Below are 70,502 nucleotides of genomic sequence, written 5' to 3'. Positions count from 1 at the left end.
AAATCCCTCTCTTTGAGTCTCAGAGAAAGACACTACCTCCGAACCCTGCAGAACCCTGCAATATTTGGCACGATCAAGAGTAATTGGAACCAGTGCAGTGGTGCATCCCAGACAGGCACCAATTCAAGTCATGGCTGCACCACTTTCAATCCCACTGCCAAAGTGCTTGAGAAAGCAGGGGAAGATGGCCTGTATTCTTGGCCACTGCATCCATGTAGGAAATCTGGATAGAGTTCTAGGCTCTTGGCTACAGCCCGGCCAGCCCTAAGCACTGCAGCCACTTGGGGAGCAAACTAGCCGACTGAAGATCTCTCTTGCTCTATCTCTCACTTTCTGTCTGTAACTGTACCTTTCAACTACATAAATAAATATATTTTTTAAAGCCAGAACAAATTCTCTTGCATCCTGAGGACTTAAGCTGTTCTAATACTTAGTCCTGGGGCTCCTCAAGGAAGACAGTGGGATCCTGGCTTTGTCCTGCCCCCAGGAGCCATTGTGAGCACTGCTCTACTTTTGCCCTCCATAGACACCACAGTCCTCGAGCCGGCCCCAGCTGGATTATGGTGCTGGTGGAAAAGAGCTTGTGGGAAGCAGCTGATGACCGCAGAGAGCATCCAAATTACAAAGCGACCCCCAAGAACTAATGAAGTGAGGAGTAAAAAAGAAACAAACCATAAGCAAATGGCGTAGGATAAGCCTATTATAAAAACAATAACATGCACGTTTGTTCATAGGTGCTAAAAAAATATACTGCAAGAAATCTGCATCTTAAGGGACTTTTTCCCAAGCCCTAACATTTAGGAATGCAGTCTATTTTCATTTATTTTGTGTTTGGAACATGGGCCTATTATGTCTATCCACATTTTCTCTGATACCACTATCATAATGAGGAGAAAACTGCAGGGAAGTTTATCGGTGATCAGGACTGGTCTGTGAGATGGGAGGAAGCTGTTTCCAGGGCTGCTGAGTCCCACGAGGACAAACAGTCCTCCTCGCAGAGCCCTCGGGGGCTCACAGATGACTTGCCTGTAGCCTGTGGGGAGACAATCTTGGAAAAGTTAACAGTTCAAGTATCATCAAGCATTTGGCCATTCGACCATAGGCTTCTCAGACATGGACAAGCCTTGGGCCACATTGGAGGAGACTGTCCTTTGAAGCCACTTCCTGTTCCCCATTAATCACAGAGCCAGGCAGCCAAGCCTCTGAACATCTGTATCTTTCTAGAGGTCCAGGGGAAGCTAGGTACACAGTAAGGTTGGTAGCAAAGAGCAGAGACTTGGAGAAATTGACCTGAACACCCCCAGGGCATCCTGTGGAGGAAGCAAACAAGCCCCCAGCCCAGCCCCTGTCACCAGCTGGGTTTTGCCACTTTCAGGCAATTAACTGTCAACCTGGCCTTGTCTTCCTTGTATCACTCTATTGTCTCCACATAGCCAACCCTGAAGTTTCACAAACCACAGACTTATCAGAACAGGAAGTGGAAAAAATTAAAACTGTAAGCATAGCATCTCGGCTCAGTAAACAAAATAGAAGTAAAGTGTTTGCCTTTATTTTTTCACAAAATAAAAGTAGCCCAAAACATCCTTCACTCAAGTATACACTATACACCCGGTTTGTTACCTCTTTGTAAAGCCACCAGCTGTCCTGGCTAGAGAGGCCACCCTACTTCACAGGGACCACAAGCTAACAGACTGTATCTGAAACAGCCCGTTTCCTGAAGAGGTCACATTGTGAGACAGTGGCCGTGGGATGTCGATATGACGTTTATGACAGTTAAGTCTGCTGTGCTAGAAGTATAAAATGCCAGCTTTCAAGAGTTTGATATAAACACTTATAATTTTACATGAATGATATATGCTATATTATATTATGTGAGAGTGCTTTGGATCTATTGAATTAAATTTCTGTTATTCATTTCTCCTGTTCCTCTTTTGATTTGTGTTACTTTCCAGTAAAATTATTTGCATGTCTAGCATTCTAGTCCTATTGAACAGGGCTGGTCAAGGCATAAGATTCTCTTTCTGAGAATCGATCTTGTGTGTCTGTTCTGCAAGTGGCCACGTGGCACAATGGAAGCACTCGGGGAAGAGTGACGTACAGCAGGCGGCAGGGAAATGGTGCTGTCACCTAGCTCTCACTGAGTTATCATGTCTGTGACTTCATCCACGCTTTCCTTCCCATCCTCTTCTTCCCCATCCTTCCTCCACTTCCTCGTTCTTTCCTCATTTCTTCCTTTTGGCCAGATTGTCCTTGCCAAGGCGGTCTGCCATTGTTGAGCACCAGAGGGGTAATTCGCCTCTGTTGTGCTTCAGTCATCATTAGCATCTGATTTACTGGGAAAGCTTTACTCCAGGTAAAATCATTACCTGCCAGTGTGATGTGACTTGTAGAGACAAGCGTTGCCTGCCCAGAATACTTCTAGCATTCTTTAAGTAACGATGCTCTGGTTGTTCTTTACAAAATTGATCAGTCTCTTTGGTTAGGTCAGTCACGTATCCCATATTTTGGCTTCCCATTGGATTTTTTTGACAGTTCAACTCCCTGAAAACTTAAATCTCACCAGCAATAAAACACTATGCAATTGGAATTGAGACCAAGCCATTTTTTTCTAGGAATGTCCAAAGGAAACTCACCAAGTACTTCTGTTACTGAAACCTTGGCACTGCCTTTGACACTGTCCCTAAATGGTTCTAGATTCTTCCTTTGATCTGATGAGCTATCGAGCAGTTTTGAAACAACTTCCTTTTGCATCTAAGCTACCTAGACTAATTTTCTTTGTTCTTGTAATTCAAAGCCCTCCGTATTATCATCCTGATTTTGCAAAAAAAAAAAAAAATGCCATAAACAGTATCAGATAGGTTATTTTTTCATGGCTGAAAATGTTAGTACCAGCAATAATAGAATAAGTAGACAGATTGGTTGCATTGGTTTTGCCTTTGTAAAAAACTACAATCCAACTGGTTCTAAGCCAGCCCCACTGCCACCAGTGCCTTGCAGAGCCTGTCTGTACCGGGGCTCTGTGCCCTGGGAGATGGGGTCAGATGCACAGAATAGGCTCAACTTCCTCAAACTTTGGGAATACTAGAAAGTTTTAAAACACTACCACCACGAGTTATTCACACTCAAGCTGTCCCTTATGAAAGCCAGTTTTGATGTTGTGCCTGAAGCTACGCATCTCTGAATCATCTTTAAAGTACTGCTTAGATTTCATCCTCAAAGAGGCATCTATTTTCTTGTGACATGCATGAGTATATGCAACTTCCACTACGTTTGTCATGCAGCCGGAATAACAGTGGTTGTGCCTGAATTTCTCGGTGAATTTGAGACAATGAAGGGCTTTCTTTTCTCCAAAAGGGTTCCCAACTTCCCACTTACGTGAGTCTTTTAGGGGTTCTAATTGTCACCCATGATGAGCACATGCTAGCATTTTCTAGTGGGAAGAGGAGAGGAGACTTCACACAGCAGAATCTGTTTCACCATGGCTGTTGTTGAAGAGCAGAACACGTACAAACTAAGTTACCGAAAGCTTTGCCGTTTCCTTGTGCACTGCGCGCCTGCACAGCCTGTGTTTGCTACAGAGGCTGATGCCGACCACTGGGAAAGAGCTCAGGAGAAAATTGAACTCCTTTGTGATAAGTAACCAAAAGACTACAGTCATACTTGATTATACTAAATGTTTATTGATTATATGCCAAGTTTCAGGCACTGAAGTAGGGTGTTTTTTTGTTATTTCGTGTGTTTTACACAAGAATCTCTAAGCATTAGATGGCTGATCCCAGTTTTATAAATGAGAATACTAAAAACCCAAGTAATTAAGTAATCTGATGAGAGTTACCCAGCTAAGAAATAGCAAATTGAGGTTTCAAAGTCCAGTGATACTCAATTTCAAACCCTATTGTCATTGCTGTTTGCAAAAATTAATTTTAGCAAAAAAAAATAAACACTTGGTTTTTACCAGTCACAAGCTGCTTCTTTTAGCTAACCTTAAACAACATGAGAAACAAGAATGGCAAGCAAGTAGAGCCTTCCTCAAGGACGGATACACAAAACCAACACACCATGTCAGCTTCCCCTGCTTGACACTAACTTGCTGCTGCCAGCCATTGGCAGGAGATGTCAGATGTTAGGGAACCGTTGTCATCTGATTATGACCTATTGCCCCAGATCCTACTGCCTGAAGTTCCCAGATCCAAGGACAGAGTCCCCTTAGGCATCTAGTGACCAAGCTTTTCCTCCTCACAAGTACCATTTGAGCAGACTTCACCCCCAGGCTCAATCTAAGCCAACTCTGTAAGAACCTTCCTGGTTCTCCAGGTGCCTAGTAGCCTGCAACCCTGACTGCCTACTAGATCTGTCTCTATTTTTCATAAATATTTGAGCAACTACACCTGCTCGTCAGTGTGTAGCACTCCATCCTAGATACACCCCTTGTCATGGGAGCTGCCCTCAGGACTTTCAGGCAAGCACCTGAAATCATTTGCAAGACAACCTGTTATGTTTCCTGGAAATTTTCCAGTGGAGTCATGAATAAGAGCTCATCAGCCATAAGCCGGGCATTCCTGATCCCAGCTGGTATCACAGGATCTCTCCCTGTCGGCCTGTGGTACCGTATGCGAGATGACAGTTGCCATCCACCAAATTCACTCACAGTTTTAAAGGAAGTTTCTTGGTTCTGGTTCTTGGTTCTGAGATGGAAGGGGACGAAGGATGGGCTATTTTGCTCATATAGGCTGACAATTGTCCCTCTCTTATGTGCCAGCCAGGCTCTGAGTGAGGCCCAGCACATTATTTGTCTCATTTCACATCACAATGACCCTATAAAGTAGGCACCATTATCATCCACCTTTTGTAGATGAATAATCAGAAGCTCAGTTTAAAACAAAATTGCCAAGAGGAGTCAGAATTTGCGTCTGGGCATTCTAGCTTCAGAAAAGTCCTCTAAACCTTCACTAGATCACCTTTGGCCAACCGTGTTCCCTGCTAGCTTGATGCCACCTGCCTTGAACTGATTGGTCCAGGTAGGAAGCACCCATATAAAGAAGGGCAGTTTGCCCACAGCCTGGAAGCCTGCCTCAGATGGATCTGGACCAGTCTGCCTTTCACCCTAAGAAGTTTGCACAAAGACAATTTTTCAAGAAATCAATGGAACCCAGAGTTGGAAGTTAAGATTCTCAGTAATGGCTATGCCAGTAGATTAAGAGATGTGCAAATAAAGTTGGCTAGCAGAAATATGAGCACCTAGGGAAAGTGACTAAGTAAGGACGCGGCCCAACTCTGACAACAAGGTGCTATGGCTGGGTGGCTCTGCCAGAGAATTCTGTGCTTGGATTTCCATGTTCACGAGAAGCAGAGTGCTTTATTAGCCCCATCAATATCACTTTCTGTCATCTTCCAGAACTGTCAGTATGATGAGACTGAGTTACGTTACATGGCAGAAGGTACTTTGCAGACATAACTAAGCAACTGGTCTGTGGGCCTTAAGATTGCATGATCATTATCGAGTGTTCAGATGGAACGAGCATCATCACACACACCTGTAAAAGGACAGAAAAGGCCAGAGTCAGAGGGGGAGAGGGTCTGGATGCACCATCAGCTTGAAGATGGACAGAGCCACAGGGCAAACTGGAAGGGAAATGAATTCTGCCGATAACTGCTGAGCTTGCAAGAGAACGCTGAGCCCCAGATGAGAAGTCAGATAGCCCATAACATGAGTGTGAATGCCGGAGCAGAGAGCTCAGTTGAATCTATTAGACTTGTGAGAGAATGTTTTGTCATCTGCTAAGTTGTGGCTGCTTGTTGTACAGTAATAGTAAGTTAACACATTACTCCTTTATCCTAGGGTCCTTAGGGAATGGAACAGTGTACCATCTTCTACTTACCCATAGGTGGAAGGAGAAATAAAATACTTTGGCATCAGTCTTGCTGGAGTGACCAGCCAGACCTCTCCAGAATGAAGAGGAGAGTAGACATCAAAGTAGAAAATAGCTTATACCGATCTAAAGCAGAAGGGAAAATCTTAATGCTTCTTTAGTCATTGATATCATTGTTATCCTAGACCATAGTGATCCCTGGAGAAATCTTACATTGATAGATGTGTGATTGCTGTAGTCTAGATCAATGGTACAGGCTTATCTGAGGCTTTCTGTGATGGGAGTGTTAACATTTTCAAGACAGTGTTCAGCCCATTGGCTAACACATTGGTTAGGGTGCCTGTGTCTCACGACACAGTGACTAGGCTCAAGTCCCAGGTCTGCTCTCCAGTCCAGCTTTCTGCCCGTACACACCCTGTGAGGCAGCAGTGATGGCTCAGTGCTAGGCTTTCTGACCCCCAAGTGGGAGACCTGGATTGAGCCCCCAGCTCTCAGCTTCATCCTGGCCCAGGTGCAACCACTGGGGTCATTTGAGGAATGAGCCAATGGATGGCAACCCCCTTTCTCTTTTTGCCTGTGCCTCTCTTCTTGTCTCTGTGTGTGTGTGTGTGTGTCCATTTACCTCTCCACAAGAAGCATATCCAGCCCTAAGAATCCCCACTAGACCAGGTGACCCAGTTCTGCAGCTGTGCACGCTCTAGCCCGTCCATCCCAGGACTTCTTCTGATAAACAGTAGATCAGGTGAGATGTTTTTCAGCGGAAACTTGATGTGCTTCTTCAGTCTCAATGACTGACTTGGTGGGCTTGTGAAAGATTAGAATTCTGACACGTTGAGTTTTAAAACTGTAGTTGGCTTTTATTAGCAATTCATGAATTGATTAGCATCCCATCTATAATGAGAATTGAGCTCTGATGAGCATTGAACAGAGGGGTGCGTTTCACAGGCAGGAAAGACTGAAAGAAGTAGAAACAAAAGGGCAGAAAAAGCAAATAAGCCTCTTCATAGTGAGTTACAGTGTAGGGGACTTGCTTATCATAATTGGTATCACTGGCTTGGTTATTGTGAATTTTTTTTCCGTGGAAGATGTGTGCGTTTCTGCATTCAGGTTAGTGAGGCACCTGGCAGGGGTGACTCCATCCTGGTGCAGTCTGGTCCATTGAGGTCTACGGTAGACATTCTGCTCCAAACCAGAGCCTCCCGTGAACTTTATTTAGTAGAAGGAGGAGTCTAGAACTTGAGTTTTATAGGCATTTTCTTTTTCTTTTTAAAGATTTCTTTTGGGGGGGGAGTCAGATATACAGAGAAGAGGAGAGACCGAGAGGAAGATCTTCCATCTTCCCCAAGAGACCACAATGGGCAGAGCTGCACTGATCCCAAGCCAGGAGCCAGGAGCCAGGAGCCTCTTCTGGGTCTCCCATGTGGGTGCAGAGTCCCAGGGCTTTGGGCCGTTCTTGACTGCTTTCCCAGGCCACAAGCAGGGAGCTGGATGGGAAGCAGGGCTGCTGGGATTAGAACTGCCCCCATATGAGATGCTGAGTATGCAAGGTGAGAAGTTTAGCTGCTAGGCACCGCTCTGGGCCCCTTATAGGCATTTTCAAGGAAAGACCATAAGGCATAAGCAACACAGGGCTGAGCAGAGGATGTGGTCGGAAGGAACTGAAGGAATAGTGCGCTCGCAAAGGATAGCAAGCTTTTGAGGAGTCACTATGTCCAAACTCACTACTTGTCACAGTCTAGCATCTTTAATAAAATATCATTTCAGCTTTTTGTAAGCATCACTAAGTGAACTCACCACAAGATCAGCTGTGCAGATACCATAAACTAGCTTTATACAGCATGACTCCGGACTCCTAGAACTGTGATTAACAACATGAAATCAAGTGAAGCATACGAGAAATTGATGCAATGAGGAGACACCGTAAACCTGAGATTACAAGACCACTGCTGGCATAACGTACCATACCTTTCTTTTTTTTTTAAGATTTATTATTTTTATTGGAAAGGCGGATATATATAGAGGAGGAGAGACAGAGAGGAAGATCTTCCATCCGATGATTCACTCCCCAAGTGAGCGCAACGGCCGGTGCTGTGCCGGTCCGAAGCCAGGAACCTGGAATCTCCTCCAGGTCTCCCACAAGGGTGCAGGAACCCAAGGCTTTGGGCCGTCCTCGACTGCTTTCCCAGGCCACAAGCAGGGAGCTGGATGGGAAGTGGAGCTGCCGGGATTAGAACCGGCACCCATATGGGATCCCAGCGCATTCAGGGCGAGGCCTTTAGCCACTAGGCCAGCCGCTGGGCCCCATACCATACCTTTCTACAGTGGACTAACTTTTATAAGTCAAGGAGTATATTCTAATATAATGATTCTAAAAATATATAGTGAACACATAAACCAGCTGCATGGTTATTTTAAAGATTTGTGCATTCATTGAAAAGACCAAATGGCAGAGATGAAGGGAGAGACATGCAGAGAGAGCTCCCATCTGTACTCAGTCATTTAATACCAAGTATCACGTACCGTATATAATCATGTGTGTTATCCTTTTAGACAACTAGTGATGCAGTAGCCTTGTCTATGCCAGCATCTCTGTAAACACTTGGCTAGTGCACACACTGTGACTTTATAACAGTTACAGTGTTGCTAGGTAGGAGAAAATCTTTGGCTCCGCTACAATCTTATGGAACCACTGTCAGCTCAACGTTAACTGAGCCATTGTGTGGTGCATGGCTGTGTACTGTTAGAAGCTTCCCTTTGGCAATCAAAAGGCTCAATGCCTGGAGTACCCCTGAATCATCAGCTCCCCTGTCTTAATGAAGCTATGTGCAACTCACCATTTGAGTCTGTTCATTTTGATATCTGCCTTCTATGGTAGAAATATAGAGAAAGAAATGAAAACATTTTTAAAACATAGCTAACCAAGACATAAGAAAACTTAAAAAAAAAAAAACAGTATTCCTTTTATAAGTCTAGAGAGAGACAAAACTTTTGCCCACAATTTTTACAGTTGAGAGAGACAAAAGGATTCATTGTTCCTCTGGGATTTTCTGAAATCTGTTACCACTGCACAAAGTTCCTTCACATTTCCTTAAAAGGCTGACGTAGCAAGCCACAAAGTTCTTGGAATAACCAATCAGATGGGATCCTTTTGCTTAATCAGTGATATCAGTGACATAAGATAATCAATGACAATGAAATGGCACAAAACAGCATTTATGTAAATTCTGAGAAAAGTAGACAATCACTGAAAATCCAGTGCAAAGAAACAGAACCTCCGTTATTTGCCTCAGATCTGAACTCCTTGGCTCTTTCCAAAGCCTTCATCCTGTTCACAGTAAAAAGGTCTCGTGTCGTGTTAAAACAACAGATTGTTCCTTTGCACACTGGCAATTTCCGTTTTCTGTCCCCCAGAGCGTTTGCTTGTTCGCCCTCTTGGCAGCCTCCTCTCTACCTGTTTTATCAGCAACGCTCTCCCTTCGTCATTGAAGGATGCGAAGTATTCAAAGTCCTTGTTGGAATTTCTAAGCAACATTTGCCTCGCTCTAAATTTTTCTCTGTTTCGGTTAGTGGATCCCCCTGTTAGAATTCACATGTAACTAGTTGGTGATTCTGGATAGTAAACTCATCTTTCAAGGCTAGCTCCTTTACCAGCCTCTGCCCCTGACTCTGCAGCACCTGGAAGAACCAGTGAACTCACTAAGCGGGTAAGGGGTGTGTGTGTGTGTGTGTGTGTGTACGCACACAAAGGAACAAGCCCTTGGGCAGAATTCCATGGTGGCTGCTCCCAGTCCTGCTGTTCCTGGTTTCCCAATGTAGGACTGGTCATACTGGCCATTTTACTTTCTGTCTGCCTCCAGTATCATCCTTGTCTAAGGACAGACACAAATAGAGAAGCGGATTTCCAAGGCTCAGCTAACCTGGTTGCCCCCATGGAGCCCCTGAAATCCCTCCCTTCAGGTGGTCCAGGCTTCTACGAGGTCTCAGAGTGGAAGATGCCCTCTTCTAGCATTTTGTTGTATTAGGACTACCGTGTCTTGCCAACACTATTTTTTTTAATGTATTTTTTTTCTTGTTAATTCTTTTTTTTTTTTACTTTTTTTTATTATTTATTATTTTTAAGTCATTAATTACATTGTATTATGTGACACAGTTTCATAGGTACTTGGGTTCTCCCCACCCCTCCCCAAACCCTCCCACCATGGTGGATTCCTCCACCTTGTTGCATAACCACAGCTCAAGTTCAGTTGAGATTCCCCCATTGCAAGCGTATACCAAACATAGAGTCCAGCATCTTATTGTCCAGTCAAGTTCAACGGCTTCTTAGGTATACCCTTTCTGATCTGAAGACAGAGCCAACAGAGTATCATCCCAGTCAATTAAAAGCTCCAACATACCATCAGCAAAAATTTACATCATTATGGAATTAATTGACATAGTAATGAGTAACCAATATGTTTAAAGTAAATGTGAGTTCCTAGCCACCTTCTGTGACCACCTCACTTACATTTCAATTTTAGTTTATACACAACATATAACATTCATAACATAACATGTTATACATAACATCATATCATCTTAAATTAAGGCAAGCATGTGGTATTTAACCTTTTGGGATTGGTTCATTTCCCATATGATCTTTAGGGTTTCAGACATTGAGGGATTGTAACAATCTGCTGCTCTTCCAACATGGCTAGAGAGCCTCTAAGTTCATTTTACGTATATTTCTGCCACTATTAGTTTTACATAATTACTTACCAACCATTCCAACAGAGAGTAGAGCAGAAAGGGCAAAACATTGGATACCTCCTGCTCTTAGTCTGCCATCTACAACATGGCTGCAGACAGAAAGAGAAGGAAATTTGCAAGAAATATATGTGTTGTGTAGCCTGAAGAGAACTAGGGAAAGGAACAAAATGGAAAGATTTGGAGCAGTGAGTGGAACAACCTTCCGTGATCTTCATGCTCGGCGTTCTCTGCTCTTGAACCTCTTAAAGGGCAGCAGTGGAGAGACCTTTCCGTAAAGAGAAATAGGTCCTGAGGCGGCAAAATCCATAGCCCGGCTATATCCAGGATACTTTTCTCCATTTGTTGGAATGTTGTAGATCTAATCACATTGAAAACTTGCCCTGTTTCTAAAAGAAGCACTGTTCGCCACTCTGAAATATCAAGCGCCGAGCATCCGCTATCCTATAGTTAGATGTGCCATTTAAAACCAGCCAACGGAAAATCCAGCAGGCGCATGAATCCAGCCGCAATTATTTCTCAGCTATCTTCTCAGGAAGATGGCCTATCTAATGGCCGCTGACAAAAAAGGAGAGGTATGGAAGCTCTGAGGGTCTGTGGAAACACAAAACAAGTGTCCTGGAGAGCAGGGGTCAGCAAAGGATGGCACTTGTCCTACCCTCTGTTCTGAGGCAAGGTAACCATTTGCAGCCAGGCCTGGCCCTCTGGCTGCTGTCTGTGTGCCCCTGGGGAGCTATTTAACCTCTCTATGATCAGTTCTATCAGTTACAAAAATTGGCACCATTATGTTTGTCTGTATCATCATTGACTGTAAGGACTGAAGAAGGCAATGCATGGGCTGTAGTTTGACAGTATCTTTCGGTTTGAAAAGGGTCTTGATTGGAAGCACGAAATGAGAACTTGGATGAGAGCTCCGTCAAACATCTCAGTTTCGCTTTAAAACAAACATACTGACAAACACACTCAGCACACACCCAGAGGGTTTGCAGAAACTGGCAGATGGTGAGATAGGGGATTTTTAATCTTCCGAGACTCAGAGGAAGGGAGTTGTTCCAGTCTCAACACGGGACTCTGCAGAAAATGAAGGTGGTGCCACCTGGCACTGCATGGCAGGGCACGCCTTCTGTGTGAGAGTGGGTGTGCCCCACCGGGAAGACCAGTGCAGCCACGAAGTCGGGAAGGTACTCTTCCTTTGTATTTTGGGATCATTGTCGCTTTACCTCTTGTATTTAAATGTGTGCCCTGGAAGTGGTGTCTGCTCAGGGTCTGAGTCAGGGAATTCATGGTAACCATGGGTATTTATGAGCTCCAGCCAGAACATCCCACCTGCTCAGTAGACGACTCTTGCCCCGTGGGACACTGCCATGACCTTGCCTGCCACAAAGCAACCAGAGCCCATCACTCTGTCTTCCTTCCTTCCTGCTGGTGGGACACGTTGTCTGTCCTGTTCTTCAAGCCGGTGTCCTGTGTGAGCAGCCACCGAAGGCTAAGGCCCTTCGGTCCTCCCGGATACACCCATCTTTGATATCCACTCCGCTGCTGCTGCGATATAAAATCCCAGCATGCTACAGCCCCTCGGGCTCTGAGAGGCTTGGCCGGGAGTGAGCTTGGGATGCTGACGGGACGGTAGGAAAGGTGTGGACTCATCTCTGTAACTCTAGGGTCTAACCCTGCTTGCCGGGTCTCTGTGCCTCTTTTCGTTCAGCTGTAAGTTTCTGTCAGTTCCAAGGCAACTGACCAAGTGCTCAGGTTACTCCCCCTTCACACTTGGGCAGTCACGCAGGAGACAAACGCCAACAAGGTGTGGGGTCCAACCCTGTAGGATGCTCTCCGGCTGTTTTCACCCGAGGCTTGCTCTACTTCCTCACTTACAGAAACACAGACTGCTAGCGCCCCCTGCAGCACGGAATCCTTAGTACCAGGCTGGACTGGGTGAGCCTGATTGGCATTTATATGCACATCTAACAAGGGGCTGACTCTCCATCACCCCTAAAAAAAAAACGTAATAAAGTAACTGAAGTTCTCACAGCTGAGAAGCTGCAGATAATGTTCATTAAAACAACAAAAGCAGTTTATGTTGTCAAAGAATTCTGTGACACCTGGAAAGTCGGCATTCCTATAATCGAGGGCAATAAATAAACGGAGCAGAAGGGAAATGAAAAAGAAAAAGAACACTTCTATCTCCAAAGACTCAGGTTTTCCCATTTGGAGAGTATGAATCACAGCCAACGTCAGGTCTGTTGAAATTAGCAGGTTATCCTGGAGGAGCTAATAGAGCCTTATCTAAAAGGAAGCAGGAACAGTACCAGTGTGATGGAAACACGACCCCCCCCCCCCCAAAAAAAAAAATCTAAAGCATGCTCTGGTTTGAGACAGTGAAAAATTAGGGTCCTTGTATAACATCACACTGTAAGTGAGCTCATCGTATATTTTCCTGAGGAACCTGAATGGGGGCCAAGACAGATTTTCTGGGGTAGCACAGCACTCAACAGGGGAAACTGTACAGTTGTGTGTGCGATGAAAGTTTCTACTAAGGAAGTAAGAAAAATGAGAGGCAAAGTAAAAAGAATACTGAAGACATGCATTGTCAAGTAGATGGGGGGCGGGGATCTTGGTTTTTGGGGAGAAAAGAGGAAGAAGTTCTTGGGATCTGTTTCCTGTTCTTCCCCTCCCACCTCTGCCATGTTCTCTGCTTTCCTTCCCGCCCCCATGAGGTCCAGTGTAACGGACATCACCACTGTCTTTTCATGTGTCCAATACATGGTTCCTCCTGCTGTCCAATGAGAGCCTGAGTCACCACAGCGAGTTGCAGGAGAGGGGCCAGGAAGCAAGGTGCCCTGTTCTAGGCCCGGGAGCTGACAAAGCTCCCTGCTTCCCGGTAACACTGAGCACCATGCTGCAGAATACCATCACAGCACCCAAGGGACACATCAGAGCAGTTTAGGCACCAACCTGAGCTGGCCTTCCACCGTGGCTGTTGACTGAGCCCCTCCCTCAAGCCGACCCAATAGCCCAGGTTCAAAATGTCCTGCTAACATCAGTTGGTCTAACTCGTGTCGCAGTGGCACGTTGGGAATGACCCAGAGGCCCTCGGGGCAGCCTAGCTGAGCCTGTTTCCCGAATTCACTGTCTGCTTTGTTCTGGTGCTGGCTATCCCTAGCTTAATAATGGTTCAGGCTCCGATGGTTATAAACAAAGGTAAGCCCCGCCATAAGCCAAGGTGCCTCTGTAATGTCAAGTTTAACACCTGCACCCAGAGGGGTCAGGAAGGCAACTGCTTTACAGCTAAATTCACAAAGCAGCAGCACTACAGATATCAAGCCTCATCTTGTTAATTCTGTGCAGTAAAAACAAATGAGAAGCCAAGCCAAGTACATTTCTCTGTGTCACCTTGAGCAAATTGCTTGAACACTCTGGGCCTCTATGAACTATCCTGTGAAACAAATTTAATACATACTCTGTCAAATGATAATTGTGATGACTGAATAAACTTTCCCATGTAAAGTGCTTGACACAGCACCTGGTACCCAGTAAATGTGTAAGGGTTGTCAGCTCTTGTTACTGGAAGTACCTGATTTCCTCCCCTCCGCCCCCCAACTAGACTTCAGAGGCAAATGAGCTCTGCCTTGTGCGAAATTATTTCATATACAGCTCTGGCCATGAGAGATTCCTCACTTTGGGTTGTCAAATTACCTGGGCTGTAATACAAAAGATGCTGGTGGGAAACATGAAGTGCTTAATGAAATACGTGAAATATCTAATAGTCATCCAAGCCTTTCACAAACTGCTTTTCGCCGTAGAATGTTTCCTCTTCATGTGTTTTAGGGAAGAGACAACGAGGTAAACTGTAGGACTGCTAACAGAGGTGTGGATTTGGAGGCTTTCATTGAATGTAGGCTGCTATCCCAGGGATCCCAAGCTCTCAGTATTCACCAGACAGAGGAGCAACCTGGTGGTGTCCCAGATTCTCAGAGCTCCAAAATCTTGGGGGCCCCGACATCTCCAAGCAGGTGCACAGATTTTTCCTGCCATCTAGTGGCCATGCTGGGGAAAGCCAGCTGTCTTCCTGTGAGCCAAGGTGTTGAAGGCTGAGCCATCCCTGGGGAGCCCACTGCTTAGGCGCCTCCTTTGTGCACTTTGCAGAGGAGAGCTTCCTGAAGCCTCCTGGGAGGTGGGGGGATGAATCAAAGGCTGTGATTTTCAGGAAGACATAAGTTTAACACGGACTCTCAGGGTATCAGTAGCCAGCAACACTTTGCTGAGTGGTGTCAGGCCAAGTCACTTCTCCCTTCCAATCTGTGGTGTCATGTGCAAGATGAGTCACACTGGCTGGTCCCTATGTGCCCTGATAGTCTAGCCTCCCTCTGATTCAAATTTTTATGTATTTGCCACGCAGAGAGACCCATAAAGATCTCCCATCTGCTGGTTTACTGCCCGCAACAGGACAAGGCAGGCTGAAGCCAGGAGTTTGAACTTACTCTGGAGCTCCATGGGAATGACGGGGCAGGAACCCAGTCACTTGGCATCATCCAGGGTGCTCCAGTCTAGGCTGCCGCCATCCCAAGCCACATCTTCACCAACTATGCCAAACACCTGCCCCTCCCTTCGGTTTTAAAATCTTTATTTGAACAAGTGAATCTCTACTTTCTTCATTAACAAAGTGAAATTATGGAGAAATTATAACATCGAGGCAATTAATTTACTCTTCCCAGGGACAACTCAGTGACAAGGTGATTGAGTGTGATTTCTGGCATCATCTTCCTCGTGGGGAAGCTCTTCCTTTTTAATTGCCTGGAAGGAGCTGAATGCTCATTGATTCATTCACTCGAAAGTCCTGAAGTGAAATTCTAATTAGCGAGCATGTTGCTCATTTCTAATATTCAGATATTCCTTGATGAGCACCAGAAAGGCTTTTGTCAACTCAGTAATACACACATAATCTATCCGTTGGTTTGAATTGGTTTCAACTACAGTTTTCCCTTTTCTGTGCTACAGCACTGGCCATGTAAGATCTGCACAACAGTCTACACACACACACACACACGTAGATGCGTGTTCTCCTTATCAACCTCTTCCTAAAAGGCTGTCTGAGTCAGCACTGATGCCTCCTATCATAACTGTTAAGACTTGCAGGCACGACAACTCTCATGGTTGGCTTTATGTGTTTCTTGGCCATCTGAGAGGAAGCATGTTGAAACATGAAAAAGCCCATAGGTTTAGGGACCTAATCGATCGAGTCACAATGTTGAGGTTGCAGTCATTCATCATATGGTGAGATTGGAAATTACACAAAACAGGGCTGTGTACCAGTCAGCTTTTCCTTACTCAATCAACTTAAAAGGGGAAAAGTAGTTTTCAACTTAGAACTCAGAGGTTGATAATGTTCACACTTTCAAGTAACCTAAACATGTCACCCCAGGTCCAACTCTCTTAACTAAATGGGATAGTCACCTTTCATCGATCAACCATTAACGTAAGACTTCTGAGTTTATTAAATGTGTGAGTTTGGGGTGGCCAATTTCAGTTCAGTGCACAACAGGCTGTTAACTGAAGAAGCAGTGCAGATAATCACCCCTTTATGAACAAAGTTTTATGTAGTAGGTTTTAATCCTTCAAGATTCAGTCTCAACTCACACAGGAACAATGACTGTCTTAACTGAATGTTCGTGAAATCCCATTTTAATCAAGCCAATTTCTTAATATTTCACAGGAACAGATACGTGACTTTGGTGAGTTTAGACGGGGCTATCCTTGGGGAGAGACATCCAAGAGGTTTTCAAGCAGTTCATGGAAGCGTAGGTGATAAGAAACAAAGCTTAGACTTCGGCATAGGCTGCCCTGGAATGAGCATCCTTTGTTTCTACTGTCCCACACATCTCTTGCCTCATGTTTTAATTATAACTTGGGATGTTGGGCCCTGAGTGTCAGTGAGGCAGGCTTTCCACGCTAATGGAGAGAGACTGAATTGGATGGATTGTGGTGTCCAATGTAGAGAAAGATCTGTGAGGCCAACAGAGGCTCCACTGTGGATTCAGTGTTGGAGCGTGTGTGGAGTAAAGTGGTGACAGATCTTTGGGTCAGTGATGCTGTCTGTGGCTTTGAGGGCATGGGACTGTAGCATCAGGGATGCCCTGGGTTGAGAGCAGGTGTATTACCACTGGGGCCAGTGTTAGTGGTGAGCTTTGTGACAACAGCAGGTGGTACTAGGACCAGTTGAACTCCCATGAATGGGAGAGGAACTGACCCCGGAGTGCTTCAGCTGTGAAATGTTGGCAGCCAGTCCTCTCAGACTTCAAAGGACCCACACCATCACTTACACATAGAAATGGTTGTACATATGGAATGTGAGAAAAATAAATGATAGAAGAATCACTGTAACAACTGTAATACTTAGGGAAATATCCAGATACAGAATTAACTCACAACAAATCAGTACCCTGGGTACACATCAGCCTAAACCAACAGGATGTGTGAGGGAAAGAGATCTCCATTTATATTTACTTAAGTAAGGAAACAGATGAAGTACTTAAGCACAGGCAGACCAACACCGGGATACAATTTTATTTTACTGAAGTTCTTGGCAAAACGGTATAATTTGAGTTCAAACATGGGAGATATCAAAGTGTAAAAGTCTTGAGACAAAAAAAAAACAAAAAACAAAACTTCTTTGTAGTAAAGAAGTGTGAAAAGGCATAATGAAACACAAGATGTGATTTCTATTGAAACCTGGAATGGAGAGATAGGAAATTAAGAGAATCCAGCCACAAAGTCATTCTTTGGACAAAAAGAAATTGAAAATCAATAATACGTTACGTAAACTTAATTAATCAATGGAAAATTTCTTGCCACCTTTCTTTTTTTTTCTTTTTTTTATTTTTATTACAAAGTCAGATATACAGAGAGAGGAGGAGAGACAGAGAGGAAGAACTTCCGTCCAATGATTCACTCCCCAAGTGAGCCGCAACGGGCCGGTGCGCGCCGATCCGAAGCCGGGAACCTGGAACCTCTTCCGGGTCTCCCACGCGGGTGCAGTGTCCCAATGCATTGGGCCGTCCTCGACTGCTTTCCCAGGCCACAAGCAGGGAGCTGGATTGCCCCCTTTCTTAAAATCCTTGTTTTTAGAAGACAAATGAATTCACATGCAAAATATGACTCAAAAATTGACTCTTTGATTCAAAACTTATCAAGTGATTAAGTGTGCATGGCTTTTTGTGAAAGCTAGAGACATTATGTCATGGAGATTGAAAGCCTAAAACAATTTGATAAAGACTGAAAAATCTCAATAATAGACTTGAATGACTAGAAATAAGTAGACTAACTGAAGTTCCATTGATGCAAGCTCTGGGATGAACCTTCAGAGCAACGCATTCCAGATAGACCCACTGCAATAGTTAAAGAAGGAAGAGGAACAGGAAAAGCAAGACAGGCTAAAACACCTTCCAGAGCAGTCCTCAGGCTCCTCCTGTGAGCACAGCAGGTGCATGCCCTGTGCCTCAGAGGCATCCGACCTTGACTAAGGCACCAGGTTTTTTTTTCTCTTTCATAACATTTGTATATGCCTTATTTCAGCTTCAAATAAGTGTTTTTTCAAGATATTAGTCATATAAATGATTCATGATTTAAATAAACAAAAATACATATTTTTATTGTTTTTAAGTCACTGGGTAAGGAGTAGGAGAGTTTTTCTCTTTTTTATTATTATTATTAATTACATTGTATTATGTGACATAGTGTCATAGGCTCTGGGATTCCCCCAACCCCCCCTCCCCTCCCCACATGGTGGATTCTTCCACCTTGTTGCAGTATTACAAATCAAATTCAGTTGAGAGTCTTTCGGTTTTAAGGACTCCATCATCTGAATGTCACTGGAGAATGTCTTCCCAATAGTAGGAATGAGCCTATTTTCTTGAGTATTTTTTTCATTGTTTAATATCATCTGTTCAAAAATGTTTTGATTCACAGCTTCCCAGATTTGAGTCAGAGTTTGTAAAGATTTTCCCCAGTAACAAAGATTAGAGAATGTTGCCCATGATTTATTCTGTCATTTGTGTAATTTCACAAAATACGTTTAGACCTCTGACCCATTTGGAGTTTATAACAATGTCAGTGTGGGGTGAACACATTTTATCTTTCCTGCTACCATTACTATAAAGATATCTATTCCATGCATTCCTGAGATGTCACTTAGTAGACATCTTGGCTAACTGTGGCAGCGAGTTAAGTATCCCTTCTTTACTGAATAATAGCCCCACAGCACACACTTTTATTGCAGTATATTGCTTTAATTGTTTTATTATTGTCATTAATCTCTTACGGTTCCTATTTAATGCATTGGACTTTATCATAGGTATGTGTGTATAGAAAAAACCATGATCCATGTGGAATGTAGCACTACCAGTCTCCCCGTCCCCCCCCCTCCCGCCTCTATCGGCAGCCCTGGGCACACCCCTCAGGGGGGTGAGGGTCCGGTGGCACTATTTGTGAGAGTAAACAGTGGAAAATTATGCAAAGACATTACCTTGGAACTGGTGGGTTCATTAGAGGCACACCAAGCTGGGGGGTTAGACAACCACACACAGAGCAAAAAACATGTATACTGTTAGAGTATCGTCTTTAAGACTTGATATAAAGTTTAAAGGAATAAGGTGACAAAATCTGTACATACTCTGCTCCAATTTTACCTAAGAAAGCAGATGTATGTGTTCATGTCTGTGTTTACAGATGTTTACATTTAAAAGGCAGTGGGAACATTTTTTTTTAATAAGCTTATCTTTTCTAAGCTTTATTTCTTTGAAAGATTTACAGAAAGAGGAGATAGAGCTTTAGCCACTGGTTCACTCCCCAGATGGTTGTGACTGGCTGCAGCTGAGCCAGTCCAAAGGGGGCAACTTCTTCCAGGTCTCCCACAGGGGTGGAGGACTCAGGCCTTCCTCTGCTGCTTTCCCTGGCCATTAGGTGAGGGCTGGATTGAAAGTGGAAGATATGGGATTCAAACCAGCAACCATATGGGATCACAGTGTCACAGTCAAAGGCCACAGCACCAGCCCCGCGGGAAGGTAAACCATCGTGTAGTACATGAAAGCTGTGAAGATGAGACAGAATGGATGAGAAGAAGAATTGAGGTCTGGATTGCAGTCTCCAGCAGTCCAAAATATCACATGGAAAATTGGGTGACTGAATAAACCTTATTTTGTATACATGGGTTTACAGGTGGTTTTCCCGCCTCAAAATCCGCATATAAATTACATGACTGTGAAATTGTTTATTTTTTTAAAACATTGAACCAATTATTCATTCATAGTGCCAATAACCACAAACTGATTCAGAAATTAGAAATGTATTTCCTTGATTACTTTCTAGCATCTAAGATGGCAGTGTGAGCAGGCTTGGATTCTTCCAAGGGCCTCTGTTTGGCCTGTAGATGCCCTGTCTAACCCTGGCCTTCCCTGGCCTTCCCTCTGCCTAGCTCTCTCTGGCCCAGTCTCCTTGGCTTCTAAGGATCCCCATCCTTGGATAGAGGTTTAGTCTCATGAATTCATTTTGGCTTCGTGACTTCTTGAAGGATCCTTTCTGGAAACTCAGCTACATTCTGAGGTGGACTGGGAGTTAGTACTTGAACATTTCGATGGGAGTAAGGCAAAACAGGAGAAGGGACAAAATGCAGAGAAGGATTCTAGAGGAACCACAGCATCCAGTAGGTACAGTGTACCTTCCTGGTTGACACGCATGAAGGATGAAAGGAAATACATACAAGGAAAGAGCAATCGTCAGGAGTCAGACCATCGGTCCCGTGTGGGTATGCCCCGGGCGGAACAGGCTGTGCCAGTGACTATTTATCTTCCCTGGCTCTGGGTCCTCTGCAGAAGCTGTGGCACATCTTGACTGAAAGTCACAGGTAAGGCCCTTTCAACCTGGGTCCCAAATGTGGAACAGCTTGTCCACAAGGTCACCCAGGGGCTTCACCGCTCCTCAGATCCCTGGACGTGAAGGGAGACAGGAAGTCCCCAGGGCCCGCCCAGTTCCTAGCTAGACATGGGGAGGGAATCTGGATTGGAAAAGAGTCCTTCCTCTGGGTGTGCTCTGCGTCCCTCAGTGCCCTCCATGGAGTCTTCATTCCTGCTGGTCTTCCCTCTGCTCCTGGCTCTCTCCACACCTGGCACGGCCTGTAAATGTAAACTGTTGCATCCACAGACCTACTACTGTGCATCAGACATTGGTGAGTCGAGGCAGACAACAGGGAAATCTCTACCAAGAAGGGGTCTCCCCAAGAGGTGAAAGAAGGCAAGGAGTTGGGGAATCTTATGTCTGTGGCCCCACAGCCCCTCTGATCATTTTCTTCTTCATCCCAGTCATCCTGGCTAACATTGCACGTCCAGCAAAAAATATTGGTAATTGGAGAGGTTTCAAAATCCAACTGATAAGGGTGAGCCCATTGCCCCTTCCTTCTCAACCCTCCTCAGAGTGTGTCTTTTCTAGTGTGTTCTTGCTGAAGAAGTTGATTTCTAGAGTCTTACAGCTTCTGTGAACCCACAACACCAGCTCCTTTGCCTGTCCGTTACAGATATTCAAGGCTCCCCCCCACATCATTCCCTTTGATGTTATCTACACACCCTTGGATTATAACTCATGTGGTTATCTGGTGAAAACTTCTTACCAGACACAGTTACTTATCGCAGGTGAGCATCCCTGTCCACAACGGCCACTCCCCGTCTCCATCACCCTCCCACACAGCACCACTCAGCTTCTGCAACTCCGGCCCCACCACTAACCCAGGCCCTTTACCTCAGCGTCCCCCAGTACCTGCCATCCCCCAGAAATGCACTGGATGTTCCTCCCAGGGCCTGTCTGTTTATGCTGAGATGACTTTCTTTGGCATAGGCTATTTGGCTGGAGGAAAAATGACCTTCAACAGATGCCACATGGTCCATCACTGGCTTCGGCTCAGCAGCCAGCAGAGGCTAGGTTTCCAGGGGGGGTACAATAGTGGATGCAACTGCAATGTGAGTGGATCACCTGTCTTTTTATGTCATTTGGTCCCTGCTCCTTCTCAGTTCCTACACGCTGTTTCTAATGATCTCTGCCCTCTGCCACGTCCCTGTTCCTCTGTCTTCCTCTTCCACTAGCTTCTCATGCCTGCCCGCTGTCACTGCTCTGTTGTGCTATTGCACTTCTGCAGAACTCATGTAGGTTCCTGGGGCCCTGTTCTTTCTTAGATGGGGAGTGATAATAAGAGAGGGAAGGGAATGCCCACAAGCCCTGTGTGCCTTCTACTCTAGATTGAACGCTGCACCTTCTGCTGGCGCGATTGCCCAGAACCTTCTAGTACAGATTGTGTGTGGAAACAGGACAACTGCAAATATGATTCATGGACAGGAACCCATTCCATGTACTCCCTGTGTGTACGCTCCGGATCCAACCAATGCAATTGGGACAGACAAGCCTTATGGTTCCATTTCACAACTGTCCCAGCTACCACGCCTACCACGCCTACTCCTCCTTCGACTTCAACATAGCCTTCTAACACTCTCTGCCTTGATCTGGGTGTGCTGTTGACAGAAGTATGTTAGTTTTATAAGCACTCATTGAGCTGTTCACTGAAATGCTGCTTTCTGTAAACAGTATTTGTATCAGCAAATTTAACTCAATAAATCCCAGGCTGGCAAACCCCACATTGGTGACAAATCTCTTTGTTCCTCTGAATTCTTTCACTTTTTAAAGTTTTTATTTATATTCTTTTTTAGAGAGTGAGAGATTTTTCATATCCATCTGTTTACCTCCTCCACCCCCTGCCAAATGCCCATAGCAGCTGTAAGTAAAGCAATGAACAAGCCAGGAATTCAATCCAGGTAGCCCATATGAGCGGCAGGATCCAGTACATCCTAGATCTGCACTGATGGGAACTTGGAACCAGGAGGCAGAGTTGGAAATCAAAGCCAGACACTCGCAGCAAAAATGTCATCTTAACCATTGGGCAAGGTGCTGTGAGCTTTCACCTGCTCCCTGCATGACATAAGTCCCTTCTTCTCATCCTAGCAAAAGCTCAGGCGAGCAGATGAATCCAGAGAAACTGAGGTCAGACCCTACTTTCCATCTTTCCTTGGATGATTTTTCTGAATCCACAATTGGGGAAAAGAAGAAGGTTACTTATTTTGCCCTTGAAACCAGCCTCTTCTGCGAACATAAAAATATTTCCTGGCACACAGAAAGGCCTAAGGGTCAAAAGCAGGATTTTGGCTTTTACGTAAACTTGGAGGGGAACATTCTTGGGCCTAGAAGACTCAACAAGTAAATATGAAAAATAGATTGGTCCAAAGCTGTCTGTGACTACTTACCGCTTTTGCTCTGTTGAACTCTGACTTCATAGTTAGAAGAAGAATGGAATGCTCCTCCCTCGATTCGGATTTGTCTGCTATATTTTCGTGACTAGCCTGGAGCTGTGGGGCTGTAGCTTTGGAGCAGGAATTTCCCAAAAGGAAGCACGCTACTTGTGGCCTCACATTACATAGCACTGACATGACACCGCCAGTGAAGCCAACACTGATTGCTCTAGCCAGGGTTCCATGGAAAGACAAACACCAGGTGTTAAATAGTAATATACAAACGGGGATCTAACTTTCCTCACCTAATATTTCAGAAGCATTGAAAATAAGATATGCATGTCACTAAAAGTCATTTTACATGATTTACATTGAAAATGGAGGGAAAGGTAAGATCATCAAATTTCTCTGGAAGACTCTTCCCGAAATAGCACGTATTGCAGAAGTCAGAAGCCATCCACACCATTCTTTTTTTAAAATTCATTTATTTTCATTGGAAAGTCAGATATACAGAGAGGAGGAGAGACAGAGAGGAACATCTTCCGTCCATGATTCACTCCCCAAGTGAGCGCAACAGCCAGAGATGCACTGATCTGATGCCAGGAGCCCGGAGCCAAAAGCTTCCTCCAGGTCTCCCACGCAGGTGCAGGATCCCAAGGCTTTGGACTGTCCTCCACTGCTTTCCCAGGCCACAGGCAGGGAGCTGGATGGGAAGCAGGGCTGCCAAGATTAGAACCGGTGTCCATATGGGATCCTGGCGTGTGCAAGGAAAGGATTTTAGCCTCTAGGCTACCATGCTGGGCCCATTCAAACCATCTTTACAAGGAAAAAATTATTGGGCTATTGGATGGTGTAATTTGTAGTTAAGAGAAGGTTTGCATAATGTGAGAAATTCAGAAAAATCTCAGAATTTGGAAAACTGATTTTTCTTTCCCAGTGGTGAGATCAGCATTTCATTAGGGACCTTTTTAAAACACAGATTGATATTAAAATGGAAAAAGCCATCTTAGTACTACCCTTTGTAATATTTCAAAAGATACCTAGAGTTAAAATTACTCCTTATTTTTGATCATCTTCTGTATTCAATTATTCTGTGAAACTATTCAATTATTGGAAGGAGCTCTTGACTTCACCTCTCCTATGACTGACAAACTGTGTACATCACCATGGAGACACACGCATCACTGTCATGGATAAGCGAAGAATCTGTCCATAGTGTGTATCCGTTCCTCACGGTAGCAGTCACATCACTGTCCCAACAGATGCCTTAACACAGTCCCTCTGACCCTCAGCGCTGAGTCCACGGTCAACTGAGCATTCGTGGAATAAAAGAAAAATTGAGAAATTGGAGGAGACATTAGAAATTCCTGGGGTTCACAGATAAGGGAAGATTTGAAGGAGCAAAGAAAATGGATGTGGCAGTCAAATGTAACAGTAAGAGAAATGTGGTGAAGGAACTGCATTGGAACTGGAATCAACAAGGGGAAAGCTATGGGGCTCTGGCTGCCTAATGCTTTTAAAGGTTTCATTTCTTTATCTGAAGGCAGAGCTACAGAGAGAGAACAGGAAAGAGACCCCAATCTAGTCATTACCCAGATGTCCACTATGGCCAAAACTAGAGCAGGCAAGGGTGGCAGGCACCCAAGCCCTTGGGTCATTTTCCACTGCTCTCTCAGGCACAACAGCAGGCAGCTAGAATAGAAGCAAGGCAGCCAGGAGTTGAACTTGGAGTCATATGGGATGCCAGCTGGTGCAGGCAGTGCCTTGACCCACAATGTCGCAACACTAGCCCTCCTTACTGCAGTATCTCCCAAGAGGACAGGTGAATCTACAATGATCTCAAAATAATTTTAAAACACAAAAAGAGTAACCAGATATTGATTGAATGTCACAACATAAGTGAATCTTAATGTTTCTAAGTAAAAAAAATAGCTAGAACCAAAAGTTTATGTATTATATATGACTGCATTCATTCAGCATTACAAAATGGGAAATCACATAGGGGTTTTTTTTCCTATAAGGACAGAAAACAGACCAGTTATCACTAGAGCTTATGGGAGGCAGGAAGGAATGGCAGAAAGAGGGCTACCCAGGGGAGAAATTTTGAGATGAAGCTCTTGTGCATGACTGTGATGGATATCCAACTCTGTGCACCTGCCGAAACTGCAGCCTGCACAGGAAGCACTTTGTTAAGCTTCCAATGCTAATAAGGCAGTGATTGGTAGGCAGATGGCTGTCCTGGGAGAGCAGGCTGCAGTGCAGGCCGGAGCACAAGAATCTACTTTTTGAACAAATACCTGACATAGCCATTTTGAAGAGAGAGAATAAAATTACACTAAATAATTTTCAGAGACATTATATTCCCTGAGTATTAAAAAAAATGTCTAAAACTCTAGTTGATACATTGTTGCAATTCTAAACCACTCCACTGAAGTTTGGGTTTTGTTTTTGTTTTATGTTTGGGTTTGATGCTGTTTTTACTAGCATGGATCATGTCCACATCCTAATATCTGGGAAAGGCTGTGAATATATTACCTTCTACATCAATAAGATCTTGACAGATGTAGTAAAGAAGTGGATCGTAAGTGTGATTAGAAGTCAAAGAGACTAAGGACTCGCGCCCACAGACAGAGAAGAGACTGGGAGATGGAGAGCTGATGTTAGGGACAGAGGAGGTCAGAGTGATTGACACTTGGTGCTTTGGCACTAGAAGCTTCTGGAAGTGCAAAACGCGAAGAAATGAATTCTCCCCTACTGCCTTCTAGAAGGAACATAGCCCAACTCAGACCATCTTTGACACAGAGAGACCCTATCTTAGATTGCTGACCTTGTGAAGTGTAAGGTAATACATTTGTGGCATTTTAAGCTGCATGTTTGGATAGCATGCATGGAAAGTTACTATAAGCTTTTTAGTAGCTTTGGAAAGTGACTCTATGCTGTAGCAGACGCTCCAAAATATGGAGGTGAGTTTAGATTTAAGCAGTGACCACAGGATGAAAAATGCGAAGGATTGTCACAGAAAAATTTTAGATTGCCTAAAAAAGATTATGAATTAGAAATGTGGGTGCTGTTCACGCTGCTAATGAAAGCTCAAAAAGAAGTGAAGAGGAGGGTGAAGAAAGTATCGATCTATAAAATACCTAAAATCATAAAAAAAACTTTTAAGAAAATATAGAAATGTTAAAAAAACATATTACTGGTGAGAACTCAGGGAAAAAATGAGAAATATCAGAAACAGTAAGTCAACAGATGTTTGTTATTCAGCTTCACCATATTTTACAGTTATACAGAAATGATTAAGGTACAGTCTGGAATCTGTTGCTACTTATAGTCAACTGTAAGAGTAAACAATAGACTGAAGGAAGAAATGTTAAAAGAACCAGGATATAATTGTACAGGAAATTCTGGGTTTTTCAACTTCATGAGTGTGTTAAAATTAGTCCATTCACAGTCGGGAAAGTAGGCTTGGAGAGAGAGCCGCGGTGCACCAAGCCCTCCTTTCTCTGGTGCCTCAGCAGGATAAAAGTTTGGCAGCTTCTTTGAAGAGCTTGAGCGTGTGACCCGTGTGTCAGTCCACAGCCGTGGAAGCCAGACAGTACAGATGAAGACACCCAGGGAAAATCGGCCAGGGTGCCTCTGGCCCAGTGGGATGAAATCTGCTCTCTACACAGCCAGCTTACAAAGTGTTTCAGAATTGTATCCCGGCAACAAGAAGATGAATGCATCAGATTTGAAGAACTAGGAAAGAAATAAGTTTGGGTGGTGAAAGAGAATTTTCCATTGTCATAGGATTGTATTATAAAACGAAAGGAAGGCTGAGTCCTATGTTGCTGAATCAATCAGTGAAATCAACAGGGAAGTATAAATAGATAATGGTAATTATTATTTTTGGACTCCAATTAGTTCTGTTCATCCTTGGAGTACCCTTACACCGGTAAGGTACCTAACAAGCAAGTCTTTCAGTAAAATTGTATGAATATTTCAATGTTTTTCATTTAAATATTCCAAGTTTATTTGTTTAAATTGTTTACATATGTAAGTGTTTTTTTTTAAAGATTTATCTATTTTTATTGGAAAGTTAGATATACAGAGTGAAGGAGAGACAGAGAAAGATCCTCCATTTGCTGGTTTATTCCCAAAGTAGCCACAGTGGTTGGTGCTGAGCCAATCCAAAGCAAGGAACTAGGAGCTTCTTCTGGGTCTCCCACATAAGTGCAGGATCCCAAGGCTTTGAGCTGTCCTTAATTGCTTTCCCAGGCCACAAGCAGGAAGCTGGATGGGAAGTAGAGCTGCCGGAATACAAACCATCACCCATATGGGATCCCAGCGTGTGCAAGGTGAGGACTTTATCCACTAGGCTACCATGCCAGGCCCTGTAGGAATGTTTGTAGACACACACATAGTTAATGGAGTCAAGACTCAAATTGGATCAACAACATAACATAGGGGTACTCTTTCAAAGTTCATGGGAAATGTGTATTATAAAGAAATTCATGAATTTTCATGATCTTTTTAGAAATTCTGCCTGTATAAATGTTCACTCCTTGGTGGGGTGACATAGTGGGAGGACTTCATTTCTGCCGGCATAGTGACTCACTTGTAATGAATGGAGGTGGACAGGGATAGTGATGACGCAGTGGTGAAACCAAGCAGACAGCTCTCTAATTTAAAAGCCAGCATTAACTTCACCAGTGGCAAGTTGCATTGCTCTGATCGATTTGCACATGATACAGTGGGAGTAAGCAATACAACTCACCTCGAGGTATTCCCCAAACACACACACACACACACACACACACACACACACATTACCCAGCTTTTGGTACATTCTTCACAACTGCCGAGGTCACATAAGAGAGAAGAACTGAAACGTTATCACAGGAGAGACTACGAAATCACAGCGTCTGTAGGCACTGTGGTGTTTAGATTAGACTCGCAGCAAGATAAGGCACGTTGGAAAAGCAGATGAGCGGCAGATCGCCTCTGTTGTTACTAATACTGAATCAGTGCTTATTTTTTTCCTGGTATAACATGGCCCTACACAAGGTTATCAATAGAGACTTTAGGTGAAAAGTATATGACAATTCTCAATAATCTCTTTGTAAGTATTCTTTAAGTTTAATGCTACTTCAAAATATCAAAAATGGCAGCATCCCTAAGGATAAAAAAGGAAAACGATAACAAATTAATTCAGCCAAAAAACATGGCTCATAAACAACAATAAAATCAGTTAGTACAAAAAGAACCAGGAGTGACAAATGGGATATAATTGGCAGACACGAGCATCGAAATAGGGATCAGCATTGTAGCAGTGGACTAAGCTGCTGCTGGTGACCCTAGCATCCCATATGAGCATCATCCAAGCCCTGCCTGGCTGCTCCACTTCCCATCCAGCTCCCTTATAATCCACCTGCCAAAACAGCCACAGGTAGCCCAGGGCTTGGGCCTCTGCCCCTCACACAAGAAACCAGGGTCTCATTCCATGCTCCTGGCTTCAGCCTGGTGCAACCCCCAACCATTACAGCTGTTTTGAGAGTGAGCCAGTCAATGAAAGATCTGTGTGTGTGTGTGTGTGTGTGTGTGTGTGTGTGTGTATGTATCTGTGTATCTTTAGCTCTTTTTTTTTTCCAAAAAAAAATATTTAAACAAAATAAAAGAAAATGCCATTATGTTTCAGAAGACCTTGAATGTGACTGAAAACATCATCATGAGGGAATACGAAGTGGAAGACAGAGGGCATACAGAAGAACCAAAGAAACTCCCCATACATTCAAACTATAGTATGTGAAATGAAATATATATCGAATACAGTGTACAGCAGATCTGATCCCACTAGTAGAAATTCTATGGGTTTCTGGGCTGCCCGTGCTTATATAGCTTTTTCTCCCACATGTGCTTGCTCATTCTCAATCCTGAGTGCAGATCTTTCTTTCTTACTACTTTTTGATTTGACTATAGTTCCGTTAAATGTGGATGAACTTTTGCTGGATGGCTTGTCTTGAGGGTTTTAGCAAATTGAGTTTTGGATACACTGCACTTGAATCTCTCTTTGATGATGCAGTCACCTCCTATGAACTATACTTTTAAAGGTCATATTGGCAAATTGAATTTGTTGGGGATCATAATTCATTCTTCTTCCAGGACAGTCTCGTTGGCTCTGATTTCTGCCATTATCCCTGAATTCTGATATTGTAATAGTCTCTTGGCCAGCAGGTCAACTTGAGAAGTTTTCATCTAACCTTACTCATCAAGATAGATCTTGTGCCAAAAGGAAAAAGCCCAGTGTAGTTGTCATGATGACCACCATTTGTATCTATCCTGGTGATACATTTTGAGAGCAAGATAATAGCAACTGACTATCTGTGACCTAGCATTGACAGTGAAATCCTTTGTAGAGACAGAACTCCATTCATTTCCTGGATTCTGGGTAATCCCAGCCAATCAGAGCTGTTGACAGCTGGACTCCCTCACTTTCCATGTAAATTCTGACCTGCATCCCACAGTGTTCTCCACACCTGAATGTATCATCACCAAAAGAGCATCAGGAAGGGCTGATAGACTCCTTTTTGCTCTGTGAATCTTTTTTCATGGTAATGCCACAGGATCCTCTCAACTACCTACCAATTCTCTTCTGCATTCAACAGATTCCAATAACAGAGGCTGGCTCAGGTCCTGTGTGGTCTCTGTATTATCTCCAATCAGAGGGGGCTATCATTCTTAATAAATAACTGTGGATTAATTTTCACCTTAGGAAGCTTCTAGGAATCTGAGATTTTGAAGTTTTAGGGTATGTGAACTCAGAGAAGTCTGAAGCTCAAGGCAGTGGACTTTGTAGATCCAAATGTAGGTTAGTCTCATTCAAATTCTCCAAGTTCTGGACATGGGTCTTTGCTATTGTTTCTGTTGACCTGAGTTTGGGCTATTCAAAAGTTGGTCTTATTCCAGTTCTTGCCACTGTATCAATCAGGGGTATTATATTTTTTTCACTTTTATCTCTTTTGCTACATGGGCAACACTAAGAGAAGCCCCTTAGAAACTCATCCATTTGAGTATATATGCTTCCCTTTAGCATCCTTTTTGATTGGCTTGGGGTGTGTGCAATGTGGTATGTATTATATCTATCATTTTCCTCCACAATTTCAAATGTTGCAGTAGTCCTAATAGAGTGTATCTGAGGTACAGACAAAAAGGGTTGAAATAAATAATGTCCTAGTGTACTTACTAGAACAGAAATGGCCTTCAGTCTCCATTTAGAACAGGCTTCACTCTACTGAGGAACATGAACTAGTAATATTGACATAAAAACTATGTGAGATGGGCCCAGCGGTGTGGCCTAGCGGCTAAAGTCCTTGCCTTGAAAGCCCCGGGATCCCATATGGACGCCGGTTCTAGTCCCGGCAGCTCCACTTCCCATCCAGCTCCCTGCTTGTGGCCTGGGAAAGCAGTTGAGGACGCCCCAAGGCATTGAGACCCTGCACCCACGTGGGAGACCCGGAGGAGGTTCCAGGTTCCTGGCTTCAGATCGGCGCACACCGGCCCATTGCGGCTCACTTGGGGAGTGAATCATCGGACAGAAGATCTTCCTCTCTGTCTCTCCTCCTCTCTGTATATCTGGCTGTAATAAAATGAATAAATCTTTTAAAAAAAAAACTATGTGAGATGTCAACAAGCATAAAATGTACTCTGGTCTCCTTGACAAAGCCATGGATGGACAAGCGGCTTCCTGGAAGATTTGAATGGAGTTTAGCCATCTTGCACACTCAAAGCCCGTTCTTACTTGCCTGTAGAGTTGCTTTTTCTTTTTCCTTTGGTGATTTTCCTTCACCCTCCTCGACGTAACCCATTGTGGCTCTTGATTATACTTTATGTCTGCTTCTCCTTCACTGGCCTTTGCCCTCTGTTTCACCTGTGCTGTGATGTGATGAATCCCAAACAAGTGCTCTATGCAGATTTATGCGATGGTTCTACATGATACATGAACTTCCTTCAAGTCTCCGTAAGGGACTCTGAGGAATCTGAGACGGGGAAGGGAACTCGAATTGCCCAAACAGAGCAAGTGTGGAGGAGGTCCTGTGGGGTCTGCACTGGTCTGGATGGTGAGGAATCGCTTCTCTGTGAACGAGGTCTGTAACAATTTTCTCTAGGACGCCATTCCACACCACTGACTTCATGAGGAGTCTGTGTCGTGGGCTCCTTCCCAACCTCAAAGGATTTTCATAGAAATTCCATGCTCAGCGCAGAGGAGTCTACTTGGCTGTGGGAACATCTCTCCTCCACCTTGCTTACATTGGTTTTTTCCTAAAATGCAGTTAGGATCAAGGTGAGAATTCTTGCCGTGTTGCTTGAGGCTCCTGTGAATTTGTCAATTAAAAAGAAAAGTGCCATATAAAAATGTGTGTGCATCACAATGGACAAAGCTCTGTCAAACTAACCAACTATGAGACTCCTCTCACTTAATCCACCCCAAGAGGAGAATTCTGAGCAAATAAGTGTGGATAGAAACATGTTTTGTGAGTGTTTTGTGGGAGTTATCCCAGAAGGGCTGTTCACAGAGCATGGGCTGGTAGTTGGTTGGTAAATGATATTCTTTGAAATCAGAGCTAAAGCAATCTGGACTACACCTTGAGAATCTATGCAGGCTGTGATTGGTATCTATATAAAAGTCTCCCTGTGGGGAATAGGAGAAAGAGAGAGAGAGAGAGAGAGAGAGAGAGAGAGAGAGAGAGAGAGAGAAGGGAGAGAGAGCGTGTTCTACTCTGTGTCCTGACTCCTGTTGACTGCACAAGAATGGAAAAGTAGGAAATGGACAGGAAAGAATCCTGGGAATAGAGAAGTGGGATATGAAAAAGCAAAGCAAATTTTAGAAAGTAAAAAGAAAATGAAGCAAATAGCAGCAAGTACCAGCAGGTAACAGTAGCGAAGGGAAGGTAGAAGAGGTTCGTGGAATAGGAAAGAAGGAGAACCCGGTCAAAATCATTATCAGGGAAAGCAGAGGAGGAGCAAAGGGAGGGATGGACGAAGGGCAGCAAAAGCCCAGATCCGAGGCTGAAAGAACTGCTGGTGGACAGATCACTAATGGTGGAATTACCATCTGTCTTGGGCATATCAAGATGCCTTCTTCCCTTTTATTTGCCTTGTTTTTAATATTTCATGCTGCGCCTCTTCAGTTTTAATTTATTTGTATTCAGAACTGTTCAAGGAGGCAAAAGTCATGCCTCAAAGGTCAGCACACTGTATCGAGTCTGTGTTTTGATGAATCCAGCCACCTTAGGATGCCCTAGGCAAGGCACAGACCCAACTCTTCTGGATATACAATGTCCTAAAACAGTCAAGGGAGACAATGACTGTGTTTCCAGTCTGTTGGCCAAAGCTGAGTCTTTCACGTCAGGAGTCAGGAGATCTGAGCAGCTAGGAGTAGGTGAGCCCGCCTGGGGTGAAGCATTTTTTGCTGGGAGTTGATCATCTGCGGAATTAAGAGGAAAAGCATGGGAATGAGACTCAGCACTATCTGTGGACTGGAAATGGAGGCTTGCCGTTCAACGAGGGTCTGTTGGAGCTGCAGACACTCAGAGCTGGAAGGAGGTCTTCTGTTTTTGTGAGGGTTAAGGAAGAGCTGTAGGCTACCCAGGTACTATGATCTCGTAAAGTTGTGTTTTCTCACTGACATGGGCACAGGCCCCATGTTCCCGCTGCCCTTTGCATAGGCTAAGTAAGCCAATCTGTACTATTCTGGTACTTGCTCGCCCACAGTATTATGTTTAGTATCATTATTGTATGGCTAGTATTTATTATTACTAACACATTAGCAATAATTAAAACTGCTTTAATAAATGAGGGTCTATGCCTTTCAAGTCACACAATATCCATGAAAATAAGTATTCATCCTCTTAGTCTACAAGTATCTCTGAATTGCTAATTGTAGTATTAATTTCAATTATGTTGTTAATATAAATGCAAATAATCATCAATGATGCATCGTAAATCTCCCAATTGCACATAGATTAAGAGAGAACAACAGGCTCCACCAGCCTAGTATTAATCATGGTTATGATGTTGTGCTAATGCAAATGAACCATTTACTAAAAACACCCCATCTCCCAAAAGGGAACAATGAATGGCAAATGGAGTGTCAATGTTCCTTTAAAAAAAATGTATTTACTTCTTGATTTTAATGACAGAACCAGAAGGAGAGACAAAGAGAGAGGGGGATATTCTGGATATTGTACTGATTTACTCCAGAAATAGCCACAACAGTCAGGACTGGGCCTGTCTGAAGCCAGAAGCCAGGAACTCCATCCTGGTCTCCCACTTTGGTGGCAGGGACACAAATGTTTGGTCTGTCTTTCACTGCCTCCCCTAATGCATTAGCAGGAGGCTGGGCCAGAAGTAATGCAGCCAGGACTGAAACTGGTGATGTAATATAGGATGTCAATGTTGCATGCAAAAACCTAGCATACTGTGCCACCACACCTACCCTACCATTCTGCTTATGGCCGTATTCTTCACCCAGGCAAGGCCCTGGATCATTAAAGACTCTATAGGGTGTCACAAAGAGCTCGGAGAATAGCTCCAACTACCATCAACCTCCAGCATCTTTCAAAATTAATCATTTTGGACTTAGCCATGCCCCCAGACCCTCACCTTGGCAACGCTCCAAGGTGAGGTCATCGTCCTCATCTCTTCCCTGATTGTGAGGATACCCAGGTCTAGCAACATGAAGTAGCACGTGCTTACAGATTAAAGATCTGCCACTAGGCAGTAATACATTCTACCCCCTTCTCCCAGAAGACAGCATACAAGTGTTTCCAGACCACACATCCTGTGATCAACCACAAACCCAGCCTCTAGTTTCAGTAGAAGGCCAAGGGCCAGCTGCTTGTTCCCACTGCCTATTCCAGGACCTCTTGGTACCACCAAAGAACTCATCCTGTGTAAGCAAAGAAGAGAGAGAGGCTGTGTGAGATCCTGCACCAATGAGTTGATCAGAGATACTAATGTAGTGTGAATTCATGTTTACTGTACTAGATATTCAGTTTTATCCATGCATAAATCATTATGGATACAACAATGAGCATGCCTAGTGCCTATTGGCTTTGAAATACCATTGTTCTAGAAAAGAACGCATGATCCTTTGGAGAAACAGCTGAATACAGTGCTGGGACAGCCAAAACTTGGACAACACTTTGTGTTTCAGAATAATACATGGATCATGGGGAAACAGTGTCTAGCTAACCAGGCAAGCAAAAGCTCTGCCTACATCTTGCTATGAAGAGTGTGCTTGCTTTATAGCAAGATGTAGGGAGAGCTTTGAATTACAATTTAAAGCATAAAATAAATAGCGTTTGGTTCATGCTGGCACTATCATCATACTCTTAAATCTATATGTATGAAATAAATGAATCGTGTTCATCCTGTGTAAATTAAAAATCTAACAACAACAACAAAAAAAAGACTGAGTCAGTGAGTCAGTGGAGAGAAGGGACAGTTTTTCTTTTCATAAGAATTCCAAATAGCATACAAGATCCTTGTCATCTAAGGAAGAAATTCATTTCCTTCCCCTTCAGTGTGAGAGAACTTACTCCAAAGAATAGGATACGGAAAGAGGAAAATAGTGACTTTACAATGGAGAGATGTTGGAGAAAGCACCTTGATTAAGTGACGAGCAATAGTGTATGTTGAGGGCATGTCCCCTAGATTTGGCAGTGACAAGTACACTTCATTTCTGAGCTATTCTCCCGGAAACCAGGAACTCTCAAGTGTAACCGCAAGATAATTTCAGTGACACCAACTGTGCAGGAGGGGCATCCTACACGGTATACTTCCAACGGTTTAAGAGATGGGGGAAACCAAGAGAATATTTGCTATCCTCTTCAAGTTTTGAAATCCATGTGCGGAATCCCCAGGCTCAGGGTAACCAGAGGTGTGGCCTTCAGGAGGGAATTAGAACACAAGGGTGGAGCCTTCCCAGAAGGGTTAGTGCTCATAAACAAAACGTGGTAAGAAGTTGCCCGGCACCTTCCCTCAGCTAGATGATGCCACCTGCAAGAAAACAAACCCTTGCCGGACACAGCGACTCCATACTGTGTGTCCCAACATCCAGAAGAGTTAGAAATCACGTTCACTTGTTTACAAACCACTGTTCTTCCTGGTTTTGCCTTAGCTGTCCAGATGGACTAGCACAGAGAGAATTGTCACACGCTGAAGAACGCAAGTGGGGCATGCAGGCCCGGTGCAATCCATTATTCTGAATTTCATCCAAGAATTAGAAAAGGGGCGGGGGGTAGCAGAAGAGCTTATGAAATCCCCATGAAGTTTATACTTTGCTAATGGCAAATTTCATCAATGTTAATTTCTTAGCTTTGACAAATGCACTATGGTTGTTTAATGTATTTATACTTAATTTCCAACCTTTCTGGAAGTCTAAAAGTATAGAAGATAGTCCTTTGAAAAACTGAGATTGTGGGGATGTCGTGTGAAGCGGTAGTGGTGTTGCCCCACGGGATGCCCCCTCCCTGAATCCGAGCACCTGGTTGAAGTCCTGGCTTCTTTGCTTCCAACCCAGCTTCCTGCAGATGTGCACGCTGGAAGGCACCAGTGCTGCTCAGCTGCTTGGGTCCCCAACACCCATGTGGAAGAGCTGGAGTGGGTTCCCAGTGTCTGGCTTCAGCCTGTCACAGCCTTAGTTGTTGCAAGCATTTAGGGGTGAAGCTAAAAAAAAATTTCTCTGTGTTCTCGGTATGTGTATCTCTCTGTGTCTTTCTCTCTACTTTTCAAATGAAATGAAAAAAAATATGGAAAAAGAAAGCTTAAGTTGGTCTGACACTTTGATGTAACAGATTAAGCTGCTGCCTGCAAAGCCGGCATTTCATATGTAGGTCTGCTCAAATCACAGCTGCCCCATTTCCCATAGAACCTCTTGGAAGCAGCAGAAGATAATCCAAGTGCATTGACCCCTAACCCCGTGTGGGAGATCTGCATAAAGTTCCTGGCTCTTGGCTTTGGCCTGGCCCAGCCTCAAGTATTGTGGCCTTTTGGGAAGTGAACCAGATCATAGAAATTCTCTCTTGGTCTCCCTTTCTCCTTCTCTCTCCACCCAACCCCGAAGCCCATCATAACTCTGCATTTCAGATAAACAAAGTACAATTTTTAAAAAGCTTAAATTGTAAGGCTCCCCCCAGAAGGAATGAGTAAAATTAGTGGCTGATATGGAGGAAGTTGAAAAAAAAAAAATGATTGCAATTCACTTTTGAACCCATCAGCAGCAAGTGCTTCCTCCATTAACATGCCTAGAAGACTCAAAGAAAACGGAGGTGACTACACACCCTCAAAGGACTTGGGAGCCTGCCAGACTTCTAAAGAGAAGATGCTCAAGAAAACTGTTAGGTGCATCTTGTTCACTGTATCATGGGACTTGGGGTGCTCATCCCTGCCTCAGGACCCCCAGACATTTAGAGAAGAAAAATTCTCCCTTGGGAAGCACTGTCTGTCTTTCTGGCCAGAATCAAAGGAGGCTGCAGATGGAAAGCGCCTGTTGACTGCAGTTACTTACATCTTTCAGGGACCACACCAGACCCTGCATCCATTCTTTGCTCCGCTCTCTCCCTGGTCAGATACTCCTGGTTGTTGGTGTGAGTGCAGAGTGCTGTAACCCTGGACAGTTCATCGCCTAGCAGATCTTCCTGGGACTGCGTGTTTCCTCTTAGTTTTGAAGTGTGATAACCCCTATTGGCTCTATGCTAACACTGGCACTGGAGACCCTTAGCTCAGAGTCCATCAACTGAAACAGTCCCCCTCTGGCCTTTCATGTTAATGGAGTCACAGGGTAGGTGGTGAATTATGTCTGGCTACTTTGCTGTAGTATGGCATTTCTAAGCACTCTTTTCCACGTTATGGCATCTACAAGCACTGAATTTCCATTAGATTGACTGCTGATACTCCATTGCTGGATACACATGCTTACTGCAGAGTTGATAGGTGCCTATATTCTTTCTGCGTTTTGCTTTTGCTGAGTAATGTATCTACGTACATTGAAATGCAAGTAATTGTGTGCACATGCGTTCCAGTTTATCCTGCAGAGATGGAAAGGCAGGAAATTGTTGAGTCAGATGGCAAAATTGACATCAACCCTTCAGATAAGTTGCCAAAATTCTTGGAAAAGTGGCTGCACCACTCTCATTTCCTAGATGTAGTGCTTGAGTTTTCAGGGTCTTTACCTCATCACTTGTGAATTTTTTCATTGTGTCTGTCTTAGTGGATGTAAAGTAATTTCTCATTACAAATTTAATTTGCATTTCCCTAATGAAAAGAATGTTGAACATCCTTTATTTGCTGATCGTAAGTATATTATTTTTGGTGGCATACCTATTAAAGTATTAGTCCCCTTCTAAATTGGATTATCTCTTTAGTATTGACTTTAAAATATCTTTTACAGTTTAAAATACAAATCTTTCGTGGAGTATGTTGTTTGAACCCTTTTTCTTTACATTCTGTAGTTTATTTTACGATTCAAATGATGTCTGTTGAACAAATTTGGAGCTTGATGTTCAGTTTTGTTTTTATTGCTTTTTATGAGTCTGTCATTTTATAAGCCAATTAACATCTCACCATTTGTTGAAACAGAGTATCCTTCCAGAATATAATTGCCTTTGCATTTCTAGAAAGTTAATTCCTGGCTGGCAGGTTGTTTCCTTGTTTATTTAATCAGTTTGGACATGTCTTTATACCAACTTCTACTTCCTCTTTTTTTCCCTGATGGTAAATCAGCTTTCAGATGAATTATGATTTATTTGTAGGAGATGAGACATTTTTCCTTTACTGATGTCAAGATTTTATGTATCAATATGATTTTCCAAAACTTTCCTGATGTGTTCAGGAATGGTTTCTCTGTTCTAACTGATTAAGATTTATTGAGCTTCTTGGAAATTCAAGTAACATCAGCTATTATTTCTTTAATGCCATTCTTTCTGCACACACTTTTTCTCCTTTCCTGCTGGGTATAGAATTATGTTCATGTTGGTATTCTTGGTGGCTTCTCGGTGGTCTTTGAAGTTCTTTTCTTTTATCTGTGTTACTTTTTCTTTTCATTCTTTAATTAAATCTCCACTGATTTATCTAATTCCTTCTGCACTAGCTCAAAAATGCTGTCACGTCACTGCAGTGAATGGTCATTTCATTTTTCATCTGTGTAGTTTCATTTGCTCTCATAGTCTCAATATCCTCATTGATATTTCAAACTTGTGGGTCATTATGATTCATGATTCTTTTTTATTTTAAATTGATTTATTTCTTTGAACAACAGAGAGGGAAAGTCAGAGAGAAGGATCCATCTGCTGGTTCACTCCCTACATGGCCACAGTAGTTAGAGCTAGGTCAGACCAAATCCAGGAGCCAGGAATTTCATCTGGATCTCCCACATGAACGCAGAGGTCCAAGCACTTGGGCCATCTTCTGCTGCTTTCCCAGGCACTTTAACAGGGAGCTGGAACAGAAGTGAGGGAAACAGGACTGAACCAGTGTCCACAGGGGATACTTATGTTGCAGATAGCAGCTTAATGTGCTTTGCCATAACCCAGGCCCCATGATGCAATTCTTCAAACGTCATCTCCGTTGATTGGTCATTTGAACATTTTTATAATGGCTGTTACAAAATCCGTACTTACTAAGTCTGATAGCTTATTTTCCCAAAAAGAGTTTCTTACTGATAATAATTTTCCTTCTGCTTAAATCATACTGTCCTATTTCTTTGCGTGTGTTTTTCAAAGTCTGGCATTTTGTGGCATGTGTTGCTACATCCTTTTGCTTCCACCAGCGTGGTTTGACTGCTGAGTTCTTGCTTTCGCTTTGCTTATCTTTCAGTTTCTGTCATGATTTTCCTGGACTAATTCTGCTCCTATGGCAGTGTGTGGTCATGCTCTCATTATGTTACTTGATCCACCCGCACTGTAACCTCAAGCTCGCTACATTCTTAGTTTTCCTCCGAGAAACTGCTGCTTTCATAATGGTCTCTGGAACTTTCTGTTTCTATTCTCTGTGATCATTCAGCCCCTCTGGCAGGGCAGCGGACCATCCAGTGCCCACAGCATGCCCAGAGCACTCAGGTAGAGTTTCCATGCCACAGAGTTGGGAATAATGGGACTAGCCGAGTGTGACCTATCTCAAGAGTCGCTGTGATTTCTGTTTCATTAAATTCTGCACTCACACCAACAACCAGGAGTGTCTGACCAGGGAGAGCAGAGCAAAGAATGGATGCAGGGTCTGGTGTGGTCCCTGAAAGATGTAAGTAACTGCAGTCAACAGGCGCTTTCCATCTGCAACCTCCTTTGATTCTGGCCAGAAAGACAGACAGTGCTTCCCAAGGGAGAATTTTTTTGACCTCCACTCCCTCTAGCCAAGTGATCACTATGAGAAGAATCACCGGTGCTTCTTCCCCATCGTGAGCATAGGAGCTGGGGACAAAGCCCTAAATCACACGCCACTTGTGTAGTAACAAGGTGACCTAGCACTCCTTCTCTGTCGACCTGGTGTCTGCTGAGATTGCAGACAAACCTGTCTTCATCACTTCCCTGCCTTCCCATGTGGTTGGGCAGACCTTGACTTCACATGTTCAACCTGGAGTTGAGGTGGTGAGTGAAGCACTTCTACTTCCTGCAAAACTAAATGGCCATATCATATCATATGATGGTTAATTTTATGTGTCAGTTTGGGTGATATCCAGTACTTGGTCAAATATCAGTCTAGAAATTACTCGGAAGGAATTTTATTAGAAATGACTGACATTGAGATCAGTGGACTTTGAATTCAACAGACGACCTTGGGAGTGGGCCTCACCCAGCCTACTGAAGGCCTTAAGTATCCACTGAGAGAAAAAAAATTGCTACCTGTCCACCACCTTTCAGCTTAAAACTCCAGCATCCTATAACCTATCTCAGAATGCCAGTTCAAGTCCTGGCTACTCTGTTTCTGACCCACCTCTTTGTTAATGTGCCTGGGCAGTAGCAGATAATGGTTCAAGTGCTTGGGTTTCTGCCATCTACATGGGAGACTAGATGGAATTCCTAACTCCTGGCATCAGCCTGGCCCAGCCCTGGATGTTATGGACATTTTGGAAGTTAACCAGGACAAGCAAGTTCTTATCCTTTCTGTCACTGTGTCTTTCAAATACATCTTTAAAAAAGAAAAAGGCCACAACATCAACTCTCCCCTAAGCCAACCCACCCTGCAAATTTTAGCTTGCCAACCTTTATAATCATGCAACTGCTCAAAATAAATCTCTGTTCTCCAGTTTTATATGCACACACACACACACACACACACACACACACACCCTGTTGGTTCTGTGTTTCTGCAGAACCCTGAATACAAAGTCGTGGACACCATGCCCATAGCCCTGATTTCCATTTCTGAACTACAGTTAGCAAGAGGGTAGCACTTTTGCTTTTCCATTAAACACAGGGAAACTTCATAGTCCCAGAGAGACACAGCCTATTTGAAATCAGTCAACAAAAGATTTCAGAAGCCAAATGGATCCAGTCCCAAACTCTCAGTTTAATTGAAAATTGTCTCATAGAATGACGGTTGAAAAGAAAATGCAGGAAGCCTTGCACCAAGATTATCCAGCCAGGCAGGCCAGGAGTGGATGTACATGCTCTGAAAACTTTTCAAGCCAAATAAATTTCTTGCAACTTCATGGGTCATAATTGAGATGACTGCCCTGGATCCCATCCCAACTCCTGTATGAGGTAGCTGCGCAACCTCAGGCCAGTGGTGGAGCCTCTCTGCCAGGCCACTTTGTGGACTATAAAATCTTCATCGTTGGATTTGCCATATTACACTGTGTTGAGAATGAAGTCAGCTGATTCACTTAACGCATGTTAGGGTTGCTTTTGCTTTCTCAGATTTCCACACTAACACTTCTGTGTGAAAATAACTTAGGTTTTCGCTGCTAATATCCTTGAGGCCCACCTGAAGGTCACTGGGGATGATCTTTGATTCAGATGAAAATTCCAATCATTTTTTAATTTTCCCTTTAAAAAAGAAAACTTGCTGGGTGCCGGCTTTGAGATGTAACGGTTAAGCTGCCACCTTTGATGCTGGAATCCTATAGGGGTGCCCTAGTTCTGACCTGGCTCGCTGCTACCAGGCCTGGGAGGGAAGCTGGGATGGCCCAAGTCCTTGGCCCTTGCACCCATGTGGGAGACGAGTAGGAAGCTCCTGGATCCTGCTTTCTATCTGGCCTAGCCCTGGCTGTTGTGGCCATTTGGGGAGTGAAATGGAGAACAGAAAAGATCTCTGTCTCTCTCGTCTTCTCTCCATAACTCTGCCTTTCAAATACAAGTTGTTTTCAGCACATGTTATTTTGCATATCTACATGAGATTTGATTGATGATGGGACAAAGAGGCTTTATAGCATCTACGGATGTACTGGCAAGAAGACGTAAGACCACGTCTTCTCCAGCTGTGCAACACACCATGCTGCTTCATCACAAGGAGAAGCCACCGTGTTTCATTTTCCTTCCGTCCTGCTGCCAGCCTGGAGTCCTCTTTCCCACTCTTCTACTTAGTTCCTGGATGAGCAAAAGTCCTTCTAGGCGTGACTTTGCTTCCCTGTCTCTCCAAAGTCTCCTGCTCTCTCTAAGCTTCCCAGCATTGGTAAGCCTCAGCGAGGATCTCTGCACTGCTGGGGTGTGAGAGGACTTCATGGCGGGAGGAACCATGGCACACTGCAGCCCTTCTTTCCCATCTGTGGTCCGTGGCAGGGAGTAAGGTTGGGTCAGTGACCGAGGCAGCAGAAGCAACTTAGGGACAGCCCTGAGCTCTGGGTTCTAATCATTTTTGTTTGGCCTCTGATGCTTCTTTTTGTTTGTTTCTTTGGTCACCTTTGAGTCCCACTGATCAGTTTCCAGGCAATCTAACAAGTGCCATCGGTCCACTTCTACTTAGCTTGGGTAGACTTGCAGGGGAGAAAGGCCAACGAGGACAGGGATCTGGGCCCAGGTCTATAGTCTGGTCTTGTCATTTTGACCAAGTGGTTTTACCTCAGTGCATGCTTGCAGCAATGAAGAGAGCTAGCGCCCTCTGCACCACAGTCCTTGATACCCAGAAGCATTCTAGTGATTCATTCCAACATTTGGGTGCACGGGGGACTGTTAGTGTTATTTTATTTTTATTTTTAAGGATGACTATCATACCTGAGCAGCTGGAGAGAATATTCATCGAAGCAGCTAAAGCAGGTTGTGTGCTGTCAAAGACACGCATCGTACCTGAAAGAGTAGCACTCTGTTTTCAGCTGGAAAAACAAAAAATTAAGAAGGAAAAAATAAACCACTTCTATCTCAAAAGACACAGATGTTTCCCAATTCTGAGGCTGTGGATTATAGCCAGCTTCTGAAGTGCGTTGAAATTAACAGGTTATGTTGAAAGTGCTGAGGAGGCTTATCAAAGAAAGCAGGAGCAGTCCCATTACAATCAGAGAAAGCAAAACATAAAAACTTCTGAAGTCTGAGACAATGAAAAATTAAGGTCTTTGCACAAGGCTGCGAGTACTAACTGCTTTGATACTGCTCTAATGGTTAAATCCACGCTGAAAAGCCAGCACTGGAAGCATAATAGGGAAGTTAAATTTATAGGATGCAATATAATTAGAAAGAGCAAATTATTGACTTAAAGCAAGTATCATAAGCAGTGTGATGAGGGTCATTATAGCTAAATATGCTTTACCTAGTTTTACAAATGCTTAATGCTGGGTTTGAAAATGGATTCTCCCTTCAAGTATAGAATTTTACCCTAAAAGAAACTATTTCATGGAGGTGCACACTAGACATGGCACCACTTTGCATGGGGCTGCCTGGATGTCCATCCCGGATGCAGTGCTACTGCCAGCTTCCTGCTAATGGGCACCCTGAGATGGGCAAAGGACAGCAGATAGCTGCGCCTCTGCCACCCTTGTGGGGTGGCTGCGTTGTGTTCCTGGCTCCCATCTCTAACCTTACTCAGTGCTGGTCTTTTGAGTAGTGAACCAGACCAGCAGATGGGAGAGCACTCTGTCGAATCTCATTTACTTTTCAAAATAAGATCAGTAAATAAAATTAATTCAGGACTCATCCCTATTTTTTTCACCTGAAACAAATAATAAGACAAAAATCCGTAAACCTACAAATTGTTTATTAGTACAGTAAACCCAAGGCTAATCGTAGCAGTGGACATAGAGGGTGTTTGAAGAGTGATGAGTAGTGACGTCAAGGCTCTGTTACGAAATAGTTAGATGGTGTACTTAGGAGATCTTTATGACTAAAAGAATCTTGTCATTAAATATGTGATTAAATATGACCGGCCCATGGGCCTGTCAGAGACTGCTGTGCAGTGGAGTATATAAGCCAGTGTATTTGGTTATAAGTGACAAAAAAAAAACCCAACTCAAAGTAGCTTGAGCAAAAGAGAAAAGAAAGGATTGAGAAACTGGGTGGAAGAACTGCACCTGGCTTCAGGGGTGTGTTGACCTGTCAGTCCCAGGGTCCTGGGTCTGTGTCAGGTTTCCATTAATACATCAACATACCTAAGACAAGAAACCTGTGACGAAGGCAGATTGATTTTGGCTCACAATCCAGGATCGGGCAGCCCTGGTGATGTCTGAAGATGGCGGTAACAAAGGGGGTGCAAGGGAAAAGTCATGTGGTGAGTCAGGCAGCTGAGAGCAGCTGGCTCCCCGGGCCTCTCTGAAGAACTACTTTCTGAGGTTGGCATCCCCGTGGCAGAAGGACACCGTGATGGGCTCACCTCCCAGACTGCAGCACCATCAGCCTATGTCCTTGGAATGTAGCCATCTGCATGGTTTAGGGAGCCATACCCCCTTGAAATCATTATACCAATGAAACTGCACTATACTTTTTGGTGCTAATAGTAAGAGCTGATTTTCAAAGAAGTTTTTCTTTATATTTATGTGAAAGGCAGAGGAAGAGAGATACAGACAGACAGGTAGGTAGAGAGAGAAAATGTCCTAAGCACTGGCTCACTCCCCAAATGCCTTTCATATCCTGGGCTGAGCCAGGCTGAAGCTGGGAGCTGGGGATTCCAACAAGCTCCTCCCTGAGTGTCCAGGGCTCATGCTGAGCCATTGTCTGCTGCCTCCCAGGGTGTGCATTAGCAAGAAGCCGGATCAGAAGTGGAGTGGCTGGGAAGTGAACCTAGACACACTGACGCAAGAAAGAGGCATCCCAAACAGCAATGGAACCTCTTCACCGAACGTCTGATGCTCATATTATCATACCAAATGTCTAGTGCTGCCTTCCTGAACATCACTTCAGAGGCAGATGGACTCTCCTTTGAGCACAATTGTTTCACACACCTCACTGGCCATCAAGAGATGCATCACTGTCATGGTTTTATAGCCTCTACTACAATCCAGAAATAAATGGTAAGAACCAGGAAATACCACAGTCAAGCTTTAAAAAAATAGTTTCCAAAGTAGATTATGTCCTCCTGGAGGGTTTTAATGAAGAGATGAGTGAGGTAAACCACAGGTCCCTTCAGGCCCTTGTGAGACTGGATGTGTGATGTGGAGATCAGGTGGGCTGAGCTGAGCTAAGACAACATCTTGCTGGGGGGAATTTGCTGATATCATAATGGTTCCCAGTTCACAGTATCCACCTGGCAAATGAGCAGGTCTCAGAGTCTCTGGATTCTCACAATTCCCAGATCTCTGGAGCCACTATAACCATAGCATAGAAACCATGGGTTTTTTCTGCCATCTACTGGCATTTTGTTAAAAGGCCAACTGTCTTTATGTGAGTAAAGGCGTTGCACTTGGAGCATCCACTGGCTTCCTGCAGCTTCTCCAGTTTGCATTTTGCATGGGGTGCCCTGAAAAGTTTCCACACCGTGCAAATAAAGACCAAGACATGGAACTGCCAAGGTGTCCCAGCCTGGAGCAGGCTGTGAGGACCCCAGGAATTCAGAGGTGAACTCTCTGAGTGGCCTCTACTCAGCCACCTCTCCAGCCTAGCTTGTTCTCTCAGCTGTAAGATAAGCTCCATTGATTGCTAACTTTGTTTTCAAAGCTTCACAGCATCTCAATGCTGCAGCGATCAGGTGGGCATTTGGCATGGTGGTGAAGGCACCTGCATCCCGTGCCCGAGTCCCAGCTTTGCTCCAGACTCCGGCCTCCCGGAGGCTCCTCCGAGGCAGCTGTGGTGATTCAGTACTTGGGTCTCTGCCACTGATACGGCAGAGGTGGGTTGAACGTCTGGGAATTGATAGGTTGGAGGGAGTAAAATTAGCAGATGGGTGCACCAGCACACAAACATTTCTCTCTCTGTCTGCCTCCCCCTTTCATTCTCAAACAGACTTTTAAAAAAGTCAAGGATAATTTATAGCATTTTGATTTTTGACTGTGAACTCATTTACTCTTCCTTAGGACAACACAGTGATAATCAGGGTGATGGTTGTTTTTTTCTACAGTTATTTTCCTCTTGCTCCTCCTATTCAGATACCCTGTGCAAATTTATGGAGCATTAATTCACTTTAAACTTCATATGTACAATGCAAATAACATTGAGCAAACTGCTTGCTTAGATCCATATTCCTTCTTAACACAAAAGTCTATTTGGAATGCAGAGAGAAAGATAGAGGCAAACAGAGAAATAGAGATCTTCCCTCTACTGGTTCACTCCTCCAAACGCCCACCACAACTGGAGCTGGTTCCGACTGAAGCCAGGAACCTGGAACTCAGTCTGGGTCTCCTTGGTGTGGAGGACAGGGTCCTGAGTGCTTGAGCCAGTATCTACTGCATCCCAGGATGCACATTCGCAACCAGAATTGGAGCCAGGACTCCAACCCAAGCACTCCAGTTAGGGATGCAAACATTCTTTAGGATGACTTAACTCCTATACCGAATGCCCACGATTTACTTATTCAGCAAAGACTCAATTTTCTTTTATCATAGCACTGGCTGAGGCACTAATGAACACTTCTTAAAAGTAAAATATATTTCATAGACCATGAAAGACACTCTTGTGAAGTGTACAAATGAATGGTATTTGGTAGATTCAACAAATTTACAACCAAGTCATCTCTATTCCAGAACAAAATCAACATCTTTAATAATAACTCCACATTGCTCTTCCTCCAACCCCAACAGTCACTCCTCATTCTATGTCTATAGATCGTCCTATTCTTGACCTTTCATATAAATGGAATCATATAGTATGTGGTACTTTGTGTGTGACTCCCTTCCCATAGTGTGGCGTCAAGGTTTATCCATGTTTGAGGAGGTAGTAGAACTTCACCACTTTCAATGGCTAAATCATATTCTATTTTATGTACATATACTACTTTGGCTCACTCTTTTTTCAATTGATGAGAATCTGGACAGTTTCATTTATTGCTATTATAAATAATGCTACTCTAAACAGTTTAGTATTAGGGTTTGTTTAAAATTTTTTTCAGTCCTCTTGGCTTTATATCTAAGACCTAATTTTATTTGTATCTAATTAGATTATTTGTATTTTATTGTTTAGTTATGTCTTTTACAGTGTATTACTCATAGTGATCTTTGGTTTTGGCAAAATCTAATTAATCTTTCATTCCTGTGCATTGGGTGTCATGCAGGAGAAATCCTCACTTCCACCAAGGTCACTAAGATTTATATCCAACCTTCCTTATGAAAGTGCACAGGTTGAGGGGCAAGTGTTGGGCCTACTGGTTAAGATGCCAGTTAAGATATTCATGTTCCTTATCAGAGTGTGTGAGTTCTATACCTTCTCTGCTGCTGATTTTTTCATTCTGATGATATTAATGGTGTGAGGCAGGGGTGAGGGTTCAAGTAAGTCGGTTTCTCCACTCAGCTTGGAAACCTGGGCTGAATCCTGGTCCAACCTTGGCAGTTCCAAATATTGGAAAGTAAGTCAGCGGATGGCAGTTCTCTCTCTTTCTTCTGTACACACACATACTTTTAAATAAACAACTATATGAAATTGCTTTAAACATGTAGCATTTACATAAATGTCCATATCCCATTTTGTTAAGCATTTTGTGTGCTATGCAACAGGAGTTGCAATGCCATTACCTCGCACGCAGATATTCTATTGTTTCAGCCCTGTTGATCGAGGAGGCTACTGTTTACTATTTCTGCAGTGAATTGTCTTCACACCTTGGTCAGAAATCAATGTATCACAAACATATGAGTTAAGTTTTAGAGTCTCAAATGGATTTCATTGATTTGTAAGTTTATTAATATGACAGGATTTGATGATTGCATTTTAGCAGTGTTATAGTAAGCTCTGGAATCATCTTCCAACTTTGCTGTCCTTTTCCCATACTGATTTGGCTATTCTGTATCTTTTGCATTTCCTTATAACATGAAGGACAACCTTTTGAATGTCAGCCCAAAGGGGACAAAGGCAGCTGGGATTTTGGTAGAAGTTGCATTTATGGCTAAGGATTGATTTAAACAAGTTTAATCACTTAACAATTTCAAGTTTAGTGTTTTTTTCCTCAACGACCCTTTGTTATTTTCAGCTTTGCACTTCTTTCGTTAAATTCATGCACAGTTCTTATTTCTTTAGGTAGTATAAATAAGTGAATGTTTCAAATTTCATTTGTAGATTGCTCAATGCTATTGCATAGCAGTAGACCTGACATTTTTCCTGGACAGTTAGAAATATTTTTCCCAGTTTTGTTATAACATATAGAGCATGGTAGGTTTTAAGCTCACCATCTTGGTCTTAAAAGTGTGTGGTTTGTTGATAGCAGATTTAGTCATGCTGCTGTGCGAGCGCCGCCATGAGTCTTCCCACCTTGTCAAATTCAAGCTCTGTTCTTATTGACCAATGTCTCCTCATTTCCTCCTAGCCTCTGGCAGCTGCCACGTCACTGCCTGTCACTCTGACTTGCTCTACTCTAGGTTCCTCAGGTACATGGAATTATGCAATACTTGTCTTTGGAGCCTGGCTAATTTCAATAACCATGATGTTCTTGAGGTTCATCTGCACTGTGGGATCTGATGGGATTTCCTCCCTTTGAAGGCTAGATGCTATTGCCCTGCCGCTGTACATTTGACTGAGTCTTTGATTTGTGGAAGGATGGTGTGGATTGCCTTCCTGTTTAGCTATTGAGAATAATGTTCCTCCCAACAGGAGAACAAACACAAAGGAACCCCACATAGTTGGTGAACATTGGCACTGAAGGATAGTGTGTGTTTCCCATGAACATTGTACTGTCGCCTTGTGTCTCTTTGAAGCTCTGCCTTTAACTCTGCCAGCAAACATTAGCTACAATACGCGCTAGAGCTCCTGCCCTGTGTCCAGACAGTGTGAGAAGAGGATGCCCCGGGTTTCTTTAGACATCAGCGCCTGAGGCTCAGCTCACCCTGGCGCAGGTAAATAATCCATAAACACTGCCTGTCCTGTCAGAACAGACTCCTGTGGGCAACTCGGAGTTGGTGTTTGTGATCTGGTCTGTGTGATCAGATTCTAGATTAGGCTGCACCTGGAGGGGTGTATGTGGGTGTGTGCGCAGCACAGCCTGCCTTAGAAGTCTGTCCTGAGTAGACTGCTAATCTGCCCACCAATCCCTAGGTCCTGTCCTCAGAGAGTTTCACATCCGAGGAAACTTCAAGGGATGTTAATGACTTGTCTGTTGCTCAGGAACTCTGCTCACTGGCCACTGCTGACCGGTGGACCACCCCATTCCACCACACGGGGAAGAGGGGAGCATCCCATCAAGCCGTGTTCAGGGGTTCCTGAGCAGCGATCATCCCATCAACTGAGCACTGGTACATGATGCGAGTCATCCGATCAACCAAGCTTTCATCAGTGCTCCATGAGTTGATCCAAATGATACCCAGCTTAAGCAGCATGCACTTTATTCTATTAGTAAGAGTTGCATCCCACCTAGTGGTGAGCAGCAGAACCAAGCGCACAGGTCCTCCCAATTCCATTTACAGAAAACTTCCTAAGCTGTAAAAGGAAAGCAAAATCTCATCCTGGAATGAGATACTGTCCTGTGATAAGCACTGTCACTGCCTTTCCAGGACTTTCCAAGAACCCAAGGTTATGGTGCAGCTCAGATGTGGACACAGCGCAGAAACCTTGGAAGACCAAGCCTCACTGTCGCAGCTTTCCATTGTCTCATTCCATGCCTGACGCATGCCTCTCAGTCAGGGCTTTGGATTCCCACCCAAACACCTATGATTTAATGTAAACTAATCTACACCAATTTGCATGAGTTATGATGCTGTCATAAACAGGGTACTGCACCACCATCCAGCTACAGTACTCAGGGTTATTTTGAAGAGTCTAACATTTAGCAAAAACCCGTGTCAGGTGCTGTTTGAGTTGCCTGATTGCATCACTTAATCCCCTGAGGACATGGCAGTAGGTAGGTGCTGCTGTCAGCCCCCTTCTGCACTGATGAAGGCAGCCAAGGTCAGAGCGGGGAACTGGCCTACCCAAGGTCACCAGTCCGCAGGAAGGGGCCTACCACCGGGGGAAGAATTTTTATCTCAGCGCAGAGGATACAGGCCTGAGTACCCTAACACAAGTTCACTAGACTAACACTCGCGTTATATGTGAATACTATTTCATGATGTATGTTATTTAAAATGTATAATGTATTCATTTTGTAAAGTATCAGTATATTATATGCTATACATATTAGAAATTTATTTGTCTTACATTTGCCTTAACATGTTTCATTTTTGTTTCTACGAAATGATTTGTATTTGTTTATGGGCTATCCTTGTACTTCTTTCCATGTGTACTACATGCAAGTCTTGTGTTTTTGTAAATTTAAGAGGTAAACCTAACGCTTACATGACTTAAGTTCATTCTATTTCACATATTCCAAAAAACCCTGGATTATCTGTTGTAGATAGAGGGTATGATGCTGCATTAGTATTTGGTACTCGTTACCCTAACTAAAATGTAAGCACTTAGCACTCCCTCCACGTGCACTAAGCATCCTGCCTGGCGCAGGTCCGGCCCTCCTGGCACTGCGAGGGCCTGTGTTGGGTTACGAGTGGGTAAATCTTCACGCTTCTGGGGTAAAAGGGCCCAGTCCAGAAGCAGTGTCGGGCCGGGGATTCGAACCCGGTGGTCTCCCGCGTACCCTTGGCGGCACCCTTAGAGCTGTTTGGTCCCTCTTCCCTTCTCCGGGTGGGAAGTCAGCAAAAGCCACACTGGCGCTGGGGAAGGGCACCGGGCACGCAGCCACGGCCAGACTAGGAGAGTACGAAGAGGGGACGCTGAAAGACATTTCCCGGCTGGAACGTCTGCTCCTCGGGGTCGCCAGTCTCGGTCCCTCACAGCCTGGAGGATGCCGTCTGCCCGGCTCCCGCAGAGCCCGAGCGGCCCGCCCCTCGCCCAGGCAGCCAATGACGGCGCGCAGAGGCCCGCGGGGCCTCCACCTCAGCCAACGAGAATGCAGAAGGCTATCCCGGTCCCGCCCATAAGGCACACACCCGTCAGGCCTGGGCGGGGGAGGGGAACATGTCAATCAGGAAGTGGGCGGGTACAAAGGCAATCCAACGCACGGCATTGGTGAAAGAACGACCTGGACTGGGCGGGGAGAGAGGGGACAGATTTCCCTCGGTTGGGCCGCAGGAGGAGAAGAGCCCGCCCTGCGCGATCCAGGATTGGCTGGTCGTGGGTCGCGCCCCCATCGTCTCTGCCAGTTCTAGAAGTGCGCCGCCCTGGCACCTGCGCGGCACATCGCAGCTGGCTCGGTGGAAAGAAATAGGACCGGGTCCGCCGTGGACCCGTGGGCGGCGCGCGCCATCGCAACGGTGAGGGAAGCCCAGGAGGCGAGGGAGAGGGGCAACCGGAAGTGTCTCCTGGGAGGCATCGTACCCGGAAGTGTCTCGGGTGCCCGGCCGCACCCGGAAGTGTGGAGCTGCCTCCTCTGAGGGAAGGGATGAGAAGCGCAACAGGTGTTTCGGAGAGCCTTGTCTCCCGAGGCCTGGCGGAGGCCTAGCGTCCCGAGCGGAGGGGGCGACTCCTGGCTCCTGTGTGTGGGTCTCCCTGCCTGTGGACGGCCGGGGGCGGATCGAGCGCTAGGAATGGTTCCCGGAGCGGGGCCCGGCTCTGGATCGGCGTTGGGGAAGTGTCCTTCGCTGCCCGTCACCCTCGGTTCCCCTTCCCCCCAGGGATGTGCAGATGGAGGCCGGAGGAGACTCTGCTGCCGCTGCCGCGGCCCCCGGGGGGCGCGCGGAGGACTTGGGGGACACGCGGCTCCCCAGTGAGGAGACTGGAGACGGGGACGGAGGGGTCCTCGCCGGCCCGCGGAGCCCTGGAGATGGAGACCTGGATGGCGCAGGTAGGGCACCCCTGCTCGCGGTATCTGGGATCGGGCAGAGGGGGCATCAGGGACAGGGCCCTAGGGAGTGTGTGCGTGTCGGAGCGGGCTCCCTGTGGACTCCGTGCACTCACTATCCGAAGAAGTGTGGCAGAGAGGAGGAAAAGCAAGTCCACAGGGTCTCAGGGATGCCCCACAAGTGGCTGTTGTGGAAACCAGGCTGTTAGGTAACGGGAGTGGGAAAGGGGGTCTCGGAAAGTAGGGGGATCCTCGGGAGAGTCGAAGGAGACATGGGTAGAGATGGGAGTGGGACAAGGGCGGAGTTATGATTATCTGGAAAGTCAGGGGACCAGCAATGGGGGGCTCGTTGAAGGCCGGGATGTCAGAGGACATGCCTGGTGTGCACAGAGGAGTCTGGGGTCAGGAGGAAGAGTCCATGGCCTCCCTAAGAGTAAACCAGCTGGGGCCTGGGGGCTTCCTTGCCGTCCCTGGGAACAGGGATTGGTAATCAGCGACGTGGGGGTGTCAGCATCTGACAGTGAGAATGAGAGACCATGGAGTGGCTGGAATGCTGCTCGACAGTTACGGAGAGAGAGTTGCAAATGTGTAATAATGACTGCCATTGAGAGAGGCAGCGAACATCAACAGCCTTGAGTGTTCCTTGGTGTGGAGGTCCTTGGCGTGGACCACGGAGTGGCTGTGGAGTAGAGTTGTTGGTCAGGGCAGCCATTGAGGGTCCTGGAGGGCCCAGGTGTTAGTGAGCCTACCATGAATTGTTGGGTGTCAGAGAACTGTGGCCAAAATGGATGGAGGAGTTGGAGGAGCTCACAGGGCGAATGGGTGCACGCCCCTGTGGTGCTCGGAGGACCCCAGTGAGAGCAGGGGGGAGCAGTACAGGAGACTCAGCTGTTCAGGGTGGCCCCTGAGGTGAGTCGCTGCTGGGAGAAGTAGGAGTGAGAGGAGTTCGTGGAAGATCACTGAAAAGAAGGGTGTTGCCGGTGGCCCTTGGAGGCAGCAGGGTCCTGTGGGGACTTGGGCGTGAAGTTATTGAAATGGCGAAAGTTGGTCTGTGGGGCCACAGGAGTTTCAGTGAATGACAGTGGGGGTTACTGGGCTAGCGGGGCTAAAGGACGATGTGGAGAGGTCCCCTAGAGTGACTGGGGAGTCACTGAGGGACAAGAGAGATGCTTGGAGGTCTTTGTCAGTGTGCAGGGGTCTGTGGGGATTTGGTGGATCCCTGGAGACACGGCGTTTGTGGAGGTGCATGGCCACTGGCTCATCAGGTGCTCCTTTTCAGAAGCCAAGGCCGCAGAACAACCGGCCAGCCCTCCTTCACCACTGCCCACTTCTGAGTGCCCGTCAAGCACAGGTGAGGGCTGGAGTCCTGCAGCCAGCGAAAGGATCCCCCGTCATGGCCTTGAGAGTGGCCCTGGGGCCCAGGGTGGCGACCCCAGCGATGAGGACTGGCGCAGCCAGCGCAAGCATGTTTTTGTCCTGAGCGAGGCTGGCAAGCCCATCTACTCACGGTACGGGAGCGTGGAGGCGCTGTCGGCTACCATGGGAGTGATGACAGCGCTCGTGTCCTTCGTGCAGAGTGCGGGAGATGCCATCCGTGCCATCTATGCTGGTGAGCAGGCAGCCTGGGGGACAGTAGCTAGGAGTGTGGTTGCCAGGCGGTCTGGCTCGGTAGCAGTGGGTCGGCCGGTCGGCTGTGCCTGTGGCCAGGGCCAGCCAGCCTGGGACGGGGGTGAGTGGCTCCAAGTGTCTCCTTGTTCTTCCCCTTCCCTCTCACGCCCTTTCTAACCCACCTGATCCCTTGACCATCTCATCATATCTCTACAAATATCCACTTTGCCCCCCTTCCTTCAGTCCAAGTGCCCGCAGATGGATCAGCAGGCTCAGGTCAGGGCGCAGGCGTGGCGGGGAGGGAGGGTGGCAGAAGAGTCCTGCTTGACCCCCTCCAGTCATGTCCTTCTCTGTCCTGCCCTTTCCCTTCCGTCCACCAGAGGACCACAAGCTGGTGTTCCTGCAGCAGGGCCCACTGCTTCTGGTGGCTGTGTCCCGGACTCCTCAGTCGGCAGCCCAGCTGCGGGGAGAGCTGCTGGCCGTGCACGCCCAGATTGTGAGCACCTTGACACGTGCGAGTGTGGCTCGCATCTTTGCACACAAACAGAACTACGACCTTCGCCGCCTGCTGGCTGGCTCCGAGCGCACACTGGACCGGCTTCTGGACAGCGTGGAGCGGGACCCAGGGGCCTTGCTTCTGGGTGCTGTGCGCTGCGTGCCCCTGGCTCGCCCGCTGCGGGAAGCCCTGGGTGCACTACTCCGCCGCTGTATAGCACCCGGCCTGGCGCTGTCCGTGCTGGCAGTAGGCGGCCGGCTGGTGACGGCAGCCCAGGAGCGGAACGTGCTAGCAGAATGCCGGTTGGACCCTGCCGACTTGCAGCTGCTACTGGACTGGGTGGGCGCCCCAGCCTTTGCAGCCGGTGAGGCCTGGGCCCCTGTGTGCCTGCCCCGCTTTAACCCCGATGGTTTCTTCTACGCCTACGTGGCCCGCCTGGATGCCGTGCCCGTCTGCCTGCTGCTGCTCGGCACCCACCGTGAAGCCTTCCATGCCATGGCCGCCTGCCGGCGCTTGGTTGAAGATGGGCTGCAGACCCTTGGTGCCCAGCATGCCCTTGGGGAGGCTGCCAGCTTCTCTAACACCCCATCAGCCAGCGCACCTGCCTACAGTGTGCAAGCTGTGGGGGCCCCCGGCTTGCGACACTTCCTCTATAAACCATTGGACATCCCTGACCACCACCGCCAGCTGCCCCAGTTCACCAGGTGGGCCCTGCCTCTGTGGGCAATTGGCCGGGTGGGATGGCTTGTCTAACTAGGAGGGTCAGCTTCTCACAGATGTATGTGACTCATGAGAAACAGCGTGAGTGGAGCATTTGTGATGGAAGGTCAGCCACCAGCTTGAAGGAGCGCCCCTGTTCTTGCGGTGTCTAGTGGACACCAGAAAGCCCCCTGAGAGCAGCTCAGCTTCCAACCCCTGGAGGAGGCACTGCTCCCTGATCTAGTGGAAATCCCTAGGCCAGCCAGGAGGTCCCTGGACTAACTTTGCCCTCCATCCGCTCCGTCACGACAGCCCCGAGCTGGAGGCCCCGTACTGCAGAGAGGAGGAGCGGCAGCGGCTTTCGGACCTGTACCACCGCCTGCACGCTCGCCTCCACAGCACCTCCCGACCCCTGCGCCTCATTTACCACGTGGCCGAGAAGGAGACACTGCTGGCCTGGGTGAGTTGTGTGGTCTCGTGACCTCCACACTTGGGGCTGCACGCTGTCATCCTGGGTTTCTTGATATTACACTGTGAATTAACTGAGAGCAAGCATTTCAGGCAAGAATCCCACATAAGTGACATTGTGGGTTTCCCTACATGACTTCAGGTGGCACAGGATGTCAGATGTACCCCACTCTGATCACTTCATGGAGTTCGTTTCTGACACACGACCCCGCTGTTGAGCATTCCCCCTTTGTCGTTGGTAGCTGGGCTAACTGGCAGTGCCCTGTGTTTGGCCGTAGCTTCCAGCTGCTGCATGGTGTTCTGACCTACAACAGGTCTCAGCCCGGTGCTGGCTACATGATGACCTATTCCTAACCCCATCATTCTTTTGGCATTTCACTGTTGACAGTTCTATTGTAAAGGACTTTCCTGTCCCCTGTTTGTCAAATCCTTAATTTTATATCAGTGTGGCTTCTTTTATGCAGTGAGCAAAAAACCTTTGTTTTGGCATTCAGATGTGTGTGTGCCCTGCGAGGAGGAGCCTTGGTTTAGCCGGGCTGGTCCCTGTATCTGACACATCTGTGCCTCCATGGAGGAGCTTGCCCCTTGACTGTCTGCCCTAGCTCTGCACCCAGCCGTTTTCCCAGAGAGCCCCTGTCCCCGTTAGTAGAAGTTAGCATCGAAAGGGTGTGGGAAGCCCAGGGTTGAAAACCAAGGGGTCAAAAACAGCTTCCCTAAGCAGACTGCTTCTAAGCTGAGGTGGGGGGCGGCCATGTGGACGTGTGGAAGAAGGCCTCGCTGATAGATGGAAGGCTAGAAACTCTGTTCAGCAGGAGCGAGCCTGCTTGGGTTTGAGGAACAACACGGGAAGGCAGGAGTAGCTGGAACAGAGGAAGCGAGAGGGCTAGCAGGGGGCGAGGGCACAGGCAGGTGCTGGCGACCTGGTGGGGTCAGGTCTGAGTTTGTGCCTGTATTACATCCTAGGTGTCGATGGGTAAACGCAGCAAGTCCCTGTGTACCATAATTGCTCATGGATGTAAAGCTGCTAATGATTTTCCCCTGCCCCCAGATGAGCAAATTGAGGTCCAGAGAGTACACACACATACATGGTTAGGGCCAGCTAACAAACCACAGCTCACCCCTGACCCAGGCTTGCCTGTCTGAAGTCCATTGCTGCAGGAGACAGACCCGGGTCTGGGTTAGGATGGACACGGGGTTGTCTTGGCCAGCTCCAGCCCTTCTCACTCTGTCTTCTCCCATACTTCCAGGGGACCTCCAAATTTGAGCTCTACACCTGCCTCAGCCCCCTGGTGACCAAGGCAGGTGCCATCCTGGTAGTGACCAAACTCCTGCGCTGGCTGAAGAAAGAAGAAGATCGCCTCTTCATCCGTTACCCGCCCAAGTACTCCACACCCCCAGCCACCTCCACGGACCAAGCTTCCCACAATGGCTTGTTCACTGGACTCTGAAACAGGATGCTCACAGACAAGGCTGGGAGTGACCACCGGTGGCTTTTGCCTTCTGGGTCTGTGCTACAAAGGTGGGAGGGGTGTGTGTCTGTGGTCAGTCCCAGCCACAGGTGGGAGACAGGTGGCACAAGGCTGCTGTCCCAGGCCCCTCATGCACTTCTCTCTTGGGGAGAGACCTTCCTCTGCCCTGCTTCCATATGGGTGATGTTAACCGCCCCTGTCCAGGGCTGTCCGTTCTGAAGCAGCTTCAGGGCCTTCCTGGTCCTGTGGATTCCCAGCCCTGAGTGTGCAGGGCTGGGCAGCATCTCTAGAGCCGCCCCCAAGGTTTCCGGCATTGGCCGTAGAGCCAGAAATTGCTTTTGCAGTCGGCCTCAGTATGCTAAAGAAAACGTGGGCATGAAACCTAAACCAAGTCCAAGGGTAGTCCTTTGCCCTTCCTATCCTTCATGATCCCAAATGATGCCCATCAGTGCTGGCCGCTGCTACTGAAAAGGTGGCCTGCAGTGTCTGTGATGCAGGCTGAGTAGCACCTGACGTCACGCACTGGCTGGCATCCCGAATTTTTACAGAGGAGAGATGCACTTAGCATCTGAGATTTATTGTTTTCGTTACAAAAGATAACCTCCCAGGCTCTCTAATGTAGTGTAGTGGAAGAGAGACTTGGCTCACGTGTGCCACAAACACAGCACTGCACGTTTGTCCCCGGGGCTTTGGCAACCTGCACGACACAAGCGACCTAAACGGAGCCCAGCCCCAGCAAACACACTCTACTCCCCTCACCTCTACCCCTGCCCCACTCCGGCCCCAAGACTCCCCTCCCCACCCCCGGGCTTCTGTGTGCGCCCACAGCCTTCCCTCCACTCCCAGTCAGTAAACCCTGAGGCTGCCCTTGTTTTTCTAAACTGGAGCGTGGCCCGCTGACTGCGCAGGAGTACCATCAGTCAGGCGTGGCCGCAGATCTGTGCATGCGCACAGCAAGCAGCTGATGCCTCCGCCAGGGTCAACGGCAGGCGTGAGCTTTCGCTATGCGCATGTGCGCGGTGTGTTTTCACCCTACCAGCCACTGTCCGCGCAGGCGGAGCCCTGCCAAAACATGGCGGGCGAGTTGGAGTGTCTGTTCACGGAGTCACCGGAAACCACAGACAAGGCAGAAGGTAGTGAGGGCTGGCCAGCCACGCTGTCTCGAGCAGAGGGAATGGGGGGAGGATTCGGCCCATGATAGTGATGAAATAATGACCACCCTAGCTTAAGAAAAAGACCAAGAGGGAACAAAACCTTTTAACTGTTCTGAGGTGAAAATTGGTAACCTGCGCACGCTCTTAGCACCTAACTTACCTTCTATCAGCTTTACTGAATCTGTTGATTAAGGTTTTTAAAGTGGTCAGTAATACAGTCTGCATTTCTTCCTATAAACGGAGTCGGGGCAGAGGAGGGATGTTCAAGAAAGTCACACCACTGCCGCCCTGAAAGCTGTTGGCGGTGGTTGGCCGGTGGTTTTGCCAATTTGTGAAATGTGACCCCTCAGCCCAGCTGGTGGAAGGGGTTCAGATGTCACAGAGCAGCAAAAGAAACAAGTCCCAAGGCAGTAATTCTCCAGTGTGTTGCCGGCTTTGTCAGTATTGTTAGAGGAATTTCCAAGATGTGCCAAAGTAGAGACTGTAGCTTGGTGGATGGCACGCTCCTGCCCATCAGCTGCTCATGCAGTGGTCAGCTTTCCGCCTTCCGTCACCACCTCTGACTCCCTGCCTGCGAGAACAAGTGTGGTAGACTGCGTCCGGCCGCACTCAGACCTGGGACCTTCTCTGTCCTGAGCTTGCAACGGACCGCTTGCTGCTGCCTGTCCAGCATGCGAGACCATGCCAGCGTGGGATATAGTGGAGGTGTGAATAAGATCATTGAGGTAATTGTTTTGGGTTAAAAGGCACAAGGTGCCGGCTTTCAAAAAAAAGGGACAGAAACAAGACATGCAAGTAGGTTGCACGTGCTAAGCCCTTCCTATAGCTGCCCCTGGAAACCCGGCATCACCTTCCTCTGAACTGAAGCCACGCCTGCCGTCACCTGCAGACGGGCGCTGAAAGGGTGGCACCGTCGGGTGCTGAGGCGCTGTGCTGAGCCACCTCTTCCTACCTCCCGCAGAACTGACTGTTGAACGTGGTGCCCAAGGCAGTTTGACAAAACGTTTTCAGCCTCTGAAATGCTTTCCCACATCTGCAGTCCCCTAGCTAGATCGTGGGAGAAGTCCCAGACCCTGGACCAAGAACAGGCCGGGATGTTGTTGGTGGAGGCGAAGTGAAGGTACAGTTGCAGCAGTGGCTGAATTCTGGATGGATCCATGCACCCCGAGGAATGTGCACATGGAGTCTTAAAAAGAGACCAAAGGAAAATAATTACGCTGAAATTAACAAATAACATTGTTGATTGGCCCAAAACGAACAGAATGTGTTTTTATTAAAGAAAAGCCAATAGGCATTCCAAGACAAAGGAGAGGATTGCTGAGTGTGTCCTGTGTGTGCTGTCCAGGCAACCCGAGCTAAGGACCTGCCTGGCGTCTGGGACGTGGGACTGACATGGAGGTGCAGGCATTATTGTAATGTGTTGGTTTATTTTTCTTGTAGAAAAATATAAGGAGTGGGTCATTTTAAACGAAAAGTTGACATTGTGAATGGTGTCAGGGTACGTTAATATTGGATCAATATTAATATCCAGGTTTTGATGGTTCTATTACAGCTGCCTGGTCGATTGTTTTTGTATGTAGGAAATCCACGCTGAATTTACGGAGTAGTGAGTCGTAGTGTCCTAAGTCATGGTTCGGAAGCACAGGTAGGGGACGGTGCAAGGGAAAATGGGAGCACAGTGGCCTATTTCTACCACCTTTGTGTACATCTGAAACTATTTCAAAATAAACTATTTAAAAAGGGGCTCACACTGTGCTGGCTGTTATCATTTGTAGCATGGAATTAAAAAAAAAAAAAAAAAAAAACAAACTATGTGAGGACTTATTGCCCACCCTTGGTTTTCTGGTAGTGCTGGAACTCATTGGATGCCAGTAGCCAGCTGTGACAGATGGGCAACAGTGGGGAAACGTACCTGTGATCTGGGGATCGGGTGGGATTATTGATCCGAAGTGTCTTGTTCAGTGTGGTTCTAGGATTGAGGTCACCGCAGATAGCTGAGGCTCTTAATGAAGTGTCTTGGGATGAAATATATGAAGCCCGTGACTGGCTTAAAAACCCTTCGAGAAGGGAACACCCGCTGACGCTCACACATGGGGAAAGCTAAATCCTTCAGAGGGCATTAGAGTATCCTTGATTTTTGTGTGCATTTGAAAGTATTCATAATGAAATACTAAAAACGGGTCACGGAAACCTCAGCTTGCTGTTAAAGTAGCTTGGAGTTTTGCTTCACTCCCAAGTATTACAGATGTTTTTCAGATTGACAGTGTCCCCACGGGAGCCGTAGCAACATGCTCATCATGAGGCTGTCTGGCAAAGGCTGTGGCGTTTTTGGTCAAGGAAAGAAGAGATAGTTTCATTATTACTGCTGCATCTTTGTGCATGTTTGAATTTTCTTAAAATGTTGCATGGGTAAGAATATCAATTAAAGCAGTGCCAGAAACATTTAAGTAAGAAGTTTGGACCTCACCAGCTGACATCGGTTCCCTCTGGAAGGGAGTAGCTTCGGAAAGGGGCAGTTGATGAAGGAAGACTTTGTTACTCTGTTTTTCTACATTTATTCTTTTTTTAAAGATTTATTTATTTTTATTGCAAAGTTAGATATACAGAGAGGAGGAGATACAAAGAAATATCTTCCGTCCGATGATTCACTCCCTAAGTGAGTGCAGTGGCTGGTGCTGTGCCAATCCAAAGCCAGGAGCCAGGAACTTCCTCCAGGTCTCCCATGCAGGTGCAGGGTCCCAAGGCTTTGGGCCGTCCTCAGCTGCTTTCCCAGGCCACAAGCAGGGAGCTGATGGGAAGCGGGGCTGGGATTAGAACTGGCACCTATATGGGATCCCGGGGTGTGTTCAAGGTGAGGACTTTAGCTGCTAGGCTACTGCTCTGGCCCCTCTGCATTTATTTTTGAGCTAAAATGTGAAATGAATGCATTGCCAATTAAGAGGTCTCATTTCACCACACCTCTCAACAAAATATAACAAGCACATGATAAGAGCCCCACAGGCTAGCGTGGTGCAGTAAACTAAACCTCTGCTTGCAATGCTGGCATCACATCTCAGAGCACTGATTCCAGTCCAAGCTGCTGCTCTTCTAATCCAGAGCCCTGTCAATGTACTTGGGAAGGCAGCAGAACATGGTTCAGGTGGCTGGGCCCATGCCGCCCACATGGGAGACCCAAGTACAATTCCTGGCTCTTGGCTTCAGCCTAGCCCGGTTCTGGATACAGTGGGCATATGTGGAGTGAACCAGCACATGGAAGATATTTCTCTCTGTCTCTGCCTTTCAAATAACCTTTCAAACAAACAAACAAAAAAATAACCCTTATTTTGCAACAATATTTTTAATGGTTGTAAAATCTTTAACGTTTCTGATTTAGGTGGCACAATATAAAACTGCTATAATTAGCCTCTTAAGTTATTCTAAGGTTACTTCTCTATTTCAAAATTAAGGATAGTGAAAAAGTTATTATCTTGTCTAACACTTTTAATTATTCACTTGAGAGATTCTTAGGGGGCTGGTGTTTTGGCAAAATGGGGTAAGATACTGCTTTCGGATGCTCATGTTCTGTAATACTGAAGTGCCAGATCTAGTCCTAGGTGCTCTGCTTCTAGTCCAGCTTCCGGCTAGCCTGCGAAGGCAGGGGATGAGAGCCCAAGTGTTCGGGCCTAATGGAGTTCAGGTTCTTGACTTGGGCTTAGCTAAGCCCTGTCTGTGACGGGTATTTAGTGAGCGAAGCAGCAGGTGGAAGATCTCTCCTCTGTCTCGCACTCTGCTTCAGGACAAATCAGTGATCAGTTGAAAAAAGAAGCCGTGTTTCTGGAGTGGAATTTCTAACCTAGAGAAGACAACTTTGGCTTGTAATACTTATTTGATATCCAGGAATTCTGAGGTTGGACTCTTTTTATCTGTCAGATTGGCAGAGAATAAAGAGACGAAAGCGCAAAGATGGGGAAAGGGTTCCCCTGGGAACCCCGAACGATCAGAAGGCAGTTTCATCATGTAAGACAAAGTTGGTAATATACATAGCCTTTGATCTAGCAGTTAGCTTCCAGGTTGCAGACATCTGCAGAGGGTACACTCTGACACAAACACACAGCAAAATACAAGGATAGTGACTAAATTGCATCTTCCCTTCCCTCTAAATGTACGTCCCGCCGGAACTGCAGAATGCCACTGTATTTGGCAGTAGGCCATTTGCAGCAGTAGTTTGATAAGATCACTCCGGACTCGGCTGGGCTGTATCAGTGACGTGTCCTTGTAGGAAGACGGGAATTGGGACACGGAATGGCACGTGAAGACTGAGGCTCAGAGTGTCAGCGTGGGAAGGGCCTGTTTGTGATGCCTGGTTGCAGCTGCTGGAGAAACCAAATAAAGATGCACTCTTTGTAACATTACTACTAACAGGACAAAAAAAAAGACAGTCTGAAAATCCTACAGTAGGACACTGCTCCTACATTGTGGTCTACGCAGTGGAATTCCATGCAGGCACTAAAACCAGGAAGGAGGTCATCTCTGCCTTTATATTCTTTGTCAAATGAAATATATGAAATGCGGATCATCACAAAGGACTTGCTACCAGCCACGTTGAAAAAAACCAAAATGTATAGAATGTATACACTTCTAGGAATTCAACTGTGTCCAGATATGGAGAGACGGCCTGTGATTCCGCTGGCTTCCGAGGAGGGAGGCTGGGGACGCGTGTGTGCCATGCTATACCGTATGGTAGGTAAGCATTTCTTCTTTCATGTCATGGCTGTCAGATATGTTTTGTGAGCTGCCTTACAACTGCTCTACTAAATGTTTTTGGAAAGGGGCTGATCATTGGGATTTGGCCTTTAAATTTTTTTTTTTTTAAGTTTTATTTTTATTTGAATGGCAGTGTGATAAGAGAATAGACACACAGAGACTTGCTAGTTCCCTCCCTCAATGCCTGCAACAGCTGGACTGCGCTGTGACAAAGCCAAGAACCAGGAACTCCCCCGGGCCTCCCCTGTGGGTGGCAGGAGCCCAAGTACTGGAACCATCACCTGTCACGGCTCAGGCACATCGGCAGGAGGCTGATCCACGGGGGAGGCGAACCTCCAGCCCAAGCACTCTCAGGAGTCTTAGCCTGCTAAGCCCCAGTGCCTGTCCTCACCCTTCCGTCATTCATTTCAAGAGCTGAAGATGGTATCATTTCTGGTGTTTTGTTTTTTTAATTATAAAAGTGACACAGGCTCAAGTTAAAATATATAGAGAAGTGTGTGGTGGTGAAGGTGAATATGTCCGAATCAAGATCCTAATAAGGTCCGCATATTACTCTTGATGGATATTTACTTGCCTGTCTCAATCTGTAGTTTTGCCTCTCTCCTTTTCTCTTGTAACTTACTTGTTGACATCATGTTCTTGTAGACTTTCCCGTAGTTTGCATCATGTTGCTGTAATCCCCGTGGTGTGGTTTAGCATGTCCTTTTGTCTTCTAAATTGCTGTTTAGATATGGGAGGCAGGTGAGATTCCATGTTGTTGTTTGATTTTATTTTGTGGGGAGATTTGGGACAGAGCTTCCTCATAGGTAGTGTTGAACTCTGCTATCAAAAAAGTTCCTATTATTTTCTTAACAATAGCAAGTATGGATACCCATGGCCTTGATCCATCAAAGCAGTAAGAATTGCAAATTATGGGCTGTACTGATTTTAAAGAAACCCACAAGCAATCCTTCTGCCCTGTTGCCTTGGTTAGAACTTTCTGAAGATCTTAAGAGCGACGGCAGCAGCTCCTCTCCCCCTAGAGCTGTGGGGAGGAGGTGTCTGTGGGATCCTTTGTGGACTGATCCAGGGGCCATGAGACAGTGCCCTCACATGGCTATTGCCCTTTGCCAGGCTGACTGACCCCAGCCCTCAGCCAAGGGGGGTCTGCAGAACCCACAGGGACTTCCTGTCCGATGGCGCTGGATCTGTCTCTGTCCCCTTCCCTCCCACTGGTCCTGTAACTTTGGTTTTCATCTCCGCAGGGCTGACTTTAAAGAAGACTGAAGGCTTGGTGGCAATGGTGAAAAAGCTGCAGAAAGGTCGTGTGTCTCCTTGTGCCTGAGCCTCATGCTGAGTCTGACAAACAGCTCCAGCCCAGCCCCTGCACTCAGCAGCCTTGGGACGTTTTCCCAGTGCCTTCTCTTATTACCCAGCTTACTTATTTGAGCCAAAAGTAGAGCCCCTGCACTCCCTGCCCAGCTCAAAATTTGGGAAGTTTAAGGGAAGCTTCTAGCTGCCTATACCTCCATATGTGTTTGTGCGTGCACACACACACACACACACACACCCATATCACCCATATCCCTCACGAACAGGCAAGAAAAAGCTTTTTAAATCCTTCACCATCTTTCTAGAGATGTTTTAAAAACTGCATTCATAAGGATAAAGTCCTTGTCTTCCCTTTCAATGTACCAATGGCAAATGCACATGGATTTGCACCTTGCCTTGCTTGTTGGTAAGGACCAGAGAGCCAAGTTGAATCAGGGCTAGAGCAGCACACTGGGCGTGTGGTTAGAACTGCAGCCCGTAGTCCTCTTAAAGGGATCATACCCTTCCTTACCCTGGCCACTTGGAGACGCGGCACACTGGGCCTCCTGCACAGCTAAAGTCCCAGTATCAGAAGTGAGTAGGGGTCCCGAGGAATGTCCTGCCGTCATTCTCAGCACTGCAGGGAATGTCCACATTCCTGGGAGTCACAGGAGCTGAAGTTGGTGACCATATCCCTCCCGCCCAGAAGACAAGCCCAGCAAGGGCCTCTTACAGAGCCCGACACTCAGCAGGTGCCAGATAGATGCCTGTTGATTGACAGCAGCAAGACCCAGTGCCAGAAGCCACCCCTCCTCCGTGTGCCTTAGTTAGCCAGGCCTCTTCCTTGGCTGAATCTCTCTTTCTGTCTTCAGAGGGAAGCTTGGAGCCCCAGATTGAGGACCTGATCAACCGAATTAATGAGCTTCAGCAAGGTAAGCCAGGGGACCCACACTGGCCAGCTCAGGGTCCGCATGGGGAGCCCAGACTGCAAGGACCTCTGTTTCCTCATCTGCAAACTCCAGATGTTTGGAGGATGAACATGCAGTGATCTTGTCTGCGAGCGAACAGCGAGGTCCAAGGTTGCACTCACACAGTGTCTTCTTCCCTTTCCTGACCCAGCTGAGAAGAAATCCAGCGAGGAAGTGGGAGAGGCCCAAGCTCTCCGGGAAGCCCTCCAGAGGGAACTGGATTCCTGTAAGTGGGACTGAGTGAGGAGCCCAGAGGTGCCATGGCCACTGCTGGTGTCCTGCACATGCCTGCCAGCCTGGACACTGGAGGCGCACACGCCTGCCAGCGTTTACCTGCGTTGCCCTTGGCCAGCACAGTCTGGTTGCTTCCTCCTTTGCCATGCCGCTGCTAGCCCTTTATCCTAACAAGCCTATCTTGATGACCTCATCCAAAAGCAGAACCCTACCTTCTTGGCACTCACATTCCCTTGCTTGAGTTAACTTCAGAAGCTTTACTTCATCCTGACATGGTGTGTTTATATATAGTCACCTCCCCCCCTCAGTATAAGCCTTGCATATTTTTCAGCATCTTCAGTCCATTCGTTATGGGAATGTGTGGTAGGAGACAGGAACTGCATCAGGAGAGTGCCCAGGAGATGGGCACAGGATTGGGGAACATAGATCTGCCCTCTCCTGAGGCTGCATCACATCTTCTCTGGGACGTCTGTCCTTGTAGGAAGTTAGAGACACATGTGACTTTTGGGGCCTGAATATGTCCTTGTGTTTTCCAGTGAATGGAGAGAAAGTGCACCTACAGGAGATTTTGAACAAGAAGCAAGGTACCTATCAGTTGCTGTGTCTTCCTCGTTATGGCGCCCCACAAAAGTCAAAACAACAGCCCCAGAATAGCCAGAGAAAGGCTGGTCAGCCTGAGTCAGGGGTTTCCCTGTCTGCTCAGATCTCTCCCTTAGTTGCCTTCTCACTTGGAATAAAGAGCCAGGTGACACCCCGCTTCCACCCTCAAGCCCTGTACCACGTGGGCCCATTCCCTCCTGCCAAGCCAGCCTCAAGAACTCTCATACGGCCCTCTGGGTTCCCCCTGCACAGAGGCTCTGTGGATGCTCCAGCTGCACTGCCCAGAGAAGGAGAGCGAGGCTCTGAGGTAGGAGAGTCAACTCCAGCCCTCCCCTTCTCACTCCCCAGCTGGAAGGAGGAGGCCACAAGAGCTAAGGAGGTGCCTTGTGGACACGCACTACTCCTTCCCCATTCTGTAAACAGGCTGGCCGGACAGAAGACCTTCCTCATTACGGCTGACATTTGGTTATGGGTGTTTAGATTCATTCACTCATTGTATCACTCACTGCTGGTTTTTTTGTTTTTTTAAATTCATTGTTTGTTAGCCATCCAGCTTCCTTACCAGCTGTTCATTTGTCTCTCTTGATTTTAGGCCTCAGTCATCCATTTGCCCAGGCACCCAGCTAGCCACTCATCCATTATTGCATCCATCCATTCCTTTACCCAACTGTCTAATCACATCACCCATCCAGCCAGCCATCATCCAGACACCTGTCCTTCCCTCCAGCAGTCCCACCTTCAGTTCTCCCTCCAACCACCATGCTTTTATTGATTGCTCCCGGCCAGCCGTCATCTCACATGGCCACCAACACCCCATCCGTTCATCCACATAGCCTTCTCTCCTTTGTGCCTTGAGTTAAACATTCTTGTCACTAAAGGTCTAACAGTGTTATAACCAGTGACTTTGTGTGCAGAAGCCTAGTGAAAAATAGTTGGAGTGGTTGTATATGTAACCCCCTTTTACATCCACTGATGGACATTCATGATCTTTACAGTCATGTGTTGCTAGGTAGTTTCACAGTTGTGCAAATATCATGGTGTGTAATACGTCAGCTAGGAAGGCTATAGGCTCCCTGGATGCGCTGTTTGTAAGCCAAAATGGTATATAGCACATGGCTATATTTGCATCGTCGTCATTGATATTAAAGGCTAATATCAATCTCCCACCATTACCACCAGTGTGCCTAGGAGCTAACAAAGCTCAGAAAAGTTCATTTGTCCAGAGTCACAGGAAGTTGTAAGGCTGGGCTTGAGGTAAGGACTTCATTCAGAAGTTTTATGCATCCTTCACTAATCTTTCTTGGGCAGGCATAGTTTGATGGAGGACAGCATGAGCAAAGATGTAATGGTCACTGCAGAGACTCACCAAAGGTTGACACTGGACAGATGAGGGAGCTTGGTTAATGTTACTGACATATTCTGGCCCAGCTCTCAGCCCTACCTACGGGAGTGCAGGGTCAGTGGGGGGATGTGACAGAGGGTAAGTCTGTCTCAGACTGAGGTGTGCAAGCTGGAGGAAGCCAAGGGAGCTCTAGGGCCCGGGGTCTACTGTGCAGCTGGCTGCTGGCTGTGAGTGGGCCTGCATCTGGACATTTGGTGAAGAAGGAGCAAAGGGAAGGGTAAGACCCAAGAAAGGGCTCCCAGCAGAGGTGGTGTGGGAGCATCAGGCCAGCTCCCACTCTGCCAGTAATGTCCCAGGCCTGCCTGGCAGGGTGACGGTCTTAGCCTGCAGTCTCTGATCCCTGGCTCTCTGCCCCCAGATTGGATGTCGGAGGCCAGCTGGATGATCTGATGGGCCAGCACAAGGACCTCTGGGAATTCCACGTGAGCCATTGTCCTTGCCTGCCACCCAAGCCACTTGCTCCTTGGCATCAGTGCCTTGGCAGACTGATCCGCTGTACGCCATTGTTCAGCCACCATTTCTCAAGCCTCTCTCTCACCCACCTACTCATTTTCTGAGCTTATACTTCATAGCTGGCCTCTTCTCCATGGCCACACCCACCATTGCTTGCTTAGGCTGTTGCAGTTGCCCTGGCTGAGCCTTCTTCCTTCCCGTTGCCTAGGATATGGCAAATGGGAGAGCTGACAAAGCCCAGATCAATTCATGCCTCCTGTTATGCCATTGGGCGAATCAGCAGGGAGAGACAGTGGTGACCCAAAAGGCCCGAGTTATGTCCAACCTGAATGGGAGCAGGCAGGGGGAGGCTGTAATACCCAGGCTCTCACCAAGAAAATACTAGCTCGACTGCTTGGGGACGTGGCAGGAGGGTGCACCCAACAGGTGGCAGCTGAATACAGAAGAAAGGAGAGGGGAAGCCATGCGGGCTTGCACCATGTGTCAGTGTGCAAATGGCCCTGGCGTAGAGGGGAGGGGGCAGTGGTTGTAGCTATGAGGACGGACAGCCAGTCAGGCATGCGCCTTGTCCTCACAGATGCTGGAGAGGCGGCTGGCCCGGGAGATCAGCACGCTGGAGAGCAGCAAGGAGCAGCTGCTGACGGAGCGTGAGACCAGGGGCGCTGTGTGTGTGTGTGTGGGGGGGCTGTGGGGGAGGTGGGGGGAGTCGCCTCAATCCCGGAACTGAGCCTGTTTTCTCAAAACTCCCCGCGCCCGCAGAGATGCAGGTGCTCACCAAACTGCGCGAAGTGGAGGAGCGGCTGCGCTGGCTGTCCACGGCTCTGGACGCCCCTGCTGAGGACGACGGGTGAGGGGCAGACTTGGGGCGCCAGGCCATGGGATAGAAGGGAAGGGGCTCCCTTCTTCCTTGCTTAGCCCTTTTCTGCAGGCTGAGGGCGGGGCTGGAGAAATCTACTGTACAGGTCTCCACAGGAAGCCCCAGCTCACCAGAGGCCGGGAGGTAACCGGAGACGGAGAGGTAGGTAGCTGGGGAGCAGCGTGGTAGGGCGAGTAGAACCTGAAGCCTGGGAGGGGAGCTCCAAACCGGAGCAGGGCATCTCCAAGAGGCGAGGACAAAGGCCGGGTGGGCAGGTGCAGTCCTCCCTGCAGCCTGGCTGCCTTCCGCCCGCAGGCCTGCACCCAGCTTCCCAGCTCCCACCACGAGGAGGACCTGGAGCCGCCAGTGGAGCTGGCCCTGACGCCCCCCTCCTCCCGCTAGCATAATAGGACCCACCGAGCCCGCCAAGAAATAAAGGCAATGCTTTCCAACACTCCTGCCACCCTTCAGCTGAGTCAGTGTCCGGGGGCGGGGTGAGAAATGTTGGGAAGTGGGCGGATTGGTCCACTTCGGGGTAGACGGGGCGGGGTTGGGGGTGCCCTGGGCAGGGTCTCGGTCCTATCTTGCCCCCTGGCCCCGCAGCTGGTTGCAAGGTAAGTGCTTGCCCTAGGCATCCAAGGCCTGCCTATAGCCCCGCAGTGTCACCACCCTCCTGGTCCACATCTCCTGAACCGTTTCTGTAGGGCACTTGTACAGGGCTCAGGTCAGGCTCGGTGTCCGCCTTCTGCAGAAACCCAGCGTTGAAGTCTCTGCCCTGCCCACGGAGCCTCCTGACCTCACAGCCTGCCTGCCTGCACTGCCCCCACACACTGCATCCCTACACGTTGTCCTCTCTGGGCACTCCCCAGCTGTGGCCTCATCAGGCCTGCCCATCTCCTGCCATCTCAAGGCGACCCGCCCAGACTCTGACCCCAGAACCTGCCCAGTTGCCCATTTCCTGTGCACGTGTTAATTAAACAGGTGATTGAGTATTGGGCGCTCTGGTAGGCAATGGATTTAGACCACGTGGTTGTGTCTTAACTGTTGTGTGTAACATCCTAAGAGGACTATACACCCAGCAACAGCTCTGAGCGAGTGTGGGGAACTGAGATGTGTGGGCCACTTAGGTCAGGGGCATAGGGTCCTTAAGTGCTCACAAAGTGGTTCATATCATGAAGTATTAGTTTTGTTATTATTACAAGGACATACAGATGAAGTACCGCCAAAGTGCATATATCTTTATTTATTGGAAAGTGAGAGTAAGACAGAGAAGGAGATCTTACATTTGCTAATTCAGTCCCAAGATGGCCAAAATCGCCAGGGCGAGGTCAGGTCAGTGTCCGGAGCTCCATCAAGGTCTTCCACATGAGCCATCCTCCAGCTTCCCTTCCCAGGCCATCAGCAAGGGGCTGGATTGGGAGACCAAGATGGATTCAGTGATCCCTGGCTTCAGCTTAGGGATCATTGAAGCCAGTTTGGGAGAGAATTTTATATATATATGTCTCCGTGCCCTTCCCTGCCAGTGTTTTCTTCCTTGCCCCACACATCTTCTGTCCGTGGGGCTTGCGTTTCCATTCCCTCGGTTTGTTCTCGGGGTTTTGCTGCTTTGCTTGTTCAAACTTGAGTGGGTATGGGGAGCTCAGCATTGCCAGAAGGCTGGAGGGCACTCCGGAAGGAACCAAGCGGCTCTAAGGAACTCAGTGTACTCATCGGCAGAGGACAAAGAGGTTTACTGTGAGGACTACATATATGGGCAACAGGTGACAAGCACATTGTAAGTATTGTGTTGGTGGTAGCCATCATTGCTTTGTTTTGAAAAGTTAGAGAGACGAGAGAGAGAGAGAGAGAGAGAGAGTGTGTGTGCTTCTGTCTGCGGGTTCACTCTCCAAATGGTTACAATGGCCGGGGCTATGTCAGGCTGAAGTCAGGAGTCTGCAGTTTCATCTGGGTTTACCACATGGATGAAGGGGTCTAAGCACTCAGCCACCTTCTGCTGCTGTCCCAGGTGCATTAGCAGGGAGCTGGACTGGAGTGGAGCTGCGCAATCTCAAAACAGCACCTATGTGGAATGTTGGTGTCAAAGGCAATGGCTTACCACACTGTACCACAACACTGGCCCAATGTCTGTCATCATTACAGAGAATTTTAGCATCCTTGTTTGCTCAGCATCCCGGCCATCCTGCACAAGAACAGCCCGACATTTCTGAGCATGCCACAAATACAGAAACTGGTGGTGACTTCACCAAAACCAAGGAAGAACGACTATTCCAGAGCAGGTCTTCTCACCCCGAGTTCAGAATTCTTTTTGTTTTCTAGGCCCCATCACACTGCATTCTTTTTCATTCTCTGCTTTTCCTTCTCTTCCTCCTTCTCCACCTCTTTTTCTTCTTCCTCCATTTCCCTTGTCCCCCTCCCCTTTCTTTTTCTCCTCCTCCTCCCTGCCTGCCTTTTTAGCAAGTGAAGGTCACACCCCCTGGACTTAATCCTTCTACCTGCAGTGATTCACCTTCCCTTCCCGAACACCTGCTGTGTCACTGATGCTCCGTCAGTCATTGACAAGCTAGCAGAACATGCACTAGTCACAAGTTTTGCCAATCTCAGTGGGAAGAGGCGGCGGAAAGGGCATACACAGCACACAGGAGCACACGTAGACTACTGTGCTCCTCATGGGCACTGGGGCAGAGGAGGAGCGGGCCAAGTTCCAGGCCCGGAATCAGGAGGTTGCCTGTGCAGCTCAGTTCTAGTTCCCTGTGTGACCCTGATGAGCAAATATAACAAAGACACAACTTCCTGGAAACACAGAAAACTTCTCAACTGAAAGCAGGACAGG

The 70,502-nt window shown here is 46.7% G+C and overlaps 3 protein-coding genes across 3 annotated transcripts; all 3 read left to right on the top strand.

Moving 5' to 3' along the window:
* Nucleotides 1–20,400: 20,400 nt before the first annotated feature.
* On the top strand, nucleotides 20,401–22,126 carry LOC131482239 (metalloproteinase inhibitor 1-like). Its single transcript, XM_058674828.1, has 6 exons — nucleotides 20,401–20,508; nucleotides 20,707–20,829; nucleotides 20,963–21,036; nucleotides 21,175–21,289; nucleotides 21,492–21,613; nucleotides 21,890–22,126. The coding sequence occupies exons 2-6, from the start codon at nucleotides 20,715–20,717 to the stop codon at nucleotides 22,124–22,126; spliced, it is 663 nt and encodes a 220-aa protein (XP_058530811.1). The 5' UTR covers nucleotides 20,401–20,508; nucleotides 20,707–20,714.
* Nucleotides 22,127–50,597: 28,471 nt separating this feature from the next.
* On the top strand, nucleotides 50,598–56,049 carry MON1B (MON1 homolog B, secretory trafficking associated). Its single transcript, XM_004584042.2, has 6 exons — nucleotides 50,598–50,705; nucleotides 51,066–51,235; nucleotides 52,512–52,841; nucleotides 53,221–54,040; nucleotides 54,348–54,495; nucleotides 55,751–56,049. The coding sequence occupies exons 2-6, from the start codon at nucleotides 51,076–51,078 to the stop codon at nucleotides 55,949–55,951; spliced, it is 1,659 nt and encodes a 552-aa protein (XP_004584099.2). The 5' UTR covers nucleotides 50,598–50,705; nucleotides 51,066–51,075; the 3' UTR covers nucleotides 55,952–56,049.
* A 995-nt stretch (nucleotides 56,050–57,044) lies between these two features.
* On the top strand, nucleotides 57,045–68,126 carry SYCE1L (synaptonemal complex central element protein 1 like). Its single transcript, XM_058674826.1, has 12 exons — nucleotides 57,045–57,105; nucleotides 61,036–61,132; nucleotides 62,953–63,170; nucleotides 64,032–64,091; nucleotides 64,279–64,353; nucleotides 64,898–64,945; nucleotides 65,214–65,268; nucleotides 66,722–66,785; nucleotides 67,394–67,463; nucleotides 67,576–67,663; nucleotides 67,732–67,834; nucleotides 67,988–68,126. The coding sequence occupies exons 1-12, from the start codon at nucleotides 57,045–57,047 to the stop codon at nucleotides 68,072–68,074; spliced, it is 1,026 nt and encodes a 341-aa protein (XP_058530809.1). The 3' UTR covers nucleotides 68,075–68,126.
* The last annotated feature ends 2,376 nt before the right edge of the window (nucleotides 68,127–70,502 follow it).

The sequence above is a fragment of the Ochotona princeps genome, chromosome 16 (assembly GCF_030435755.1).
Source record: "Ochotona princeps isolate mOchPri1 chromosome 16, mOchPri1.hap1, whole genome shotgun sequence".
NCBI lineage: Eukaryota > Metazoa > Chordata > Mammalia > Lagomorpha > Ochotonidae > Ochotona > Ochotona princeps.
This window is presented reverse-complemented; position numbering and strand designations above follow the sequence as displayed.

Bases quoted from the DNA above. Each gene is read 5' to 3' on its own strand.
- LOC131482239 (XM_058674828.1), top strand. From the start codon at position 20,715: ATGGAGTCTTCATTCCTGCTGGTCTTCCCTCTGCTCCTGGCTCTCTCC. The intron at 21,037-21,174 runs GTGAGCCCATTG...TGTCCGTTACAG, and splicing joins TCAAAATCCAACTGATAAGG to ATATTCAAGGCTCCCCCCCA. The intron at 21,614-21,889 runs GTGAGTGGATCA...CTTCTACTCTAG, and splicing joins ATAGTGGATGCAACTGCAAT to ATTGAACGCTGCACCTTCTG.
- MON1B (XM_004584042.2), top strand. From the start codon at position 51,076: ATGGAGGCCGGAGGAGACTCTGCTGCCGCTGCCGCGGCCCCCGGGGGG. The intron at 51,236-52,511 runs GTAGGGCACCCC...GCTCCTTTTCAG, and splicing joins TGGAGACCTGGATGGCGCAG to AAGCCAAGGCCGCAGAACAA. The intron at 54,496-55,750 runs GTGAGTTGTGTG...CCATACTTCCAG, and splicing joins AGGAGACACTGCTGGCCTGG to GGGACCTCCAAATTTGAGCT.
- SYCE1L (XM_058674826.1), top strand. From the start codon at position 57,045: ATGGCGGGCGAGTTGGAGTGTCTGTTCACGGAGTCACCGGAAACCACA. The intron at 61,133-62,952 runs GTTGGTAATATA...GCCATGAGACAG, and splicing joins GTTTCATCATGTAAGACAAA to TGCCCTCACATGGCTATTGC. The intron at 67,464-67,575 runs GTGAGACCAGGG...CCGCGCCCGCAG, and splicing joins GGAGCAGCTGCTGACGGAGC to AGATGCAGGTGCTCACCAAA.